The sequence below is a fragment of the Pectinophora gossypiella genome, unplaced genomic scaffold (genome assembly GCF_024362695.1).
Source record: "Pectinophora gossypiella unplaced genomic scaffold, ilPecGoss1.1 Pgos_34, whole genome shotgun sequence".
Taxonomy (NCBI): Eukaryota; Metazoa; Arthropoda; class Insecta; order Lepidoptera; family Gelechiidae; genus Pectinophora; species Pectinophora gossypiella.
Genome location: NW_026063244.1, coordinates 984119 through 1056207, shown reverse-complemented (window position 1 = coordinate 1056207; position 72089 = coordinate 984119). Strand labels below are relative to the sequence as shown.

Here is a 72089-nt window from a genome sequence, read left to right as displayed (position 1 = left end):
AATAAATTGTAGATAAATTAATACGAAGTGATTGGCGAAGATTAAAGAGAAGATTAAAGAAAAATCAAGATCGACTATAAGTGGCACGTGGATTGTGTGGTCAAGTGAATCAAATTCATCCAATTAATCCTCATTTAATTCATAAAGTTGAACCCATCACTCAATAATCAGGTAGTATTAAGTAAACAGCCTCCGTGGTCTAGTGGTTAGAGCGTTAGGCTCACGATCTGGTGTTCCGGGTTCGATTCCCGATGGGGACATTGTCGAAATCACTTTGTGAGACTGTCCTCTTTGTTTGGTAAGGACTTTTCAGGCTTGAATCACCTGATTGTCCGAAAAAGTAAGATGATTCTGTGCTTCGGAGGGTACGTTAAGCCGTTGGTCCCGGCTATTAGCCGTAAAAACACCTCCACCAACCCGCAGTGGAGCAGCGTGATGGAGTATGCTCCATACCCCCTCCGGTTGATTGAGGGGAGGCCTGTGCCCAGCAGTGGGACGTATATAGGCAGTTTATGTATGTTATGTATTAAGTAAAGCAAAGTGTTGTTAATTACGGTTAGTATAATTTTAATTACATTTATTACCCACGACGGAACGGAGCAGGTATATGCGTTTAGGGTGAGAGATGTTTGTGTGTGCGTTTGTGCAAAGTAATGTTACCACCTATCTTTTAAACTAATGATCCGATTTTGAGGCGGTTTTCAATAGCGGGTTTGTGTTTGATGAATTCATGTTCTTAGACAGGTGTCATGGCTGTAACTCACTAGGGGCGCCACAATATTAGTGCAAAACAATGTTGCAATATAATCAAAACGAAATGTCCGATTACAATTCTGTTTTCGGCAATGTGTACGTAATAGCTTATTGCATGTTCCCAAATAATAAAAATTACGTCTTTAACTCACTAGAGGGTGCTACAATATTAGTGAAAAATAGTATTGCAATAATATTAAAACGAATTGTCCGATTTCAATGCGGTTTTCAGCAATGGGTTCGTAGTTGAATGGTGCATGGTCTAAGATAAGTCTTATGATATTAACTCACTAGGAGGCGCTGCTATATTAGTGTGAAACGTTTATATTGCAATATTATTAAAATTAAAACGTATTGTCTGATTTCAATGCGGATTTCAGGAATGAGTTCGTGGGTGATTGTTGCATGTTCTCAGATGAGTGTTATAGAGGTAACTTTAAACAGAAAGCAACTGTATAATATATAATAAGGGACTTAATATTATGTGGTAGGATGAATCACACTTATTGTTTTGCGAGATCTTACCTACACATTATATAGATTATGATTCGTATATGCTCTCTAAAAAGTCTGAAATAAAATTAAGCAAAATTAAAAATTTTGAAAAAACCCACGACGGTAAAAATCTCATCGAAAAAGAATAAAATAACTCAAAACCCCCGACTTAACCCAATTATTATGTAACGAAATATTATATTAGACTTAAAAATACTTTCTAAAAAGAGTTGATATCTCGAGACATCGGTAATAGATATACTTAAGTACCTAAACAATGAATATGGATGTTTACAGTTTTTTCCTAACGTGTCTGTTTCTCGAAAATATACTTAAATGTAGCGATAATAATTTTACCATAATACATAACCGAGGAATATCCGTCGGGGGCTGCCTTTTCTATATGAAATTTCAACAAAAATTTAATCATACTCATAAGTGTATTTTATGTCGTCGTTAAACATCTACAATTCTTCAATAATTGTATTCACGTCACTAGAAAAACTTTAGCTGGGTTAATGGCAAATAATAATTTCGTTTTTTTTTATGCAATACATGTTTTATTATTTATTTATTTATTTATTCCTATGATATATTATTGTAATTTTTGCTATGTTGGTTAACTATATGTGCGTGTCTTACTCTATAATTGTCATAGTAATTATTGTTAATTTAAGAGTAATTATTATGTGTGTGTGTGTGTCTCTTATGTTTGTATTTATTGTCCTGTAAATGTATTGTGAACTAAATAATTGAATAATGTACCTATTGTTACCTTAATTAACTTATATTAATTTGCATCCGATGTATATGATTGGTTATTTGCAAATAAATGAATTGAATTGAATTGAATTGCTACAGATCGAGGCACGGAGTTCCTATCAACGACATTTAAAGAGGTATGTAAACTCTTAAATATTGAACAACTAAACTCCACAGCTTATCACCACCAAAGCATAGGAGCGCTGGAGAACACCCACAAACATCTGGCAGCTTTCTTACGTATACAAACGGACAACCATCCAGGTACGTGGAGCACGTGGTTACCATTTTGGAGTTTTTCTTTTAATACCACAGTACATACCGAGACACAGTACACACCTTTTGAACTCGTATATGGTAGAAAATGCTGTTTGCCTAGTAATTTGACAGGACATGCTGTAGAGCCATTGTATAATCATGAAAATTATGGTTGTGAATTAAAATATCGCATTCAGTCTTCTCAAAAGAACGCAAGGAATAATTTGTTAAAGAGTAAGATAGATAGAAAGAAAAAGTATGATGAAACATGTAACCCAATAGTTTATAAAACAAATGACTTAATTCTAGTAAAAAATGAAGTAGGAAATAAGCTAGATAATATTTACTTAGGTCCATATAAGGTATTACAAGACCTTTCTTCTAACGTAGAAATTGACGTCAATGGTAAGAAAATGTTAGTTCATAAGAATAGAACCAAGTTTTATTTTACTGATTAAGATGTATTATTTAAGTTCTACTATGTTTCTTAATTATCTTGTAATGGTTCAAGGCTAACATTGAAAAAAAAATGTAATGATTTACTATTTTATTTTTTTCTTTTTGTGAAAGGAGGTGTAAGGTCTAAAGACTATATTCTCTATATAGGTACTTATTATTCTTACTAAGCTACTATAATCTAATATGTTAATTTACTAATATAAATGCGCATTCTTTCGTCATTACTCGAGTCGTTTACTTGTCTCCCCGTTCCCTCCTCACATATTTCCAACCTACTACTGTGCATGGACAAATGGACACAACACTGGGACATGCGGCAACCTACGGATATCATCTATCTGGATTATGAGAAAGCGTTTGATCGAGTACCTATAAAAAGGCTTATAAGTAAACTTGATCACTTTGGAATCAGGGGCAAACTTTTACAATGGATTACTGACTTTCTGACCAACCGGATATTCAAAGTAAGAGTAGGAGAAGCGCTGTCTGATGCCCATAATGTTTATAGCGGGGTGCCGCAGGGATCTGTGCTCGGGCCAATTTTATTTGGTATCTTTGTTACTGACCTGAAGAGTGCTATAAATTCGAACTTATCGGTATTTGCTGACGACACTAAACTTATTGCAAATCCTCTTGTAAGTCACAACGTCATTCAGAGGGACCTGGATCGTATCTCCCAATGGACTAAGGATTGGCTTATAACACTTAATGCTACGAAGTGCACTGTCTTGCACATAGGCAGTAATAATCCTAAACTTAGTTATACTATTGACTCTACGAATATTCAGCCAGTGGAATCGCAAAGAGATCTTGGCGTGACTATTACACATAATCTGAAATGGGATGAACACATACTGAATATAACTAAGAAAGCTAACTCCTTACTATATATCATCAGAAAGGCATTCTATGTTATAGATAAGGAACTGTTTATAAAACTGTACAAAACCTATATTCGTCCACTATTGGAATACGCATTTCAAATATGGTGTCCGTACTTTAAAAAGGACATAATTACACTCGAAAAGGTTCAGAGACGAGCAACTAAGATGGTCAGTTCACTGCGTGACAAAACTTACGAAGAAAGACTCTCACTTCTAAACCTTACTACACTTGAGCAACGCAGAAAGCGAGGCGATCTTATAGAGACATATAAAATATTACATGACCATTACGATGTGGAACAATTAAAGGATATCTTTAAACTCAGCAAAAATGTGAATCTGAGAGGACATTCATTAAAGCTGTACAAGCCTTTGTGTGCTGGTAACCCAAAACATAATTTCCTGCCAAATCGCGTTGTGGACTCTTGGAATAAGCTCCCAGAATCAATAGTTAGTGCACCATTAGTGAACTCCTTTAAACACAGACTAGACATTTACAATAGAAAATAACAATCTTAAAAACAAGTGCAGTGAAGTACACGCATCAGCTCTGAGCTGCTAGTGTACATAAACAAATATAATAATAATAATAATAAAATATAACCGACAGAGGGATTGCGTCCTCTAACATGATGGACTAATGTTATGGGCGATAGGCTGATCCCTTATCACCATAAGGTTCATCATATCCATCTTAGGACTTCGTATCAACAGTGGCTGCAAGTTGTCTTTGATTACTTGTGGCTCTGCCCACCCCATTTGGGATTACGGGCGTGAGTTTATGTATGTATGTAATAATAAAATATAAATTATTACTTAATAAAATAGAACAACAAATCTTCAATTAATAACGAGCCTTAATCCTTAATAACGAGCGGCTGAGTGGGTGGTCAAGGCGCACTTCTGAATTATTACGATTTCTTACTGATGTATTGCTCTGCTCGTGTCTACCATCAGAATGGATGTACCAATTTCCCAAACCCTGGAGGGAGTATTTTCTTCCCGCCTCCGTCACATTTTACGTTTTATATTTGCGCGGGAATGTAACTCACCAATCAGGTGCTACCTCCACAGTTAATATCCCTACAGATGGCGCCACTGTTAATCATAGACTAAATACCGCAGAATAATAACTAAATACCATTGTTAGAGCATAGATTAATAACTAATAACTGGACAAGTGTTACAAAATATGTTTGATTTGTTTAAAATCATGACAACCTTAATGTCAAAACATTGCTTCACTGCACTTTTATCTTGTATTTGCTCATTATTATTCGTATTATTCGCGTTCACACAAGAATAATTATTGTCCGCCGCCATTATGCAAAACAAAAACAAAGCGACACCAGCGCCGCTACCGGTGGATAATGTTACTATTTTACGATATGATCGCTAACGTTTGGCCATATCATGAAGTAGTCATGCATTTAGTTGGTCATATCGTTAAACGTTTTGTGTTCATTGATCTGGCTAAACCACATCATGATGTGGCCAACGAATGTTGTTCTATTTCATGAAATACGACCATTTCATGAAATGGTCGATCATTTCATGAAATGATCAATTCTATGATATGGCCACGATGTATATATTAGGTGATTTCCAAACTACCCAGGAGGTACACCCAGTAGCTCGCTTTTTTTCACGTGGTTCCCCCGCTAATCGAGGCCGCATCCACCTACTTATATGAGAAGTAGGTTCTATCTAATGAGTTAGCAATAGTCATTCAATAAGCAGAGAAATGTGAAAGAAAAAGCAATTTTTAACTAAGCAATTTTCAGCAATTAGCATGCAATAAGCAAAGCAGTGTGCGTCAAGCTAGCGGCCTCAAAAAAAAAATGGGCACGAAAAAATAATTTGACCATACCAAAAAATAGTACTCTTATTGAAAAAAATAGTACCTGTTGTAAAAAAATTAGTACCATCACGGTTCTGGATTTATAGCCATGTTTTATTGCACTTGCTAGCTTGACGGTGAGCGAAATTTGGCGAGAGTTAACGACAAGGTCTTTCGCTTTGATTTAAACGCCAAAAAATAGTACCGAAATAGTACTCACCCCCTGCAAAATACCGAAAGTAGTACTTCAACGGTTCCAAAGTTATAAAGGCAGTTCTTTGATCCCGCTAGCTTGACGTTTTGAAAATACCTATTATCTGGGGAACGCTTGCATACTTCAGTATGTAACTAATGTCAATAAACTCGTATGAAATAGTACTCCCTACCATCATAATTTTGATCCGATTCTCTTTGTAGAAATGTTAAAAAAACATCATAACCTATGCCATACATTTGTTGTTGATACAGTCACGTAGACAATTACATAACCTCACAATTTATTCGTAAGTATTGCCATTTTGGAGGTCTACCCTACCATTTCTTTGCACTTCAGTGCTGCTATTACAAAAAAATCCTATTGCATACACCCATATGCACTAATTTTAATAGAAAATGGCTGCATGGGTCTAGTTCTTATCGAAAACAATCTGTGATTTTAATACATCATAATACATTTTTAATCTGCTGTTTTATTTTATAATTTATACCTTCATGTTGAATTTGTTACGGATCGAAGTGTTTGTTAATAAACAATTTGCAGTATTTGTAGAATAACTCAAAGAGTTTCAACAATGATATTACTTTCATCTAACAACCCTGGCACTTCACCAATTTTTACCCAAAAATGGGGAAAAATACTGAAATCTGACAACATTCTTGACCATGTGTAATAATTTTGTTCGCGACTGTACTTGTCTTGATAAATGTATGACATAGGTTATAATGACTTTTTGACATATTTCTACAAAGAGAATCAGGTCCAAATTATGATGGTAGGGAGTACTATTTCATACGAGTTTATTGACATTAGTTACAAACTGAAGTATGCAAGCATTCCCCAGATAATAGGTATTTTCAAAACGTCAAGCTAGCGGGATCAAAGAACTACCTTTATAACTTTGGAACCGTTGAAGTACTACTTTCGGTATTTTGCAGGGGGTGAGTACTATTTCGATACTATTTTTTGGCGTTTAAATCAAAGCGAAAGACCTTGTCGTTAACTCTCGCCAAATTTCGCTCACCGTCAAGCTAGCAAGTGCAATAAAACATGGCTATAAATCCAGAACCGTGATGGTACTAATTTTTTTACAACAGGTACTATTTTTTTCAATAAGAGTACTATTTTTTGGTATGGTCAAATTATTTTTTCGTGCCCATTTTTTTTTTGAGGCCGCTAGCTTGACGCACACGCAAAGCAAGTAATTGTCAAACATAAGCGAGTTGTATAATTTAAAGATATTATTGACAATAACAAACATGTACTGAGTTTGTTAATACTTACATTGAGTTATCATCGCTAATTTGACCAAATTATTAGTACAGGTTATCACATTCACTAAATGAAAATATGTGTTTTTATCAATTGTAACAATGCTTGCATGACCTAACCAACCGTTGGTGTTGTGGACGCCAATCTTCAAGAGACAAGTGGACGGGTGTGAGGAAAACTGGCAAGATGAACACGTCGGTGTGGGTGCGACTGGTGCACGGGAGAGAAGTGGTGCTAGTTGGCAGATGGAATTAGGCATCACTCTCTTGCTTCAGTTAAGTTCCACTCAGATCAGGTGGGTTGTCGCGTGGATGAACATCGCATGGGTTGGAGTAATTCTGAGTAGAACTGTCCATGTTGTTCCCTTCATCGTAGGCACTTCAGTGGACTGTGGATCAATCAACAATAGTTACAAAAAAAAAAGAAAAAAAAAAAAAAACGATAAATAAAAGACGTAGTCACCACTCAATGTGTATTGCAAGACTGGAGTACCGACATTAATTACAAAAGTGTAAAGAAATACATCTACCTGCTTTCTTAAATATATACCAACACCTCCACCCTTAAAACTACATTACATTAATCAGACCAAGCTGGGTATACAATCACAACTGTTTTTTTTATTGTGTACATATAATTTTATGCTTGTAATGACAATTATAACAATTATGTGACTAACTATGAAATGCCACTTAGGTATAATTACAATTAACTACCCCAGACAATTGAAGGTAACTTAAGCATAATCATCAAAACCATATCTAACAGGAGGCCTAACCACTCTTCGTGGTCGGCTTACACAAGTCCTGTTCTCCGACACACTGGGTGGTGTTTGAGAGCTTAATGTCGTAGCCGATGCCGCCTGCGTGGCGGCCGGTGACACCGGTGTCGTCAATTCTGCAAGCTCCTCCAGGCCCTCCTCCGGTTCGTCTTTTTCCTCAACGGGTATTATCAACGAACTAGATCGTCGAACGGTAGGTATTTGCGGTGTACGTATATCTAAGGTTACATCAGACACCCTACGCCTTAATTGGTCGATATGCCTATGTACCTCGAGTCCATTATCGCATTTGACGGAGTAATCAGTATTCCCTAATTTGTCTATGACCTTACCCGAGAGCCACTTGTCCGCGGAGCGGTAGTCGCGGCACCACACACTCTCGCCCGCCGCGAGCTGGCGGTGCCTGCGACTGTCGTCCCCCGCGTCTGCCTCACTCCTCCGCTTACGCCGAATCCAATAGTCTTATTCCACCAGAGCAGTTTGGTTTTAGAACCAAACACTCCTGCGTTCAACAAGTGCACCGTATTGTTGAACATATCTCTAGTAGATTAAACTTAAAAAAACCTGTCGCAACGGGAGCGCTCTTCTTCGATGTGGCGAAAGCGTTCGACAAAGTCTGGCACAACGGCTTGATCTACAAGCTTTATTCACTGGGAGTGCCAGACCGTCTCGTGCACATCATACGAGACTTCCTCTCAAATCGAACCTTTCGCTACCGCGTGGAGGGGACGCTCTCGTCACCGCACCCGATACATGCCGGAGTCCCACAAGGCTCCGTCCTCTCCCCTTTACTATTTTCATTATATACTAGTGACATTCCCAAATCCCCTAATACCGAATTAGCTTTATTTGCGGATGATACAGCCATCTATTCTTCGTGCCGTGGTCGAGTTATGATGACCGGAATCCTCCAACGCGCGGCCAATGCCTTGGGCAAGTGGTTTCGCAAATGGAGAATCGAGGTAAACCCGGTGAAAAGTGCAGCGGTGTACTTTTCAAAGGGCTATTATAACACGCCACGGTCACGCCGTCAACTTAAAGTCATCACGATGTTTGGCAAGCCGATCCCTTGGGAGGAGCAAGTCAAATATCTCGGCGTAGTCTTAGATAGACGTCTTACTTTCAAGGCCCATATCAAACGAGTGCGCGATCGCGCCGCGTTTGTAATGGGCCGTCTTCATTGTCTCCTTAACAAGCGAAGTAAATTGTCCCTTAGGAATAAGGTGAAAATCTACACGACTTGCATCCGTCCGATCATGACCTATGCAGGGGTAGTTTTCGCTCACGCGAGCCCCTCTCAAATTCACCGTCTACAAGTAATACAAAATCGTTTCATGCGGAAAGCCACGGGAGCTCCGTGGTTCCTTCGCAATGAAAATCTGCACATTGACCTAGGTCTGCCAACCATTGCCCAATGGCTCAAATTAGCTTCCAAACGTTTTTTCGATTCTGCTCCGCACCACCCAAATCCCCTGGTAGTTGCGGCTTCCGAGTACATTCCGCTTAGGGACGGTACTGAAAAGTATCGGCGTCCGAAGGACGTAATATACGATCCCGACGACCCGATTACTCTAGCCATAGAGGCAGCCAATCAGCTCGCGACACCAAACACTTCAGGTCCCCGATACCGACCCCGCCGGCGTGGTCGACGATTTCCCTCATTCAGCGCTTATCGCTATCGACCCACTAGGGTCGATTAATTCTTTCAAATATTTTTCCTCTCAGACGACGCCCTGAGCCGAGGTTCGCGCCCAACTGGGCACCCTCAGGCCTGTTGTCTTAAACGTTGTACCGGGTGAGAGCCTTCAGCGCTCCCCATTTGTCCGGCCAAGTAGTTAATGCCATCTGCGGCAAATCTACAATAAGTCACGTCAAAAAAAAAAAAAAAAAAAAAAAAAAAAAAAAAAAAAAAAAAACTCCGCCGCTGAATTTCCCTCGCCCGACTGGATCTATCAGGCTTCAATTTATCTAAACGCATTCTAAGACTTCTTCCTAGTAATATTCTAGCCGGGCTGTCCCCCGTTGTGTAATGTTCAGTATTCCTATATGCTATCAAAAACCTACTTAAAGCCGTTTCAACATAAAGTTTTTGTTTAAGAGCTTTTTTAATTGTGCGTTTACAAATTTTGACTGCGTTTTCCGCCGCACCATTTGACGCTGGGTGGTAAGGCGCGGAGAAAATATGATCTACGCCATTTTTTTTTAAGAAAGTTTCAAATTCAGTACTTGCAAAGGGTGGTCCGTTATCACTAACAATTTGTTTAGGCAATCCGAACCTAGCCCACATCTTCCGCAGCTCCGCTGTCACCGCCCCCGCTGTAGTACCTTTCATTTGAATGGCCTCAATCCATTTTGAACAAGCGTCCACCACGATTAAATATGTCATGCCTGAGATTGGACCTAAGAAGTCAACATGTAACCTTGACCAAGGGCGGTCAGGCCAGGGCCACGGACAGGGCGCATGCGCAGGCGGCGCGGTGGCCACGCTGGCGCACACGGCACACGCGCGGCACGCCGCCTCCAGCGCCTCGTCCACTCCCGGCCACCACACGTAGCTCCTGGCCAACGCCTTTGTTTTCACGATCCCCATATGGGACTCATGTAACTCCCCGATTACTTTAGCCCTACAAGACGGCGGAACGACGACTCGGTGCCCCCATAAGATACAACCTAACTCGCAATATAATTCTTCCTTCCTATTGAAGTAAGGTTTTAATTCCCTAATGTCTACATCCGTAGGCCAACCATCCATTATATAACTTGTTACCCTACTCAATATCGGATCAGAAGCTGTTTATTTTTTTAATATTTTAGAATCTAATAAGAGAGCTTCAGTCGCAAAATGTAAGTATGTTTGTTCAGGCAATGCCTCCTCGGCGGCGATAGCCTCCTCCTTGTGGGTTCTAATCATATGCGACAGGGCGTCCGCTGTATTTTTGTCAGTGCACACGTATTCGATTTTGAAATCATATGCTGAAAGTTTAATGGCCCATCTCTGAAGACGACTCGCGGCCGTGGATGGAATTCCCGTATTAGGTCCGAAAATAGTCACTAAGGGTTTATGATCAGTGCGGAGTATAAATTGTCTACCATACAAGTACTGGTGAAACTTATCAACTGCAAATATAATCACTAATGCTTCTTTGTGAATTTGACTGTAATTCTTTTCGGCCGTAGTCAACGCTCGCGAGGCATATGCCACCACTTTCTCGCCACCGGCAGCGTCCGCGCCGGGCTGCGCCAGCACCGCGCCCAGCCCGCGTGCGCTCGCGTCGCATGTCACTATCACCGGTCGCGACCCGTCATAGTGGACCAACACGTTCGCACTACATAATACATCTTTCACCCGTATAAAGCAATCATTATGAACTTTCTCCCAAGTATACTGCATGCCCTTTTTAAGCAAGTTATAAAGTGGCCCTAGATAGGACGATAAGTTTCTTACAAATTTCCCGTAAAAGTTTACCATACCTAGAAATGATTTTAATTCGGACGCACTGCGTGGTGGAGACATTTCGACAATAGGTTTAACTTTATCCGGGTTAACCCGTACGCCATTCCTATCTACAATAAAACCTAAGTACTGTACTTGTTCCGATAAAAACTCACATTTATTCTTTTTAATCTTCATACCGTTACTTTCTAATATGTTTAAAACTCGTTCCACAGTCTTCAAATGACTTTGAATATCTTTACTTTTAATCAAAATATTATCAAAAAAAATGACTACATCAGGTATTTCCTTCAACAGGGTTTCCATAAACTTTCGGAAGATACCTGGGCTGGAGGCCAGCCCGTAGACAAGACGGTTATATTTAAATAAACCTCGATGCGTGTTAATCACAGTATAAGCCCTAGAGGACTCATCAGGTACCAACTGGTTATACGCTTGCGATAGATCTAATTTCGTAAAATATCTATTTCCACTCAGATTACTGAATAAATCCTCCATTTTGGGGACCGGGTACCTATCGACTAATAAAACGCGATTAAGGGTCACCTTGTAATCCGCACATATACGTATACCGCCATCCGCTTTACTTGCTATCACCAGAGGAGTGGCCCAGTCGGAGTGATCCACAGGCTCCACGACGCCGGCGCACTGTGGAATATTTGGGTATGTTTCGGATCAAAAATCTGTAGCTCCGTCAATTTTAAAGATAGAGCGATGTAATTTTGCACTAATATAAAGGAATATATAAAAATTCATATAAGTAACGTTTGGTGAATTGAAATTACGCGTAATTTTTTTTATTAAATAAAGAAAACTCACAATCGTTTAAAATGCTATATATTTATTGAAATTTATATTTTTAGTTATATTATCTTACCTGTATTTCTTAACACTAATTACTCAATTAACATAACTTATCATATTAATGATAAAATAAAATAAAAAATGGTACAGTACCTATAGCTATACATTATGCTAAACATAGGAATGAATCAAAATTTTCTTAATATTATTAATTTAACTAGCTATGTAATAGGGTTTCTTGTTAGGTTCATTGCTTCTTCATCTGTAAGCATTTTGATTATTTTTGCGTTATCAAAGTGATTCAAAACGAAAAGCTTTTCAGAATCCAGCCAATTTGTGTTATTTTTTAAAAATATATTATTATTGCGTGTTGCTTCTTTCCAGCGTCTATTAAACGCAGGGATGATAGTCTGTTGAATTTTACCAATTATAAAACATATATTGTCTTCTGATACTTGTTTTTCCTCCAAATATGTCGAAAGTGCCGCAGTCGTTTTACCGCCTTCTATATAAGATTCTATTAATTCACGTTTACTACAGTTAAAAGTAGACATTTTGAAGAGTAAAATAGCCGTACTATACGAAAATACCACTGAAATTGTAATGGAAACATATTTTGTTACCTCCCTTTATATATTGTTTCAGAATGTGTGCATTAATTCAGATATCTATTTTCTCACGGAAAATGACACCAAAATGATAAAAACTTAACAATATAAAATAATCAATAAGTATTGTTAAATCAAGTCAACCACGAAACCGCAATTGATAGCAATTTCCGTTCCCTGACTAGGATTCGATTTTATCTCATATCTCCAAAGTTCGCAAAAAATCGCAGCTAATTTTTATATACAGGGTGTTAGGGACATCGTAACGAAAAAAAAAAATGGAACGCCTATTTGATTGTACTAAAAACGATGGTGGATGTTTTTCTTGTCGCAAATGTTTAATTAAGATTTTGAATTTTTACTGTGCCGCAATGTAAGGCGAACAACGCGGCACACAAACGTTAAACCTACGCACGGCTACGTTACGAGTGCGTGCGTGATACGATGTTGTATCTAGGTAGGAGTTTTCATTCTCTTGTATTTAGATGCTTAGTGGTGCAACGTTTAAAAATGTTGAGTTTGTTGAAGTAGAACACCTACTGCCACGATTTTTCACGCACGGTACCTTTCACCTACCTACCAGTTATTAAAACGTTCCTAACTTATTAACAATAAAAACCCTACTCTTGCCTTACCTTAATTGTTATTCCTTCGGATGAAGTACCTAGGTAGGTACCCTAGAACATGTCACGTCACGTAGGTATGCAACATCGCGTTTCCGCGGTAGGTAGGTATCACACGCACTCACAAACACAACACCTTGCTCTTTAATAAACATCAACAATCTTCCATACTTTTGTGCAGTAAATGGTCTATGATCTATCATCATAGTCGACACTACTCATTTACAGAATAAAACAAACACAAAACACTCACAAACACGAAAAAAATATCCTCGAAAAACATCACGCGATTCGGGTCAAGCTTAGTATTCGACTGAGCGGAAGCGCGCGGCGGCGTTAGCGCAAAGCATCAAAGGCGCGCCGACGACGCGCCGGCCGCGGCCGAGTCGAGCCGACGTCTAGACAGAGAGAGAGAAGTATGTTTATGGTGCAAGTGACAGAGAAAGAAATAGTATCTGTTCGTATGCCTACTTTATTGGCGAGCGTTGCCCTTGACCCGTGCGCCGGCTATTCACCTGCGCATAGCTGAAGTTGTAGATACGTTATTATTATTATTATTGATGACATTGATAAAATTTAATAATTAGTATTTTTTATTTTTTTTATTTTAAGTGTGCGTTCTATGCAGCTTAAAACACAATATGGGACTGAAAAAAATCTAATTTTTTTATGAATTTTGCGACAGGAAACTTCACTTGATACCTATCAACTCAAAGAAATACCTAGTATCTGTTCGTAATGCCTACTTTATTGGCGCGCGTTGCCCTTGATCCGTGAGGCTATTCACGTCCGAGTATCCATCAAGACAGATCAAACAAGCCCTAACTCGGAGGTCTTGCGTCCCAGGATCCTTTAATTATGTCTTAGAACCTTCTTGGCCTATGTGGTCCAGTGGTTGAGCGATGGGATGCGGAGGGTCCGGGTTCGTATTCCGGTGGGGACATATCACAAAAATCTGTTTATAAGGCCTTTGGTTGGGACGTTACAGGCTGATCACCTGATTGTCCGAAAGTAAAATGATCCGTGCTTCGGAAGGTACGTTAAGTCGTTGCTCCCGTCTACTAGGTACTTATGTAAGCACGTAGCCGTTACATGAATATTGTACACAGAACAGGATAGGTTTAATTAGTTCTTTACTGATGATTTAACAATGAGATTTAAAACACGAATAACTTAGTATGTACTTAGTACCTCGGTACCAACATGTAACAAGAAAAATAAGATCACTCCTCTCGGACAATTTTTTTCTTTGAACATGCCGAAATTGCCTACGCGGCGGAGTTGCCGAACTATCGATAGGTAGATTATCAATTGTTGAACTTGAAAATTTTCTAAACTATCGAAAGTAGTGATAGTACATTTAGATCGATACTAGCGATAGTACCGATAGGTCTTGCTTTGTAACAATAATGGGTATTGATCTAAAAGATCTATCGATAGGTACCTACTATTGGTTTTTTTTTAACTAGGTATCGATAGAATATCGATAGGCAACACTCTGGCGGAGTGTCCGCCCAATTCTAGACGCGATCTCGCTCGATTTTTGTGTAGCGAGGTTTTGCGTAGGTACTTACATACTAAGTTGGTGGATGGTTGACATAGTAGGTAACTAATTATGTAATCTGTGGTGGTTGTGTTAGTTGGTTGTTAGTTATTCTAATGACAACAAAGAATACAATTATTTACTGTTTCAACTGTTTTAGGTAGATAATGGCCCCGATTCCTATGAGTAAATGAATGAATAACCCGGTCGAACCAAAAAGGTATCTCGCTGGTATGCAAACCGTTTGACGTGTGCTGTCAACTTAATTCTGTCGGTTGTTTTAGATTTCTGCTTAAAATTGACGTGTATTCCATAATTTTTATGCCTGTTGATTATCCGTCCATTTAAGAATAAGAATAAAATAAATTTATAATTTACGATAGACAGAGAAAGAAATAGGATCGGTTCGTAGTGCCTACTTTGTAGGCCGCGCCACCGCCGCGCCGCCGCCGGCGTGCGGCGCGGGGCGCGCGGAGCGGGGCGTGCGGAGCGGGGCGCGCGGCGCGCGGTGCGTGTGGCCGTTGACCCGTTCGAGCAGCTGTTGTCTCCATTACATCGAACATTTTCGATAATTTGTCATTATTGTTTTTTTTATTGAAATTTGGGTTCTATGCAGCTAAAAGCACAATATGGAATTGAAAATAATTAAAAACAAAACTCAAAATTTCATGAATTTTGCGACGGAAAATTCCACTAGATATTAACTCAGAATCATGGTCTGAATCATCCCTCTCAGTATTCGTTACGATGTCACTAACACCCAGTATGTTGTTGATAAGTAACTAAACTATCAATTAACATTAAATTCAAAGCACCGGTAAGCGCCGGTAAATGTTAAAAGCTTCGACGAAGTTGAAGAAAACCTTTTTTTTCCTCCATTTCTTCTTTAATTTTTTTTACGTACATATTCGTATTAAAAACAATCAATTTAATTTGTTTAAATTTTCCGATAGATAAGCTTTTCAAAAATATATAATACCATATACCTTTCATTTTAAGTTTTAAAACTATCTGACTTTGAAAATCGTCAATGAGGAACTTGATATTTCCCAATTTCATGAACCTTAACTTTACCACATGAAAACAACTACTTTCACCAAATATAATATGAATTACGCTACAGAATATGAATCTTCGACTTTCGAACTATTAAATTACATTGATAGAAGGACCTATTTCAATAAGTGAAAAAATGAATTTTGATACGCGTTTGTTCTACCATATTCCATAGTGCGGCGCACAGCATGGCGTCCAGCTCAGCGTCCACGCGGGGCCGCAGCGTATACGGCACCGGCCGCGCGCGGTGGTACACCGGCTGAGCTCCCTCGCGCACGTGCAGCCGCACGGGGGAGCCGCGGTACCGTCCCAGCGTGCCGTCAAACAATGACTCATGCCTGGAAACAAATTGATTTATTATTTTATTTTTATCAATGTTCTCCGAAGTGATTTTATACAAACTTAGCCTTGGTATTTCAATGTTTAGTTCAGAGAGCCACTGTCGACCTAACAGGGTGGTAGTTCCCCTTCCTATCACATACAAGTCTAAAGTTTACTTTGCATCTTTATAGATTACTTCCACCTTTATGTAACCAAGCGGTCGAACTACTGATCCGTCATAAAACTTTAATCTACAAGATTCTAAAGGCACATTACTATATTTTTCCCGGTACGTATTATCACTTATACAAGACAACGCCGAACCGGTATCCACCTCCATCTCTAATAATGAATTATTCACCAATAATGTCATACATACCGGTTTGTATTTAGCTAACGACATTTGGTAAATAGGTTCATCGTCGTCGTTATCGCTCGTCTCATTCCCCGGCCGCTCGCCTCGATTGTCCTGATCAGCTGACGGCGCGCGCGGCGCTGCCTGGCTGAGGCAGTAGGTACCGGCGCCGCCGCCGCGGGCCGGGGCCGCGCGCCTCGCCCCGCGCCCTGCGCCGCGTCCGCCGCGACCGCCCCGCGCCCCGCGGGGATAATTACTGGCTGTTCCCGCCATATCGAGTCTTGCATTTTTCTCCGGACACATTCTTCTAAGGTGACCTATTTTCCGACAATGGCTGCATTCGAAGTTTCGATACTTACAGCTGTCTGTCTTATGCCAATTATCGCCGCATGCCATACACTTATGGTTTGTATAGATTTGATGTATCTGTGACGAATATGTAGATGTACAAGCCGCATCCCGATCGACTGCGCCCGCGTTTTTCTCCGCCGCTTCGAGTGTTGTTGCCAGTTTTACCGCCTTGGTGTATGTAATGCTATCGTCCTCTGCAAAAAATCTTTGCCGCGTAGACTCGCTCATTATTCCACACACAAATTGATCGCGTAGATTTTCTTCCAATCCTGAGCTGAAGTCACAGGATTTAGCCAGCTTCTTCAACTCGGCCACGTAATCCGCGATTGTTTCTCCATCTACCTGCCGACGCTGGCGAAATCTGTATCGCTCAGCCAAAACAGACGGCTTTGGCTGAAGGTGGTTCTTCATAAGTCCTACCGCTTCTTTATATGTCAACGTCGAAGGCTGCTTAGGACTTGCTAAAGTTGACAATAGCTGGTAAGCCTCTTCTCCCATTACAGCGATTAACGTGGGTAACTTGATATCGTCCGCTATTTTATTCGCTAAAAATACATATCGAGTCGCTCACAGTACACAGTCCAGTTACCATTTCTAGTGTCAAACTCCTGTATCTGCCCCACAGTCATTTTTAACTTAATGCACGCAATTGTTCGTCCAAAAAAAAACACACACCCCGTTCGCCACTGATAAATAAAAGACGTAGTCACCACTCAATGTGTATTGCAAGACTGGAGTACCGACATTAATTACAAAAGTGTAAAGAAATACATCTACCTGCTTTCTTAAATATATACCACGTGAGTTGGCTGTCAAACCGATATGACGTGCCAGCCGAATCTAGCGACCAGGTATGCAGGGGGGGAGGTATCCTGTGAAGTAATCATATCAGCAAAGGTGAAAATGTCGATTGGGAGTGAAATGGAGGGAGAAGGGGAGCTGCAGTCAGCGGTCACGATCTTGCTGTAAATAGACTACATGCTCAGTTTACGTGTAGTTGTAACTGTTCGAAGTTAATTGAAAACGATCGATATGCAAATTCCTGTTTAATGAAACAAGTAATAAATGAACAGGCAGGTTTGTTTTTTCGGTGTTTAAATGCTAAAGACTGTTGTTTGTTTATTGATTAGCAGTGGTATGATGGATTCTTGGATACTGATGAATGCTAATAAGCTAAGTATTTAAAACAAAATCACATTCAGAAGCACTAAAAACACATTAAATTAAAGAACGAAATAATACCTTATGAAATGTTATTTAATATAATATAAAGGATGGAAAGAAGAAATGACAAGAATTCTATTTAGCGTGACATGGCTCTAACCAGTTCAACTGGAAAACATAAAACCATGTAATCCCTAAGTTTTTGTTTAGCTCATGCATACACGATATTATGTTTTTTGAGGAACCGTCTCATGCGAAACAGTGTTCTATTGAAAAGTATTGTAAGAAGAAATGCAAAAAACACCATTTAGCGTGACATAGCTCTAACCAGATCCACTGGAAAACATAAAACCATATAAAACCTAAGTTTTTGTTTAGCTCATACACGATATTATGTTTTTTGAGGAACCGTCTCATGCGAAACAGTGTTCTATTGAAAAGTATTGTAAGAAGAAATGCAAAAAACACCATTTATCGTGACATAGCTCTAACCAGATCCACTGGAAAACATAAAACCATGTAAAACCCTAAGTTTTTGTTTAGCTCATACACGATATTGTTTTTTGAGCAACCGTCTCATGCGAAACAGTGTTCTATTGAAAAGTATTGTAAGAAGAAATGCAAAAAACACCATTTAGCGTGACATAGCTCTAACCAGATCCACTGGAAAACATAAAACCATGTAAAACCTAAGTTTTTGTTTAGCTCATACACGATATTATATTTTTTGAGGAACCGTCTCATGCGAAACAGTGTTCTATTGAAAAGTATTGTAAGAAGAAATGCAAAAAACACCATTTATCGTGACATGGCTCTAACCAGATCCACTGGAAAACATAAAACCATGTAAAACCCTAAGTTTTTGTTTAGCTCATACACGATATTATGTTTTTTGAGGAACTGTTTTATGCCAAACAGTGTTCTATTGAGAAGTATTGTAAGAAGAAATGCAAAAAACACCATTTAGCGTGACATAGCTCAAACCAGATCCACTGGAAAACATAAAACCATGTAAAACCTTAATTTTTTGTTTAGCTCATACACGATATTATGTTTTTTGAGGAACCGTCTCATGCGAAACAGTGTTCTATTGAAAAGTATTGTAAGAAGAAATGCAAAGAACACCATTTAGCGTGACATAGCTCTAACCAGATCCACTGGAAAACATAAAACCATGTAATCCCTAAGTTTTTATTCTGCACTTACTATGTGTATTATATTATATATTATTGTATATTCATGGTAAGTTGGATTTACTGTAGGTGTATGCAAATTAATAACAAGCATATTTTTTTGTTATTTGCGTCATTAGAAGTAAATAAATAACGAATGTAGACTTTAAAAAAACTATTATCTTAAAATATTACGTAGGTAGTTTGTTGGTTATGACTGTACACATATGAATTAAACTATTTGCAGTTACTTTCATTTCTAATAACATTTGGTGTATTTGGTATCATTTAAAACTAAACAATTTTACCAGAATATATAAAATATGACTCGCTTTCTATTTTTTTAACTAATGGTGTTTTCTTTTACCTTTCAATTTTTAAATATTTTTTTTTGTTTTAGCCATATTTTATTTGAAAATTTGAATATCAAAGTTTCACGTTGTTAGGTAGTGCTTTCTTCTCCAATTATTGTTTTTCCAAGTAGCAGGTATTTTCTAGCAATTTCACTTTATTTAGCCTGTATACATGTATTAATTACTTTATGTATGTTTTTGTATCGATGAGTGATCATTCTTCTGTCAATACTGGTGAGACCCGCTTGTGGGAGGCCAGAAATTAACATGATCAAATTTGTTTTTGAATTTGCTTAGAATGGTATAGAACATTAATTGCTGATTATAGGCTTAATTATTTTTACATACACCATTAAAGGTAAAGCATGGTCGTACTTAATATCCTCCTGCGGCTTAGATTTTCAAACACAATAGCGAAACAATGGGATTTGGTTGAAGGACTTTTTTCATGTTTAGCCCATCTGACAGTCGTCATATTTACCCATGTTTATGAATGAAATTGTTCGCACTGCCGGATACAGGTAATTACTGACCTATTTTATTGCACAACACAATAAATAATGTTCTAAATAACACTTTTCATTTATATATTTGTAGCCACAAATCTGTGCAATTGATGATGCGTCTTTGCTGACACAATGACGATGACGATTCATACACCATTGAATGCTAATGTATAATATACTGTATCTATAGCGTTTATGTGTACTCATTAATCGATTTCCAGCTTGGCAATTGTTTAAGTTTCTGAATCTTTCTTCGAGCAGATATTTGAAGTAATGTTATTTCTTAAAGTTTCCTTGATGATGAGTAAACAGGCATCCGGATCCGGAGTTTTCTTTCTTCCTTATATTTATTATTTTAAGGCCTTCCTTGTTTTTTGTTCCTTATATTTATATATTTTTTTTGTTTGTTTACTTAATTCTAACTTAAGTTACTAATATACGCTAGTATAAAATACTCTTTAGTACAATTTTAAAGCAAATTATAATTTTTTACTCATCAATATAATTTGCAAATGCTAAATACATTAAAATGTATACACTACACATTACACAAATTTAATCGGTTATAAAAACTTATTTTTCATTATACATTTATTTTCCTAAATTAATGCATGAAAATATCAAGGCGTTTGTGTTATAAAATAGCTACTCCAACTTACCATGAATTTCGTATTTTTTTTTTATTATTATAGTAAATATATTTTGCTTACTGCTTAGTGAATGATAAAAAAATAAGTGACTAAAATGACAAAGATAAATTTTACTTAATGTAAGTTAGGTATTGGGTAAAATGCTTTCGAATGATGATTTGTTTAAATATACTCGTAGAGGTATAATTACTGCATAACTTATTGCTTTAAGTTGAGAAAGTAGCACTTAGGAGAAAAATGTATCAATCAACATCATTGGTGTCTTCATCGAAATATTTTAGTATTAATTTATTGTTTATATACGCACTTAAATTTGGTAACAAAATCATTTGTATAGCGTTAGCGTTATAAAGTAAAAAATGAACATCAATAAATCATACGTTTGCTTACAAAAAATAAACAGTTTTAGCGCTTAAACACTGTAACAGAATTCTTTTAAAAATAACTTCGAACAATTACCGCTTTAATACACCTAAACTAAACATTGTCCACGTACAGCGAGATCCTGAATACTGATTACGTACTCCCTCCTTTCCAGTCCTAAGCGACATTCAAACCTTCACGGACACGATCATTCCACAGGATACGTCCATCCCTTGTATCCCAGATCGCAAGAATCGGCTAGCACGGCATAGCAGCTTGACAGCTAAAACTCACGCAACCATTGTTGAACGACCTACAAAATCCACCGAAAATGCCTACGACGATGGGAACAACACCGACAGTTCTACTCCGGATCATTCCAACCTGCGACATTCATCCATATGACAGCTTACTTGATCTGAGTGGAACTCAGCTAAAGCAATCGAGTGATACCTGCCTCCATCTTCCAGCCAGCTCCACTTCACTCTCATGCACCGGTCGCACCCGCAGCCTAGTGTTCATCCTGCCAGTTCACTTCACGCCCGTTCTCTCGTCCCCTAAAGATGAGCCTCCACAGCGTTAACGGCTGGGAAGGGCATGCACACATTGCCAATTGATTAACACACATTTTAATTCAGTGATTGTGACTAATGAAATGGTAAACCTAGCTTTGAAATTCAATGTAACCATCATCAAATCGAGTGCAAGCTTGTTAAAGTCAGTTCTATCGTTAAATTATACGAAAAGAAGAAAAAACAAGATAGAATGAATATAAATAATAATAAATAATTCGCAATATACGATAATTTCAGCACATGATTTAACCGATCTAAAAAAACCCAACAAGCTTAATAACAGAGATGAACTGTTCAGTCTTTTCAAGAAATGCCAACCTAAATAAAGTTACGTTAAACTTAAAAGTTCTGATATGATAACGTTATTCGAGAAAGGTTGGTCATTTTCGATTCGGTGCCTGGGTAGTAGTACTTTTATGTCACGTCTTTCGCGAACGCGACCTAAAGCTACATACAATTGACCGTGACTAAACATATCAGATCTAAGATCGACCCCAACGCCCCAAATAAAAAAGGATTATTTAGAATACATACATACATCAATTCATGCTTACATTTCCTAACGGGTTGGACAGAAACAAATATAATGATCAGAAGGATGTAAACAAAAAATGTGGGTTCCGTCACATTCCCAGTACATTTAGCATGCCATGATATTCGTGGAAACTGAGATAAAGCAGTAAAGAGCTTGTAAAAGAAGTTTTTTAGTCCACCTTTTGTTACTGCTAACTGGTGATTTTGTTTGGTTCACATCATAAAGTATTTTGAAATAATCTAAAGGAATAAACCAACAAGTAAGGTATCTACCCAGAGCGGGATCAAGTGTGTTAGTAATTTGACTTGGGCAATAAACTGTTTGGTTGCTGCCATGTTATTTATACCTGATAACATTTACCTTGCTTTGGAGGCCTTCCTTCAGTGTACTTCTGTAGTTCCATTCCATAGATAGGTACATTACTTTTGTAGTAATTTTAAGTCCTTCAGGTCAAAAGGATAAGAAGAAGCAGGCAGTGCAGCCTGCACTGCGCGCCTGGTAGGAGTCATTACAGTTTTGACACACACAGAGCTAGGTATGTGTTGATGTTACACGTTAATCGTTAATATCACTGGCACTGCATTGTTTCAAGCATCCACCACACGGTCCAGTTGAAAGTAGTGTTTAAGATTGACACAATTAGATTGTCCTCTTAGATAAATGTTTGGATTAACTTTGAAGATGATACTCATGCCAGAGACATCATCATACCAGCTAAGAGTCTTTTGTTTCGATGGGGCCTCCTCGCAGTCTTCTTTCTTTTACTGGTCTTGGGCGGTAAACGACGTAAAACAAATATTTCTCGTTGATCCTTCTATTCGTATATTTAGAAGGTTCTTTATCGCTATTTAAGCTATTTTGAGAGCGGCAAGGTCTTCCTAATGATCTGCAGGTGAAATCAGTGGCCGGAATTCACAAAAAGCGCCGAAAAACTGATTCATGTACTTAATTTTAAGAAGTTTAATTTTATCCGGCAAGTTTAGAAAACCGTATAAAATTAATTTAGAATAAGAGTTTAACGTCAAATGAAATGTTTGCTAGAATAGCTTTTTGTCGCCTAAACCTAAATTGAGTAATTTAGAAACGTCATTCCTAAATTTAAGATTAGGCGTCAACTAAAATGTGCCGCCAGAATGCAAATCCAGTTTTTGACATTTAAACCGTAATCTTAGCTAATTTAAATTTAAGTTTGCCTTCCGGAATCGGCACCAATATAAAATAATATAAAATAATAAAATTATATGACTCTTTTAATCATTATAATTTTATCTATATTAGGTGACATTCATTGCCACTATGAAGTTTATTAAACAACCGGATTCATTGCAAATTGACACTTTTTGTTTAGACACGCAAAACAAAAATATCCGTCATGGTAAACTATTACCTAATACAATCAGGTGTATAGTGTGCGGACCTTCTAATTGCGGGAAAACAAATCTTGTTATTGGTCTTCTTTTGCATAAGGATGGGTTGCAATTTAAAAATGTTTACGTGTATTCAAAAACATTAGATCAACCAAAATACATATTTTTGGAAAAAGTCCTAGACATGGTGCCCAGTGTCTCATTTTCAAAATATAAGGATAGTGAAGAAGTTCTCAGCCCCCAGGATGCTAAACCAAATTCAATAATTATATTTGATGTCGTAGCGTGTGAAAATCAGAATAACATGCGAGATTATTTTGCGATGGGTAGGCATCGAAACATAGATTCGTTTTATTTAAATCAAACTTACAGTAAGGTTCCAAAACAACTAGTACGAGCCAATGCTAATTTGATTATTCTGTTTAAGCAAGATGAAATAAATATGAAACACGTTTATGATGAACACGTTAACACAGATATGTCCTGGAAAGAGTTCCGTGAAATGTGTTCTAAAATATGGAGTGAACCATATAGTTATTTGGTGATCAATAAAGATTGTCAGAAAAATGAAGGATGTTATAGAAATAAATTTGACAGTTTCGTATTTTTTTATTGATCATATCATTTTTCTGATATATAATGTGATGTTACTTGGTAAATCGGGTTATTTTGCCTAAAGATTTAGTAGAAGCACAAACTTATTTTCATAATGGAAGCTTGTTTAAAACGCCAAATAGTCAATGCAGCAGAAGCTGTTAAAAAAAAGGTTAAGAAATTGCGAAACATTAATAATAATATATCGTTTATTTCAGATTTAAAAATCCATACATTAAAAAAAAATATACCACAAACAATTAAAATAGTAAAAGTCAAATTCAAATTACAAAATAAACAATTAAAAATTAAAAATCAATAAATAAAAATCAATAAATAAAAACGAAGTGGTCCTATGCGGTATGGCGGCCTATCCACACCTTAAGAAAAGGCGAGTCCCACCGGTCCACCAACGCCCTCAGGATGCCGTTAGGGCTGTCGCGCGCCCTCGCTAGAAAGGAAGCGCATCGCTTTCTAATAATGGCTGCAAAGCCGTCAATATGCGCTACCGCGAACATTCCCGACGCACTACAACGCCGCGGCAGCCCCATCAGGACCTTGAACGCGTTGTTGTATTGGACGCGCAGGTCGCCGTATGCCCGTCGCGTACAGTCAGCCCACAGGCTGCACGTGTAGAAGCTCTGACAATACGCCTTGAAAAGCGTTACTTTTACTTGAGAACTACATCGTGCGAACCTGCGAGCCAACATATTACAACGTATAACACCATATTACAACATTGAAACCGAAAATGAAAAAGCTTTGAAATCTGTATTCAGACCTATAATAAATAATTTAGAAAAAATAGAAAATTAATTATTCAAATGTTCGGGCCCATCGATAACCCTGCAGCGCCATCTGTGATGTCATAAAATTACGTTGTAAACGTCAAAAATCACTAGATGTCGCTACAAGGCTCGTCTGGTCCGAAATGCTTCGTAACAGTGCTTGAAAATAAGTGCTGCATGCAGACAATACTACTTTGTGGGCCTGGAGATGTTTCCCCTCGTCCGCGAGGGTGACATCAACTAATGTTTGCGTGTTCAGCAGCGTTGTCCACATCGAGATGAAGTTCGGCTGGTGGTTATTCCACCTCAAACTATATTGCTGAGACATCTTCGACACAGTTTTAATGGTTTTCTTATTATATTTATACCGTGGAATTGCCAACCTGAGGATGTTGAGGGGCGAGTTGTGGGCCATGCCCTGCAGCGGGAAGTCGACGGGCCGGGAGTCAATATAGCTTACGGGCACGGGGTGCGGTGGGCAGATGAGCGCCATCTGCTGCTCCTGTTGCGGTACGTCATCCTTGACGAGGTCCCTCGGCGGCGGCGGCGTCGTGCGCTCTCGTTTGATGCGGCTCTTGATGCTCGGCCGGTTGTTGGGGTAGCCCTTCTTTTTGTATTCGAGCCATAGAGTGTGGTTGTTGACGCCGAAAAGGCGCGCGGCCTTGCAAAAGCCTATGCCGCCGAAGCGCACGGCCTCGAGAGAGCGCTAGAAGTTTTCCTCGGACCGTGGGTTGGTGGCGCGGCGGCGCTTCTGCTGCTGCGGCGGCTGCTCGGGTGCGGCGGCAGCGTCCGCCACGCAGCTGGGTCCTGGCGAGGGGCCTGCCACGCCGCCCACTCCGCCCACGCCACCAACGCCGAGCGCCTGCCCGTACTCGCTCAGCCCCGCGTTCATGTACTGGCTCATGTTGTTCATATAAAAAAAACAAATAAACTGTAAAAAATAAATAAATAAATGTACATCGCCTCGCCCTGCAGACCGGTGCTACCCAAGCACGCATTCGAGTACCGCGGGTACGTATGATCCATCATACTCCACTGTCCTCCTTGAGCCATTCCTGTGTTACCCCCCATTCCCAATTGTTCCAAGTATTTTGTGCTTCGGATGTTTGTTGGGAACCGTCGACGGCCCTGTCGTCGTGATACTCCCGGCTGCGCCGCTGCGGCACCGAGCTCAACGTGATCGCGTCGCCGCGCACCACATTCACCGATGGGCCGGACTCCTCGCGGCCCTCTTCCTCCACCATCTGCCCCGAGCCTGCCGAACTCCTCCTTCGCCCCCGTTTCCGCCTCGGCAAAATGCTTGGCGAGGCAGCGTGTCGCTGCGAGATAACGGAGTCGGTAGGGAAGTCAGCGGACGTGCCCTGTGACCGCGTTAGCAGTGTCGAGTCCGGCATCTCCGTCAGACCCTTTATCTTTAGAGTTTTCGCTGTATCCAGCACCTGTGGGAGCTGTTCCTTTGTGACATTAACTTCGCCGTAATACATAAAATCGGCCATTGTTCGCAGATCTGCGAAAGTGACATCTTTCAGGATCACGATCGGATGCCGAGACGGGTTGTACATAAACAGTGCCTGAAAATAAGTGCTGCATGCAGACAATACTACTTTGTGGGCCTGTAGATGTTTCCGCTCGGCCGCGAGGGTGACATCAACTAATGTTTGCGTGTTCAGCAGCGTTGTGAACATCGAGATGAAGTTCGGCTGGTGGTTGTTCCACCTCAAAGTATATTGCCGAGACATCTTCGACACAGTTTTAATGGTTTTTTTATTATATTTTCTTTATGTCGCGGGAGTGACGGACGTCCGACGTAAGCCGAAGTCGGTATGGATATATCAATATATCCTAAATAGAATAAATCTAAAGAGAAGTTATTTTTTGTCTGTCTGTCTGTCTTTCTGTATGTTCCTTATAGAAACAAAAACTACTAGACGGATTTTGACGAAACTTGGTACAATTATTCTTCATACTACTGGGCAGGTTAAAGTATACTTTTCATTACGCTACAATTAATAGGCGCAAAGAAGTGAAGGGAAATTTTGGGAAAACGGGAGAAGTTACTGCATTTTTTAAGCTTCCGTCGCGTGTGCAGCCTTAATGGTTAATGTTACATAGAAATCATGTATGACGGAAATATCTTCTAAATATATACGTCGTAGCAGTGGTGTCAGAAAGGGTCGGCGTTAGAAGACAATAATGGCCATCATTAGTATCACAATCATTTTATTTACTTCCACATAGTTTTTGTATTACGATTAGATAAAGTCACAGCATAAGGTTCACACCCACGGCAAAATCACGGTATTTGTAACGGTTACACAGTTTCTCGAAATCTAGCGCGCCTAAGAACGTTAGCGCGAAGGGGCCCTCCACCACCCATGGTTCCTATATTCGGACCGAATCATCGCGACATGTGTACGTACTTGTTAGGTGCTCTTTTCCGATCACATTTCTTGACGTCCCTACAAGTTATAGGTGAGCGACTATAGCACTCCACTTTCCGATCGTAATTATTCGACACGTCCGCTCATGACGATGGTTAGCGGTAGACTACCCGACTAGAACGGCAGTGCACGTCCGCTCAACACGACGACTCTGTAGTGACTCCCGACTTCACCCCGCTCTGGTCGTACGCCACCTCTCGTCGGAGCGTTGCAACTTCATGACGGAAGTGTTGCCACTTCATCATAGTGTCTGATTTGATCAATTTCTCTTCTTAATTCATAGCTAACTCCGATACGGCCATCCTGCGCGACACACGTCTTCGTGTGTTAATCTCAAACAATATACTACAGCACAGTATCAAAGTTCGCTCGGTCATTCCTGACCTAACATGAGACTATAAAGGACTCTGCCCGAGCTCTATTTGTGACTCAACATGAGCTCTACTTGTGACTCTACATGAGCTCTACTTGTGACTCAACATGAGCTCTACTTGTGACTCTACTTGTGACTCTACATGAGCTCTACTTGTGACTCTACATGAGCTCACATTACATCATGATAAATCATCAACTAACAATACACGGACCATTGACCAGTATTCACATACACACACAACCAAACTTGAAAATTAAATTACTCTTTACACTAAAATCAGCAGAGTAACGATATCTCACAACCAGGCATCACTACCACCTAAATCGAGCGGTAGCAACTCATGCCAGTTACACCAAGTGACGATATCTCAACACAGTCGTTGCTGCCACCTAAATCGAGCGACAGCAACTCATACCACTTACACCAAGTGACGATATCTCAACACAGCTAGCACACAAACTTTACATTTTAGTTGGTAGAATAGTGGTCAATGGGTTACACAATTTCTTCTACATCACTAATTTCTAATTCGTTTGACTGATTCTACGGGAGGTCAACTTGACTTAGAATCAGGTACAATGTCATGACCAAATACAAAGTCAACATGACATCCGGGCCTCGACCGCATACCTGTAGTTTCTGAGACGAGCAGCACAAAAGTGGCTGCAGCCCCGAACACTACAAGTGCGCAGCTTCCTATCAGAGTTGCTCCGAAACAGGTCAATGGGTTACACAATTTCTTCTACATCACTAATTTCTAATTCGTGTAGTTTGCCTAATTCTACCGGAGTTCAACATAGACAGATTCAGGTACAATGTCATGACCAAATACAAAGTCAACATGAAATCCGCGTTTAGGCGCAGAATGTCCAATTCGCAAAATGTCCAGTTCGCAAAACGTCCAATTCGCAGAATGTCCAGTTCGCAAATGGTCCAATTCGCAAAATTTCCAGTTCGCAAATTGTCCAATTCGCAGAATGTCCAATATTCATCGTAACGTGATTAATTTACTAATTAAAAAAGTTGGGTTCTAATGCTAAGTCAAGTTATAAGTATATACATTAAGTGGTCCACTGATTGTGATTTTAAACCTACAGGACTCTCTCCTTTAAATCAACAGGACTTTAAAAGAGTCAATCTTTTTAGGGAACTGTAATATACAGGGTGACCCAGAAGTTCAGGTTCAAAATGAAAAATTAGAAAGAGGGGCTCATTAGCTACCAGAAACACCAGACCACCCACAGACAGATACCAGAGATGTATGTTCAGCAATTATTTACGGTTTAGGAGATATGACCCATTTTGTGCCTTTTTCGAGATTTTCTACCTTACTTCAGAAATAATCATTTTGTCGCTATCCCTTTCTTAATAATTATTTTATTTTACTTCACAACTATGCCTTAGTATGTGTTTATAACCCTAATTTTTCATTTTGAACCTGAACTTCTGGGCCACCCTGTATATCTAAATGTCAATACAATTCAAATTTTCAAAAAACAAACTGCCTAATTATTTTCCAATTTTCTCGTGATTTCTTTGTATTTGACGTCACGTTTAAATAACAGTTCCCTAAAAAGTTTGACTCTTTTAAAGTCCTGTTGATTTAAAGAAGAGTCCTGTAGGTTTAAAATTACAATCAGTGGACCACTTAATGTATATACTTATAACTTGACTTAGCATTAGAACCCAACTTTTTAATTAGTAAATTAATCACGTTACGATGAATATTGGACATTCTGCGAATTGGACAATTTGCGAACTGGACATTTTGCGAATTGGACCATTTGCGAACTGGACATTCTGCGAATTGGACGTTTTGCGAACTGGACATTTTGCGAATTGGACATTCTGCGCCTAAACGGAAATCCGGGCCTCGACCGCATACCTGTAGTTTCTAAGACAAGCAGCACAAAAGTGGCTGCAGCCCCGAACACTTCAAGTGCGCAGCTTCCTATCAGAGATGCTCCGAAACAGGTCAATCATAGCTTTCGTTACTCAATCAAATTAATCAACATTATAACACATCTACTGCAATGACAACAGACTGTAATATTCCTCCCCAAACTGCGGTTACGCTACAAAACAGTCATGAGTCACAACATCCCCTCCCGGGATGGCCACCATGGTCCACGAACACAATACGACAGAGCACCCTGGTATCTCACACACACAAGTCATAAAGTCACAATGTAGCCACCAACACCTTGAGGAAATATTACCGAACTTACACAATTAGGTACTGCTTCGGTATGATCATCATTTAGAATGTTTTGCTCCAATTTTCTCACTAATGATTTACTTTGTTTCGGGCATTTTCTAAGCCTATTTCATTTAATCATAATCCAAATCATTTTACTTCGCAATGTTTACTTCACTTCATTACGATTACCAATTTAACTAAAGTTTACAAAAAAGAACTTTCTGCACTATATTCGTTTGTATCCTATTACAACTTCCCATTTTTCAAATCAGGTAAAACAGATACGACTCACCAGGACTTATAAGAATTTCCGATAAAAGATCAACCACTGCTCTTGTGACATGGTTTAGGTCTTCAACAGCGCCAGTGCAGCAAGTCCGGCTGGTATACAACGCGCTGCCACGATGTCGTCACTTTACGCAGCTCAGCCCGCGCCACTTGCATAGCCGCTTGCAATACACCAGTTGCCGAACCACGTGTCAAGTTATGACATGAAACAAAAGAATTCACTGTGTTATTGTATTCACATGACTTTCTTTCAATCGGTTTAAAAAGATTCGATGAACGACAGTAGATTACAAAACACGTTATTTAACGAGACTTAATTATCATGTCATGACTAACCTCCTCCTGTTTGGAGTGAGAAAATACAACTTGAACCACGCAGGTTAAGCGTATCTACACCAATTCGAAATATTTTTAGACCAAAAAACAAAGATTTAACAATGATGAAAACAGATTGGAAAACGCGGTATGATTGACACCGATTGACACAATATGTCTCGTCAATTTTCTTTTTAAAGAAAGGGAAATAGTAATTTCAAAGTTAATTTTAAATCAATTTCCTCATTATTAGAAACGAAAATTCACATAGCAATGAAGACAATAACAATAAGGTTCCAATATGAAAACGACTCACCGTAATAACAGTTTTCAAGTTGAGGTACTGTTAGGTTTAATTAAATTTGTCGGCGTTAGTTATGAATTAAGAAGAGAAATAGATCAAATCGGAAAATAAAATGAAGTTACATCACTTTCGTCATGAAGTTGCAACGTTCCGACGGCAGGTGGCGTACGGCCAGAGCTGAGTGAAGTCGAGCGAGTCACTACAGAGTCGTCGTGTCGAGCGGACGTGCACTAGTAGTATATTATTGGATATTCTGTCCCACCTATCGTTCGCTCTGCTCACGACCGTTCGCTGCGCTCACTTAGGTGGGTGGAATGCCCAATAATATAAGATTAACATCGTAATGTGTATATAAGGTAAACTAGATGTCGCGTGGTTCGCTCGCAGCAAGCTGCTCGCGTGTCCTGTATTAGTTCGAAGCTTTGTATGGCGGCTTCATCTTGTTTAAATAGGTCTGGTAAAATCAAAAAAGTTCTAGGTGCTATAGTTTTGCCAGGCCGTAGGGTGTCTCCCTGATGCGGAGCAGTTTTCCAAGATGACGTTTCGATCACACCCCTATACATCATTTTTACAACCGAGACATTTTCTGGAAAAACAAAATTTCGTATGGCGGCCATCTTGTTTTTCGGCCATTTTGTTTTTTTTTTTTACCGGCAATAAAATTTGACTAAGATTTTAATAGGTTTGGTGGAAAAAAAAATGTTCCAGGTGCGATAGTTTTGCCAGGCCGTAGGGTGTCTCCCTGATGCGGAGCAGCTATCGAAAACCCAGACGTATTTTCATACTTGACATGACGTTCCGATCACATTCCTATACATCATTTTTACCCCCGAGACATTTTCTGGAAAACCGAAATTTTGTATGGCGGCCATCTTGTTTTTCCGCCATTTTGATTTTTTTTCACCAACGATTGAATTTGACCCAAGATTTAAATAGGTTTTGTGAAAAAAGAATCATTCCAGGTGCGATAGTTGCGCCAGGCCGTAGGGTGTCTCCCTGATGCGGAGCAGTTTTCCAAGATCTGGAAGTTTTCCCATACTCACCGGGAGGTTTTGATCACTTTTCTCATACATTATTTTTACCCGCCGACGCTCCTTCTGGGAGAACAATTATGTCAGTGAGTCAGTGAGTCAATGGGTTTGCAGCTATATATAATGGTGCCGATTCCTGCAAACACCGACTTAAGGTGATGCGTTTTAGTCAGCTAGGTAACGCTGCGTCAGTAGATGGCGTTACTTCTGCAGTTTTCGTATTTTTTTCCATTTATTCGTTTAGTGTTGAGTTCTGACCCAGTGAAATGTTAGGTGGCGAAATCTTACATACATTATCTTTAAGTTAAGCTACAATTTTGAAGTATTTACTGAAGATATCATATTGAAACATTGCATCAAAAGTTGGTGTCATTTCAATTTGTGTACAAACACGAAGCTGTCACACACACATGCAAACTAGGTTAGCTATTAAAAGAGATGCATAATTTGAAGTCTACTTCTAACTTCTAAATGGCGCATTTGGTAAAGCAGTCGCCGCCATTCTTAAGGTTCACGGTTCAAACCCAAGTGCATGTTTTGATTGTTTTTACTTTTTGTATTTTTTTTTACAATTGAATTTGGCGAACCCGTCTATTTGTTACGGAATTTTCAAAAAGTATCACTTTTACCAATAATATTATAATTATACAAGAATGTACTTTGCACTAAAGTACCTTCCGTAATTTCCGTATTTTTTATTTTGTAAAATTCTAACAGGCATTAATCGCATCAGTGAACATGCGGCTAACTAAAAAACTACTGAACGGATTTTCATACGGTTTTCACCAATGAGTAGAGTGATTCATGGGCGTGCTTTAGGGTATATAATTTATACAAGTATTTTTTTTGTATAAAATGGTTCAAAAATGATGATGAATGTCAAACATAATTATCGTTACAAATATAGCCGACTTGGAGCTTTCGGCGAAAACGCTGCCTGAGCCCATTGAGATATAACAAAACAACGTATGGTTGAATTGTTCCTTTTTTGTAGGTCTACCGAAAAGTCCACAATATGTCATAATAATTATATTGTGTATAAAAAATTGTGTATATGTATTGTATGATTTTACAAATAACGATCACAGTACAGTAATAATAAGGTAGATTTTTCCTAAATTGCGTCGGTTCAAACTTTGTCGCATCGCGTTTGAAAGATGTAATAGCGCTTCAGGACGTCCCGCAAGCACGGCGCTGATGTCGCAGTATCCGCCTATAATTATTATGACTTGTCATTTAGTTCCAATAAAATCCGCGGGACTTCATACGTATGTCAGTGACAGCTGGTGATAGCATGCGGGACACTTAGCAGCTAATCGAATTCTATGTTGTTTTCGCGCCCAGTCCAGACGACTTGCAGCGCATTTCTGGACATATATTTACGCGTGGTGTTTATTGTTAGGTTAGTTAGTTCAGGTTAGGACGTCTTTTTTTAACGAGGACGTTAAATAGGATAGGATTGCAAAAGCGGTATATAAAGCGAAAGTTGATGGTAGGGCTGGCAGAGGAAGACCGAGAAGGACTTATGATGACCAAATTGGAGATGTCCTTAGAAAAGGTTCAATACGATCTACTCTGAACCGGCGTGCGTGTATGAAGCGATTGATGAATGTGGAGGAAGCAAGAGAAGTGTGTCAGGATCGAAGCAAATGGAATTCTATAGTCTCTGCTTACCCCGGTGGGAAATAGGCGTGAGTTTATGTATGTATGTATGTACGTTAAAAAAAGACGAGGTTGGGACGTATTGAAGTAGTATTTCCATATATACGCGGCCTGAAATGGGCTGTTTCGGGGACCTGAACTGGTTGCTGTCGAACTTATTATCACGTTTTCTTGATTAAAATTCATAAATAAGTCAAATAGAAAAAAGAAAAAAGATTTTCGTTAGTTTTAGATCTGTCATGATGTCTGTGATATTTGTTTATTATACTTACATAAGAATTTCAAAATTTATCTTTTTTTTTCCCAAAGGGCAAGGCAAAGGGAACTATGCCCATACAGCCATGTCTTGTGTTTTTTTTTTCTTGATGATGATTAATGAAATGATGAAACCTAAGCCCCCACCCTCGGAGCAGACTCCTACTCCGAACCCCAAACGAAGTAAGCGGCTTGTTGGCGCAAAGCGAAAATAGATAGGTACACTTTGTTTATTGAATATTCCGATTTAATAATACTATCGGGAATGTTTTCCGACTAACTTAATGTGATCATAACCACAAAACAATACTTCGTATTGATTATTTAGATTATTCAATGAAGAAAGCAACCTTCCCGTTCCCGGTCCCACCAAAAAGTCCGCGGCAAAGAGAATATAAATAACTCTGTATGTTGGATGGAAAAACAATTAATTATAAATGACTACTATTGGACTACTATTTAGGCCGGCAAATGCAACAACTTCTTTTTTGATTTGGTTTTTCCCGAAGGGTAAGGCAAAGGGAACTATGCCCATACAGCCATTTCATTTTATGTATTGATTTTTTATTATAATATATGTCCTCTTTTAAAACACGGTACTTACCCATTATTTAAAAATGTTTAAATAATATGCGTTATTACAAAAATATTTTTCCAATATTCCTTTTCTCAGATTGTAGTATTTTTAGTTTTTTATTTATATTTATTCTCTTCATACAAAATCTCTTTATAAATTGTCACTGACATTCTATTACACTTGTCAAGTAGTCAAAAGCCTTTAGAGAAAAAAAAACTATCACGCACACAAACTAACATTGACACCTCTACACGCTCAGCAAATACACTGTAATCTGCACCACTACAAATGTAGAATTGATCAAAATTGAGGGTCTGAAATATGGTACTTCTCGTATTCGGACCCTAAATTTTTGTTAGTTTGCGAAAATAATACACCAAAATATTACTATTTATCGGTTTTATAACAATATTCCTCTATCCGTTTTCCTGTAGCACTGCATCAACTTTTGTATGGAAAACGAATCACCTTAAATCTAAATTTATCTTATAAAACCTAATTTTATTTTAGTTTAGCAAAAAGTGCAATTCTGGCTTTCCGGTCGTCTAAATTTAAAATATTTTAACAGGATTTTTGACACGCTTAAATTTAATAGAACGCTACGAGGTCTATGGTCAACCAGCTGGTGCCGTTTTTTTCGTAAATAATTGGTAAAGAAGAATGAATGGAAGTGAGTGAATGAAATCGTCATTCGAACAAAAAAAATACATGTTTTTCTTATAATTTCGTACGAAGGAATACAAAATCATAATTTATGTGTGTTTTGGCAGCAAATACAATAAATAAATGCAATAAAACATTTTTCTATGAATTTTAAAACATACATCTGGCATTATTCTAAACCATAAAAACACAACGTCAAGATCATACTTAAAAAAAAAACGTGTAGAGATTAATAGGTATCGTTAGGTTTTCAAATCAAAAATACTTAATAAAACACAAAAATGACTAAATAAAAGGACGTCGATGAAGAGGAAGACCAAGGCGGAACTAGTAAAAGTGGAAGTTGTGTTGTATCAGAACGACGGAACTCGCTGTGAATGCATATTAACAGTCCTCAACCAACAAGACTCCTATCTTCTTCTTTGTCGTTCCCACACTGCTGAGGATCGCGACCACAGGTTATGGTTTTCCACTTGGTACGGCTATATGCTGCGTGCACCGCCCTCTGTATGCTGCCGTCCACCGTCTTCTTCACGATGTCAGACCACCTCGTAGGCGCCCTTCCTCGCGCACGTTTGCTATCCATTTGCCCAACGATGATCTGCTTCTCCAGACTGTGCTTCGGAGACCGCATAATATGTCCGAAGAAGCTTAGGGCACGATTCCGGCATATTGAGGAGAGCCGCGTCGTGATCTTGAGCTCTTTTAATATGGACTCATTCGTACACGTAAATAGCCTTAAATTACCAAGTAGAGAAAGTCCACCATGAGGTGAGCACGAAGTTTTGAAGACAGGAGTGATTGTATTAGATTTCCTCCTGAGCAGTTGCACTACAAATTTAGTGATGAAGAGGTGAGTGATCGAAAAAATATGTCATAGAAGAACTTGTAGACATCATATTAATCTGAGTTACTTGTATTAATCAGATTTTTTACTAATTTTCAGGCAATACTTGACAGAAACCTTAAGTTGGATGACATAATTATAAAGAAAATCAATAAGAGGATGAACTCTTTTAATGTTTATAAAACAATAGTATGGAAGAATTTTGATGCATCTTGGAGCAATGGCAACATGTAAGCATATTCCTAGTTAAAAATATATATTTAAGTGAGTGTTGCTCGTTTTAAGTGGATTTCCTTTACGGCTGATTAGGCTCAGGCCTAGGACGGCCAGATATGAGGAACGGCTAATCCTGTTTTTTTCTCTAATGTGGTTTGTAAGATCAATGACCAACCTCATCAACCTGCTGCTGTGACTATTTGGGTGTCTCGGACTAAAGGCTTACTTATCTAATGAAATGACTATATAGGTACTTAAGTAATTAGTAAGGGAGTCAATACTCTCTCTTTGTGAATTTGCCTCTTATGTATGAAACCGTTTATCATGCCAGTCATAGTAACTAAACACATAACGGCCTCCGTGGTCCAGTAGTTGAACGTTGTGCTCACAATCCAGAGGTCCCGGGTTCGAATCTTGATGGAGAAAAATCACAGAAATCACTTTGTATTCCTTGTTTTGCTAGGACATTACAGGCTGAACACCTGATTGTCCAAATGTAAGATGATCAGTGCTTCAGAAGGCATGTTAAGCTGTTGGTCTTGGTTACTACTTACTAGTGTAAGTATGTAGTTGTTACATGAGTCATGTCAGGGGCCCTTGGCGGCTCAATAATAACCCAGACACCAGGGTTGATGAGGTTGGTAATCCATCTTATAACTCACATGATAGAAGAAGAATAGTAACTAAGGAAGGGATCTTCTTCAGTATTATAATGGGCTAGGTAACGGACTCCAATACGGGTTGGTGGAGGTGTTTTTACGGTGTTTTTCTTTTTTGGAGCAGCATGGTGGAGTATGCTCCATACCCCCTCTGGTTGATTGAGGGGAGGCCTGTGCCCAGCAGTGGGATGTATATAGGCTGTTTATGTATGTATGTAGGTAACTGTCTTAAAAAACTGACTGCATGTTGTCTTGATTTATTAAAGTTTAGAGAGATGGAAGTGTATACAGCATTTATAATATTTGTTTTCTCTTCAGATTTGGGAGTTGAGAGTGACAACGAGCAGATTACATAACAATGGGAGGATAACAAGGGCCTTAACTGAAAAAACTGGTGAATGTTCCCAAATAAACCTCACAGATGTAGAAGAAAGACAAAATAAATTTGTTTATTTATTTTATTTCTGTTCCCTACTAAACTAGTAATAAAACATACTTGTTACAAATACTTTTTGATTGTATTTTATTTATAACATCAAAAATTGCACAGAAAAAAGAAATATTTATATTTGTGATGGGTTGCTTATCTGTCACCACTCTGGTCATTATGACCATCACAAGAGGCTGCAGTTGGTCTTCTTGGTAGTGCACGGCTCAGTCCATCCTGGTATGGTGGTGTGACTATGTATGTATGTACAGCACCACAATGGTAGGTATGTATGTAAGTATTTTTTTATACTCCTGGGTTCTTCTTTCTTTATTCATCACCATCTAAAACAAGTATAATGCTTAGATAATTATTCTAATAAGAAACAAACATAAATAGCCTATTTATTATGTCCCACTGCTGGGCATGGGCATCCCTTCAATCAACCGGAGGGGGTATGAAGCATACTATATGCTGCTCGACTGCAGATTAGTGACGGTGTTTGGGCTAAATAGCCCGGGAATAGCTGCTTGACGTGCCTTCCGAAGCACAGAATCATCTGACTTCTTCAGACAATTGGATGATTCAAGCCTGCAATTTCCTATCCATACAAAGGACCTTGACAGCCTCAAAGTGATTTTGATGATGTCCCCATTGGGTATCAGACCCGGATCTCCTGATTGTGAGCTATGGTTAGAGAACCATTAGACTAAGGAGGCTGTTATATATATAACTCATAGGTAGACAGATTTGCATTCATATTTAATGTACTTACATACCTGAGAGAACATTAGGGATCCATGTCACAGACGTCTTTTTTGTTATAATTAAAACACATAATAACGGGTTCTTACCGCGTTTAAATGGGGGATATGAGACTCCCGATATTTCGACACTGTTGCAAGTGCCTAGAGTCTTTTTTGTTATTGGTGGCTCATAATTACAATTCAGGATGCAGTGGCTATTAGGACTACTTGCAAATGTCAAAGTCAAAGATTTATCACCTGAAATAAAAAAGGATTATTTAGAATACATACATACATCAATTCATGCTTACATTTCCTAACGGGTTGGACAGAAACAAATATAATGATCAGAAGGATGTAAACAAAAAATGTGGGTTCCGTCACATTCCCAGTACATTTAGCATGCCATGATATTCGTGGAAACTGAGATAAAGCAGTAAAGAGCTTGTAAAAGAAGTTTTTTAGTCCACCTTTTGTTACTGCTAACTGGTGATTTTGTTTGGTTCACATCATAAAGTATTTTGAAATAATCTAAAGGAATAAACCAACAAGTAAGGTATCTACCCAGAGCGGGATCAAGTGTGTTAGTAATTTGACTTGGGCAATAAACTGTTTGGTTGCTGCCATGTTATTTATACCTGATAACATTTACCTTGCTTTGGAGGCCTTCCTTCAGTGTACTTCTGTAGTTCCATTCCATAGATAGGTACATTACTTTTGTAGTAATTTTAAGTCCTTCAGGTCAAAAGGATAAGAAGAAGCAGGCAGTGCAGCCTGCACTGCGCGCCTGGTAGGAGTCATTACAGTTTTGACACACACAGAGCTAGGTATGTGTTGATGTTACACGTTAATCGTTAATATCACTGGCACTGCATTGTTTCAAGCATCCACCACACGGTCCAGTTGAAAGTAGTGTTTAAGATTGACACAATTAGATTGTCCTCTTAGATAAATGTTTGGATTAACTTTGAAGATGATACTCATGCCAGAGACATCATCATACCAGCTAAGAGTCTTTTGTTTCGATGGGGCCTCCTCGCAGTCTTCTTTCTTTTACTGGTCTTGGGCGGTAAACGACGTAAAACAAATATTTCTCGTTGATCCTTCTATTCGTATATTTAGAAGGTTCTTTATCGCTATTTAAGCTATTTTGAGAGCGGCAAGGTCTTCCTAATGATCTGCAGGTGAAATCAGTGGCCGGAATTCACAAAAAGCGCCGAAAAACTGATTCATGTACTTAATTTTAAGAAGTTTAATTTTATCCGGCAAGTTTAGAAAACCGTATAAAATTAATTTAGAATAAGAGTTTAACGTCAAATGAAATGTTTGCTAGAATAGCTTTTTGTCGCCTAAACCTAAATTGAGTAATTTAGAAACGTCATTCCTAAATTTAAGATTAGGCGTCAACTAAAATGTGCCGCCAGAATGCAAATCCAGTTTTTGACATTTAAACCGTAATCTTAGCTAATTTAAATTTAAGTTTGCCTTCCGGAATCGGCACCAATATAAAATAATATAAAATAATAAAATTATATGACTCTTTTAATCATTATAATTTTAGCTATATTAGGTGACATTCATTGCCACTATGAAGTTTATTAAACAACCGGATTCATTGCAAATTGACACTTTTTGTTTAGACACGCAAAACAAAAATATCCGTCATGGTAAACTATTACCTAATACAATCAGGTGTATAGTGTGCGGACCTTCTAATTGCGGGAAAACAAATCTTGTTATTGGTCTTCTTTTGCATAAGGATGGGTTGCAATTTAAAAATGTTTACGTGTATTCAAAAACATTAGATCAACCAAAATACATATTTTTGGAAAAAGTCCTAGACATGGTGCCCAGTGTCTCATTTTCAAAATATAAGGATAGTGAAGAAGTTCTCAGCCCCCAGGATGCTAAACCAAATTCAATAATTATATTTGATGTCGTAGCGTGTGAAAATCAGAATAACATGCGAGATTATTTTGCGATGGGTAGGCATCGAAACATAGATTCGTTTTATTTAAATCAAACTTACAGTAAGGTTCCAAAACAACTAGTACGAGCCAATGCTAATTTGATTATTCTGTTTAAGCAAGATGAAATAAATATGAAACACGTTTATGATGAACACGTTAACACAGATATGTCCTGGAAAGAGTTCCGTGAAATGTGTTCTAAAATATGGAGTGAACCATATAGTTATTTGGTGATCAATAAAGATTGTCAGAAAAATGAAGGATGTTATAGAAATAAATTTGACAGTTTCGTATTTTTTTATTGATCATATCATTTTTCTGATATATAATGTGATGTTACTTGGTAAATCGGGTTATTTTGCCTAAAGATTTAGTAGAAGCACAAACTTATTTTCATAATGGAAGCTTGTTTAAAACGCCAAATAGTCAATGCAGCAGAAGCTGTTAAAAAAAAGGTTAAGAAATTGCGAAACATTAATAATAATATATCGTTTATTTCAGATTTAAAAATCCATACATTAAAAAAAAATATACCACAAACAATTAAAATAGTAAAAGTCAAATTCAAATTACAAAATAAACAATTAAAAATTAAAAATCAATAAATAAAAATCAATAAATAAAAACGAAGTGGTCCTATGCGGTATGGCGGCCTATCCACACCTTAAGAAAAGGCGAGTCCCACCGGTCCACCAACGCCCTCAGGATGCCGTTAGGGCTGTCGCGCGCCCTCGCTAGAAAGGAAGCGCATCGCTTTCTAATAATGGCTGCAAAGCCGTCAATATGCGCTACCGCGAACATTCCCGACGCACTACAACGCCGCGGCAGCCCCATCAGGACCCTGAACGCGTTGTTGTATTGGACGCGCAGGTCGCCGTATGCCCGTCGCGTACAGTCAGCCCACAGGCTGCACGTGTAGAAGCTCTGACAATACGCCTTGAAAAGCGTTACTTTTACTTGAGAACTACATCGTGCGAACCTGCGAGCCAACATATTACAACGTATAACACCATATTACAACATTGAAACCGAAAATGAAAAAGCTTTGAAATCTGTATTCAGATAAATAATTTGTAAATAATTTGTTTGATTGTAAATAATTTAGAAAAAATAGAAAATTAATTATTCAAATGTTCGGGCCCATCGATAACCCTGCAGCGCCATCTGTGATGTCATAAAATTACGTTGTAAACGTCAAAAATCACTAGATGTCGCTACAAGGCTCGTCTGGTCCGAAATGCTTCGTAACAGTGCTTGAAAATAAGTGCTGCATGCAGACAATACTACTTTGTGGGCCTGGAGATGTTTCCCCTCGTCCGCGAGGGTGACATCAACTAATGTTTGCGTGTTCAGCAGCGTTGTCCACATCGAGATGAAGTTCGGCTGGTGGTTATTCCACCTCAAACTATATTGCTGAGACATCTTCGACACAGTTTTAATGGTTTTCTTATTATATTTATACCGTGGAATTGCCAACCTGAGGATGTTGAGGGGCGAGTTGTGGGCCATGCCCTGCAGCGGGAAGTCGACGGGCCGGGAGTCAATATAGCTTACGGGCACGGGGTGCGGTGGGCAGATGAGCGCCATCTGCTGCTCCTGTTGCGGTACGTCATCCTTGACGAGGTCCCTCGGCGGCGGCGGCGTCGTGCGCTCTCGTTTGATGCGGCTCTTGATGCTCGGCCGGTTGTTGGGGTAGCCCTTCTTTTTGTATTCGAGCCATAGAGTGTGGTTGTTGACGCCGAAAAGGCGCGCGGCCTTGCAAAAGCCTATGCCGCCGAAGCGCACGGCCTCGAGAGAGCGCTAGAAGTTTTCCTCGGACCGTGGGTTGGTGGCGCGGCGGCGCTTCTGCTGCTGCGGCGGCTGCTCGGGTGCGGCGGCAGCGTCCGCCACGCAGCTGGGTCCTGGCGAGGGGCCTGCCACGCCGCCCACTCCGCCCACGCCACCAACGCCGAGCGCCTGCCCGTACTCGCTCAGCCCCGCGTTCATGTACTGGCTCATGTTGTTCATATAAAAAAAACAAATAAACTGTAAAAAATAAATAAATAAATGTACATCGCCTCGCCCTGCAGACCGGTGCTACCCAAGCACGCATTCGAGTACCGCGGGTACGTATGATCCATCATACTCCACTGTCCTCCTTGAGCCATTCCTGTGTTACCCCCCATTCCCAATTGTTCCAAGTATTTTGTGCTTCGGATGTTTGTTGGGAACCGTCGACGGCCCTGTCGTCGTGATACTCCCGGCTGCGCCGCTGCGGCACCGAGCTCCACGTGATCGCGTCGCCGCGCACCACATTCACCGATGGGCCGGACTCCTCGCGGCCCTCTTCCTCCACCATCTGCCCCGAGCCTGCCGAACTCCTCCTTCGCCCCCGTTTCCGCCTCGGCAAAATGCTTGGCGAGGCAGCGTGTCGCTGCGAGATAACGGAGTCGGTAGGGAAGTCAGCGGACGTGCCCTGTGACCGCGTTAGCAGTGTCGAGTCCGGCATCTCCGTCAGACCCTTTATCTTTAGAGTTTTCGCTGTATCCAGCACCTGTGGGAGCTGTTCCTTTGTGACATTAACTTCGCCGTAATACATAAAATCGGCCATTGTTCGCAGATCTGCGAAAGTGACATCTTTCAGGATCACGATCGGATGCCGAGACGGGTTGTACATAAACAGTGCCTGAAAATAAGTGCTGCATGCAGACAATACTACTTTGTGGGCCTGTAGATGTTTCCGCTCGGCCGCGAGGGTGACATCAACTAATGTTTGCGTGTTCAGCAGCGTTGTGAACATCGAGATGAAGTTCGGCTGGTGGTTGTTCCACCTCAAAGTATATTGCCGAGACATCTTCGACACAGTTTTAATGGTTTTTTTATTATATTTTCTTTATGTCGCGGGAGTGACGGACGTCCGACGTAAGCCGAAGTCGGTATGGATATATCAATATATCCTAAATAGAATAAATCTAAAGAGAAGTTATTTTTTGTCTGTCTGTCTGTCTTTCTGTATGTTCCTTATAGAAACAAAAACTACTAGACGGATTTTGACGAAACTTGGTACAATTATTCTTCATACTACTGGGCAGGTTAAAGTATACTTTTCATTACGCTACAATTAATAGGCGCAAAGAAGTGAAGGGAAATTTTGGGAAAACGGGAGAAGTTACTGCATTTTTTAAGCTTCCGTCGCGTGTGCAGCCTTAATGGTTAATGTTACATAGAAATCATGTATGACGGAAATATCTTCTAAATATATACGTCGTAGCAGTGGTGTCAGAAAGGGTCGGCGTTAGAAGACAATAATGGCCATCATTAGTATCACAATCATTTTATTTACTTCCACATAGTTTTTGTATTACGATTAGATAAAGTCACAGCATAAGGTTCACACCCACGGCAAAATCACGGTATTTGTAACGGTTACACAGTTTCTCGAAATCTAGCGCGCCTAAGAACGTTAGCGCGAAGGGGCCCTCCACCACCCATGGTTCCTATATTCGGACCGAATCATCGCGACATGTGTACGTACTTGTTAGGTGCTCTTTTCCGATCACATTTCTTGACGTCCCTACAAGTTATAGGTGAGCGACTATAGCACTCCACTTTCCGATCGTAATTATTCGACACGTCCGCTCATGACGATGGTTAGCGGTAGACTACCCGACTAGAACGGCAGTGCACGTCCGCTCAACACGACGACTCTGTAGTGACTCCCGACTTCACCCCGCTCTGGTCGTACGCCACCTCTCGTCGGAGCGTTGCAACTTCATGACGGAAGTGTTGCCACTTCATCATAGTGTCTGATTTGATCAATTTCTCTTCTTAATTCATAGCTAACTCCGATACGGCCATCCTGCGCGACACACGTCTTCGTGTGTTAATCTCAAACAATATACTACAGCACAGTATCAAAGTTCGCTCGGTCATTCCTGACCTAACATGAGACTATAAAGGACTCTGCCCGAGCTCTATTTGTGACTCAACATGAGCTCTACTTGTGACTCTACATGAGCTCTACTTGTGACTCAACATGAGCTCTACTTGTGACTCTACTTGTGACTCTACATGAGCTCTACTTGTGACTCTACATGAGCTCACATTACATCATGATAAATCATCAACTAACAATACACGGACCATTGACCAGTATTCACATACACACACAACCAAACTTGAAAATTAAATTACTCTTTACACTAAAATCAGCAGAGTAACGATATCTCACAACCAGGCATCACTACCACCTAAATCGAGCGGTAGCAACTCATGCCAGTTACACCAAGTGACGATATCTCAACACAGTCGTTGCTGCCACCTAAATCGAGCGACAGCAACTCATACCACTTACACCAAGTGACGATATCTCAACACAGCTAGCACACAAACTTTACATTTTAGTTGGTAGAATAGTGGTCAATGGGTTACACAATTTCTTCTACATCACTAATTTCTAATTCGTTTGACTGATTCTACGGGAGGTCAACTTGACTTAGAATCAGGTACAATGTCATGACCTGTAGTTTCTGAGACGAGCAGCACAAAAGTGGCTGCAGCCCCGAACACTACAAGTGCGCAGCTTCCTATCAGAGTTGCTCCGAAACAGGTCAATGGGTTACACAATTTCTTCTACATCACTAATTTCTAATTCGTGTAGTTTGCCTAATTCTACCGGAGTTCAACATAGACAGATTCAGGTACAATGTCATGACCAAATACAAAGTCAACATGAAATCCGCGTTTAGGCGCAGAATGTCCAATTCGCAAAATGTCCAGTTCGCAAAACGTCCAATTCGCAGAATGTCCAGTTCGCAAATGGTCCAATTCGCAAAATTTCCAGTTCGCAAATTGTCCAATTCGCAGAATGTCCAATATTCATCGTAACGTGATTAATTTACTAATTAAAAAAGTTGGGTTCTAATGCTAAGTCAAGTTATAAGTATATACATTAAGTGGTCCACTGATTGTGATTTTAAACCTACAGGACTCTCTCCTTTAAATCAACAGGACTTTAAAAGAGTCAATCTTTTTAGGGAACTGTAATATACAGGGTGACCCAGAAGTTCAGGTTCAAAATGAAAAATTAGAAAGAGGGGCTCATTAGCTACCAGAAACACCAGACCACCCACAGACAGATACCAGAGATGTATGTTCAGCAATTATTTACGGTTTAGGAGATATGACCCATTTTGTGCCTTTTTCGAGATTTTCTACCTTACTTCAGAAATAATCATTTTGTCGCTATCCCTTTCTTAATAATTATTTTATTTTACTTCACAACTATGCCTTAGTATGTGTTTATAACCCTAATTTTTCATTTTGAACCTGAACTTCTGGGCCACCCTGTATATCTAAATGTCAATACAATTCAAATTTTCAAAAAACAAACTGCCTAATTATTTTCCAATTTTCTCGTGATTTCTTTGTATTTGACGTCACGTTTAAATAACAGTTCCCTAAAAAGTTTGACTCTTTTAAAGTCCTGTTGATTTAAAGAAGAGTCCTGTAGGTTTAAAATTACAATCAGTGGACCACTTAATGTATATACTTATAACTTGACTTAGCATTAGAACCCAACTTTTTAATTAGTAAATTAATCACGTTACGATGAATATTGGACATTCTGCGAATTGGACAATTTGCGAACTGGACATTTTGCGAATTGGACCATTTGCGAACTGGACATTCTGCGAATTGGACGTTTTGCGAACTGGACATTTTGCGAATTGGACATTCTGCGCCTAAACGGAAATCCGGGCCTCGACCGCATACCTGTAGTTTCTAAGACAAGCAGCACAAAAGTGGCTGCAGCCCCGAACACTTCAAGTGCGCAGCTTCCTATCAGAGATGCTCCGAAACAGGTCAATCATAGCTTTCGTTACTCAATCAAATTAATCAACATTATAACACATCTACTGCAATGACAACAGACTGTAATATTCCTCCCCAAACTGCGGTTACGCTACAAAACAGTCATGAGTCACAACATCCCCTCCCGGGATGGCCACCATGGTCCACGAACACAATACGACAGAGCACCCTGGTATCTCACACACACAAGTCATAAAGTCACAATGTAGCCACCAACACCTTGAGGAAATATTACCGAACTTACACAATTAGGTACTGCTTCGGTATGATCATCATTTAGAATGTTTTGCTCCAATTTTCTCACTAATGATTTACTTTGTTTCGGGCATTTTCTAAGCCTATTTCATTTAATCATAATCCAAATCATTTTACTTCGCAATGTTTACTTCACTTCATTACGATTTCCAATTTAACTAAAGTTTACAAAAAAGAACTTTCTGCACTATATTCGTTTGTATCCTATTACAACTTCCCATTTTTCAAATCAGGTAAAACAGATACGACTCACCAGGACTTATAAGAATTTCCGATAAAAGATCAACCACTGCTCTTGTGACATGGTTTAGGTCTTCAACAGCGCCAGTGCAGCAAGTCCGGCTGGTATACAACGCGCTGCCACGATGTCGTCACTTTACGCAGCTCAGCCCGCGCCACTTGCATAGCCGCTTGCAATACACCAGTTGCCGAACCACGTGTCAAGTTATGACATGAAACAAAAGAATTCACTGTGTTATTGTATTCACATGACTTTCTTTCAATCGGTTTAAAAAGATTCGATGAACGACAGTAGATTACAAAACACGTTATTTAACGAGACTTAATTATCATGTCATGACTAACCTCCTCCTGTTTGGAGTGAGAAAATACAACTTGAACCACGCAGGTTAAGCGTATCTACACCAATTCGAAATATTTTTAGACCAAAAAACAAAGATTTAACAATGATGAAAACAGATTGGAAAACGCGGTATGATTGACACCGATTGACACAATATGTCTCGTCAATTTTCTTTTTAAAGAAAGGGAAATAGTAATTTCAAAGTTAATTTTAAATCAATTTCCTCATTATTAGAAACGAAAATTCACATAGCAATGAAGACAATAACAATAAGGTTCCAATATGAAAACGACTCACCGTAATAACAGTTTTCAAGTTGAGGTACTGTTAGGTTTAATTAAATTTGTCGGCGTTAGTTATGAATTAAGAAGAGAAATAGATCAAATCGGAAAATAAAATGAAGTTACATCACTTTCGTCATGAAGTTGCAACGTTCCGACGGCAGGTGGCGTACGGCCAGAGCTGAGTGAAGTCGAGCGAGTCACTACAGAGTCGTCGTGTCGAGCGGACGTGCACTAGTAGTATATTATTGGATATTCTGTCCCACCTATCGTTCGCTCTGCTCACGACCGTTCGCTGCGCTCACTTAGGTGGGTGGAATGCCCAATAATATAAGATTAACATCGTAATGTGTATATAAGGTAAACTAGATGTCGCGTGGTTCGCTCGCAGCAAGCTGCTCGCGTGTCCTGTATTAGTTCGAAGCTTTGTATGGCGGCTTCATCTTGTTTAAATAGGTCTGGTAAAATCAAAAAAGTTCTAGGTGCTATAGTTTTGCCAGGCCGTAGGGTGTCTCCCTGATGCGGAGCAGTTTTCCAAGATGACGTTTCGATCACACCCCTATACATCATTTTTACAACCGAGACATTTTCTGGAAAAACAAAATTTCGTATGGCGGCCATCTTGTTTTTCGGCCATTTTGTTTTTTTTTTTTACCGGCAATAAAATTTGACTAAGATTTTAATAGGTTTGGTGGAAAAAAAAATGTTCCAGGTGCGATAGTTTTGCCAGGCCGTAGGGTGTCTCCCTGATGCGGAGCAGCTATCGAAAACCCAGACGTATTTTCATACTTGACATGACGTTCCGATCACATTCCTATACATCATTTTTACCCCCGAGACATTTTCTGGAAAACCGAAATTTTGTATGGCGGCCATCTTGTTTTTCCGCCATTTTGATTTTTTTTCACCAACGATTGAATTTGACCAAGATTTAAATAGGTTTTGTGAAAAAAGAATCATTCCAGGTGCGATAGTTGCGCCAGGCCGTAGGGTGTCTCCCTGATGCGGAGCAGTTTTCCAAGATCTGGAAGTTTTCCCATACTCACCGGGAGGTTTTGATCACTTTTCTCATACATTATTTTTACCCGCCGACGCTCCTTCTGGGAGAACAATTATGTCAGTGAGTCAGTGAGTCAATGGGTTTGCAGCTATATATATAATGGTGCCGATTCCTGCAAACACCAACTTAAATCTAAATTTATCTTAGAAAACCTTATTTTATTTTAGTTTAGCAAAAAGTGCAATTCTGGCTTTCCGGTCGTCTAAATTTAAAATATTTTAACAGGATTTTTGACACGCTTAAATTTAATAGAACGCTACGAGGTCTATGGTCAACCAGCTGGTGCCGTTTTTTTCGTAAATAATTGGTAAAGAAGAATGAATGGAAGTGAGTGAATGAAATCGTCATTCGAACAAAAAAAATACACGTTTTTCTTATAATTTCGTACGAAGGAATACAAAATCATAATTTATGTGTGTTTTGGCAGCAAATACAATAAATAAATGCAATAAAACATTTTTCTATGAATTTTAAAACATACATCTGGCATTATTCTAAACCATAAAAACACAACGTCAAGATCATACTTAAAAAAAAAAACGTGTAGAGATTAGGTATCGTTAGGTTTTCAAATCAAAAATACTTAATAAAACACAAAAATGACTAAATAAAAGGACGTCGATGAAGAGGAAGACCAAGGCGGAACTAGTAAAAGTGGAAGTTGTGTTGTATCAGAACGACGGAACTCGCTGTGAATGCATATTAACAGTCCTCAACCAACAAGACTCCTATCTTCTTCTTTGTCGTTCCCACACTGCTGAGGATCGCGACCACAGGTTATGGTTTTCCACTTGGTACGGCTATATGCTGCGTGCACCGCCCTCTGTATGCTGCCGTCCACCGTCTTCTTCACGATGTCAGACCACCTCGTAGGCGCCCTTCCTCGCGCACGTTTGCTATCCATTTGCCCAACGATGATCTGCTTCTCCAGACTGTGCTTCGGAGACCGCATAATATGTCCGAAGAAGCTTAGGGCACGATTCCGGCATATTGAGGAGAGCCGCGTCGTGATCTTGAGCTCTTTTAATATGGACTCATTCGTACACGTAAATAGCCTTAAATTACCAAGTAGAGAAAGTCCACCATGAGGTGAGCACGAAGTTTTGAAGACAGGAGTGATTGTATTAGATTTCCTCCTGAGCAGTTGCACTACAAATTTAGTGATGAAGAGGTGAGTGATCGAAAAAATATGTCATAGAAGAACTTGTAGACATCATATTAATCTGAGTTACTTGTATTAATCAGATTTTTTACTAATTTTCAGGCAATACTTGACAGAAACCTTAAGTTGGATGACATAATTATAAAGAAAATCAATAAGAGGATGAACTCTTTTAATGTTTATAAAACAATAGTATGGAAGAATTTTGATGCATCTTGGAGCAATGGCAACATGTAAGCATATTCCTAGTTAAAAATATATATTTAAGTGAGTGTTGCTCGTTTTAAGTGGATTTCCTTTACGGCTGATTAGGCTCAGGCCTAGGACGGCCAGATATGAGGAACGGCTAATCCTGTTTTTTTCTCTAATGTGGTTTGTAAGATCAATGACCAACCTCATCAACCTGCTGCTGTGACTATTTGGGTGTCTCGGACTAAAGGCTTACTTATCTAATGAAATGACTATATAGGTACTTAAGTAATTAGTAAGGGAGTCAATACTCTCTCTTTGTGAATTTGCCTCTTATGTATGAAACCGTTTATCATGCCAGTCATAGTAACTAAACACATAACGGCCTCCGTGGTCCAGTAGTTGAACGTTGTGCTCACAATCCAGAGGTCCCGGGTTCGAATCTTGATGGAGAAAAATCACAGAAATCACTTTGTATTCCTTGTTTTGCTAGGACATTACAGGCTGAACACCTGATTGTCCAAATGTAAGATGATCAGTGCTTCAGAAGGCATGTTAAGCTGTTGGTCTTGGTTACTACTTACTAGTGTAAGTATGTAATTGTTACATGAGTCATGTCAGGGGCCCTTGGCGGCTCAATAATAACCCAGACACCAGGGTTGATGAGGTTGGTAATCCATCTTATAACTCACATGATAGAAGAAGAATAGTAACTAAGGAAGGGATCTTCTTCAGTATTATAATGGGCTAGGTAACGGACTCCAATACGGGTTGGTGGAGGTGTTTTTACGGTGTTTTTCTTTTTTGGAGCAGCATGGTGGAGTATGCTCCATACCCCCTCTGGTTGATTGAGGGGAGGCCTGTGCCCAGCAGTGGGATGTATATAGGCTGTTTATGTATGTATGTAGGTAACTGTCTTAAAAAACTGACTGCATGTTGTCTTGATTTATTAAAGTTTAGAGAGATGGAAGTGTATACAGCACTTATAATATTTGTTTTCTCTTCAGATTTGGGAGTTGAGAGTGACAACGAGCAGATTACATAACAATGGGAGGATAACAAGGGCCTTAACTGAAAAAACTGGTGAATGTTCCCAAATAAACCTCACAGATGTAGAAGAAAGACAAAATAAATTTGTTTATTTATTTTATTTCTGTTCCCTACTAAACTAGTAATAAAACATACTTGTTACAAATACTTTTTGATTGTATTTTATTTATAACATCAAAAATTGCACAGAAAAAAGAAATATTTATATTTGTGATGGGTTGCTTATCTGTCACCACTCTGGTCATTATGACCATCACAAGAGGCTGCAGTTGGTCTTCTTGGTAGTGCACGGCTCAGTCCATCCTGGTATGGTGGTGTGACTATGTATGTATGTACAGCACCACAATGGTAGGTATGTATGTAAGTATTTTTTTATACTCCTGGGTTCTTCTTTCTTTATTCATCACCATCTAAAACAAGTATAATGCTTAGATAATTATTCTAATAAGAAACAAACATAAATAGCCTATTTATTATGTCCCACTGCTGGGCATGGGCATCCCTTCAATCAACCGGAGGGGGTATGAAGCATACTATATGCTGCTCGACTGCAGATTAGTGACGGTGTTTGGGCTAAATAGCCCGGGAATAGCTGCTTGACGTGCCTTCCGAAGCACAGAATCATCTGACTTCTTCAGACAATTGGATGATTCAAGCCTGCAATTTCCTATCCATACAAAGGACCTTGACAGCCTCAAAGTGATTTTGATGATGTCCCCATTGGGTATCAGACCCGGATCTCCTGATTGTGAGCTATGGTTAGAGAACCATTAGACTAAGGAGGCTGTTATATATATAACTCATAGGTAGACAGATTTGCATTCATATTTAATGTACTTACATACCTGAGAGAACATTAGGGATCCATGTCACAGACGTCTTTTTTGTTATAATTAAAACACATAATAACGGGTTCTTACCGCGTTTAAATGGGGGATATGAGACTCCCGATATTTCGACACTGTTGCAAGTGCCTAGAGTCTTTTTTGTTATTGGTGGCTCATAATTACAATTCAGGATGCAGTGGCTATTAGGACTACTTGCAAATGTCAAAGTCAAAGATTTATCACCTGAAATAAAAAAGGATTATTTAGAATACATACATACATCAATTCATGCTTACATTTCCTAACGGGTTGGACAGAAACAAATATAATGATCAGAAGGATGTAAACAAAAAATGTGGGTTCCGTCACATTCCCAGTACATTTAGCATGCCATGATATTCGTGGAAACTGAGATAAAGCAGTAAAGAGCTTGTAAAAGAAGTTTTTTAGTCCACCTTTTGTTACTGCTAACTGGTGATTTTGTTTGGTTCACATCATAAAGTATTTTGAAATAATCTAAAGGAATAAACCAACAAGTAAGGTATCTACCCAGAGCGGGATCAAGTGTGTTAGTAATTTGACTTGGGCAATAAACTGTTTGGTTGCTGCCATGTTATTTATACCTGATAACATTTACCTTGCTTTGGAGGCCTTCCTTCAGTGTACTTCTGTAGTTCCATTCCATAGATAGGTACATTACTTTTGTAGTAATTTTAAGTCCTTCAGGTCAAAAGGATAAGAAGAAGCAGGCAGTGCAGCCTGCACTGCGCGCCTGGTAGGAGTCATTACAGTTTTGACACACACAGAGCTAGGTATGTGTTGATGTTACACGTTAATCGTTAATATCACTGGCACTGCATTGTTTCAAGCATCCACCACACGGTCCAGTTGAAAGTAGTGTTTAAGATTGACACAATTAGATTGTCCTCTTAGATAAATGTTTGGATTAACTTTGAAGATGATACTCATGCCAGAGACATCATCATACCAGCTAAGAGTCTTTTGTTTCGATGGGGCCTCCTCGCAGTCTTCTTTCTTTTACTGGTCTTGGGCGGTAAACGACGTAAAACAAATATTTCTCGTTGATCCTTCTATTCGTATATTTAGAAGGTTCTTTATCGCTATTTAAGCTATTTTGAGAGCGGCAAGGTCTTCCTAATGATCTGCAGGTGAAATCAGTGGCCGGAATTCACAAAAAGCGCCGAAAAACTGATTCATGTACTTAATTTTAAGAAGTTTAATTTTATCCGGCAAGTTTAGAAAACCGTATAAAATTAATTTAGAATAAGAGTTTAACGTCAAATGAAATGTTTGCTAGAATAGCTTTTTGTCGCCTAAACCTAAATTGAGTAATTTAGAAACGTCATTCCTAAATTTAAGATTAGGCGTCAACTAAAATGTGCCGCCAGAATGCAAATCCAGTTTTTGACATTTAAACCGTAATCTTAGCTAATTTAAATTTAAGTTTGCCTTCCGGAATCGGCACCAATATAAAATAATATAAAATAATAAAATTATATGACTCTTTTAATCATTATAATTTTAGCTATATTAGGTGACATTCATTGCCACTATGAAGTTTATTAAACAACCGGATTCGTTGCAAATTGACACTTTTTGTTTAGACACGCAAAACAAAAATATCCGTCATGGTAAACTATTACCTAATACAATCAGGTGTATAGTGTGCGGACCTTCTAATTGCGGGAAAACAAATCTTGTTATTGGTCTTCTTTTGCATAAGGATGGTGTTACGAACAGTGGGTCGAAGATGGCCAAATAATACTCTTAACAAATGTACAAATGGATCTATTTTTACAGAGTAACACCTTGTTATTGTGCTCAAAATGGAATGACGGTTACGGACAGTTTTTTTAACACCAATCAGATATCAACCCCACCTTACTTACTTTTTGAATCATAACAATGGCCCATATTATATTTTTAATTGTAACCCGAGCTAATATTATTACTTATATTTTTATTAATCGAATTAAGTAATTAAAGTAAATAATTAATGTATGACAATCCAAATAAAATAGGTAATTAACTAAATGTATAAAATAATGATCATGTCCGGGCAGTGGCGCTGGCGTCGGTGGCAAAAGTCGGTAACATTCGGCCATCCTGCATAGGCCGGCTCCCGCGGCCTCCACTGCTGCTCTGCGGACCATTGCCGGGGCCCTGAAAAATGAAATATAATCACGCAGTTTCTTGTTTTATGGATTGAATGTGCTGGGTTATATTTGTAGCATAGTTCAATAAGGGACATATATATACGCTAATTGTATCAAGAAAAGGTTCAATTGGATGGCCTATCGTTGACATCACACAGTAAGGTTTGACAATATAGCCATCCTTGTAATCACATAGTAGGATTTGATCACATAGCTATCCTTTAAATCACACAGTAGGGTTTGATCACATAGAACCCTTACTTTTAAACCACACAGTAGGATTTGATCACATAGCTATCCTTTAAATCACACAGTAGGGTTTGATCACATAGAACCCTTACTTTTAAACCACACAGTAGGATTTGATCACATAGCTATCCTTTAAATCACACAGTAGGGTTTGATCACATAGAACCCTTACTTTTAAACCACACAGTAGGATTTGATCACATAGCTATCCTTTAAATAAGTAAGTACACAAAAATTGTTCGAAAGTTGGTCACATAGTCACTTAGTGCGAGACGACACACAGTATTACCTAAGTAGCTAATTTTACTTTGAATTTTATACAGCCAGACAGGAAAGTACTTGTTTATGTATTTTATTTGGTCACTAAGAGTAAGCAGTAATGTATAACGTAAGAAGGTAAGTATGTTATTTTAATCTATGATTGGTGCATATTTCAGATTAAACAAGTTGATATATATTATTAATCTTCGTTTTATTACAATCTCTTCGCTCATAATTTTCTATTAATTTTTAACAAACATTAATTTAATACAAAATAAATTACTATTTATTTACCTTCCTATGTAATATAATTATTACCTATTTATAGAAAAGTAGCAATCATAAAGGGCACACATTCCTTGATATTTTAAATGAATTGACCTTAGCTCTCGAGGAGATCAATTAAATCATCGCGATCAACGTCATGGTCGCTACCTGAACTGTCGTCTTCGGAAACGGTGGTTTTATAAGGCCTAAGAACTTCACCCCTGACAACTGCACAAAATTTCTTATAGCCCTTCATACCTTTTATACTACTAATTGTGTATCGATTTAATGAACAATCAGCCTTGCAGATTTTATACGGGCCTGTGTATAATCCGTCAAGTTTTCTAGTGACCTTTGCAGTCGCATCCCTAGCTACACCTCCCTTCCATAAGACAAGTTGTCCTACCGAATATTTCTTACACTTTTTATGTTTACTGTCAAACCTCCTCTTCATAAGAGTCATATTCCTCTCAATGCGAAGTTTAGCTGTGTCTCTTCTGGCTTGAAGCTGTTGCTGTTGAGACTCCGAACATTGTGGGGCGTCTATAGGGAAGGCCGGGAAGCGAGTGTTTGTGTGGCCAAACATAAGGTTAAAGGGTGCTACTCCTGTAGTAGAGTTAGGGGTGTTATTAATTCCCCAAACAACATCAGCCAGTTTATTATCCCATGTACACTCAGTATCAGACATAGTATTTAAACCATTTAATATAGTGCGATTTACACGTTCTACTTGCCCATTAGAACGGGGGCTTGCAATGGCATTTAAAACGTGTTTGAACTGCTGTTCCTGAGAGAAATCTTTAAAATATCGGTTAGTAAACGCCTTCCCCCTATCAGTGATAATTCGTATGGGATTTCCAAACTGGGTGAAGATGTCTTTTAAAAGTCTTATAGTTTCAATAGAGCTACAATTTTTAGCTGCCTTTGCAAACACAAATTTTGTAAAAGAATCGATCACGACTAGTACGTACGTATTTCCCTTACGAGTCCTAATGAAGGGGCCAAGGTGGTCAGCGTGTAGCGTGTGCATGGGCACAGCGACTTTGCTTATAGGGTTTAATTCACCCTCCAGCCTACCATGGTTACCCTTTCCATAAGCGCACTGTAGACAAGCGTTGATATACTTGCGTATGAAACGTGTCATTTTTGGGAACCAAAATTGCGCTTTAATGGACTTTTCACATTTTTCAAATCCCGGGTGTCCTATTTGGTCGTGTAGTTTTTGTAATAGCCCATATTTAGCCAATTTCGGGATTACGAATCGTTTCCCTGATATAGTCTTACGGTACAATAATCCGTCTTCAACCTCATAGTTGGATGTAATGTCTGAACCCACATTAGGTTCACGCAACTGGGAAATAATGTTTTGTATATTCTCATCTTGCAGTTGTAAAGTCAGTAACCAATCAGAGTTATCTATCATTAGCACCGAACTTGAAACAGGATTTCGACTCAAGGCGTCAACATGTCGCATGCGTTCTCCAGGCCTATAATCTATTTCTAAGTCAAAATCCTGTATGGTGAACCACCAACGCGCTATACGCGGGATCAAATCTTTCTTGACTAGAGTGGTTCGTAACGCGGCACAGTCAGTAATAACCTTAACAGGTATTCCAGTCAAATAAATGCGAAAACGTTTGAGTGACTCCACCACGGCCAGGGTTTCAAGCTCGTAGCTATGATAATTCTTTTCCTCAATAGTCGTAACTCTACTAAAAAACGCTATCGGTTTCAAAGTACCATCCCTTTGATACTGCATGAGAATACCGCCCAATCCTATCTTACTGGCATCAGTATGAAGCTCGGTTATCGCATCTTTGTCGTATATACCTAAGACGGGTCTCTCGATTAAACGTTGTTTTAACATTTGAAACGCTGTTTCTTGTTCTGAGCCCCATTGCCAATCTACATTTTTTTTTGTAAGGTTGGTCAACGGTCGTGCAAGCTCGGCAAAGTTCCTAATGAACTTCCTAAAGTACGATGTCAAACCAATGAACTGTCTGATCTCGTGGACGTTACGGGGTCGACTGTATTCCGCAACACAGTTTATCTTCGCTTGTCCGGGTTGTATAGTGCCAGCGGTAATCTCATGACCTAAATAGGTAGCAGTATTCTTAAGGAAAGAACATTTTTTTAAATTAAGTTTCAAATTGGCATCCGTTAATAACTGCAGAACATGATCTAACAGATCTAGTCCTTCCTCGACTGAAACAGTCGGTATCATAACATCGTCTAAATATAGGGCAATGTTTTTACTAACTTTACCTAGGGTCATCTGAATTAACCGTGAGAATACTGCTGGTGCATTGGCCAACCCGAAAGGCATCTTCAAGAATTCATATTGGCCTGATGGTGTGACAAATGCCGTTTTGCCTATAGATGCTTCGTCAACAGGTACCTGATAGTAGCCCTGTGCCAAGTCAAGAGTCGTAAAGAAGCTTTTACCAGCTAAACGAGTCACTTGGTCTTCTATGTGGGGCAAAGGATAACGATCTTTTACAGTCCGCGCGTTTAATGACCTATAATCGACACAGAGCCTGTAATCCCCTCCCTTTTTCTTGACCAGCACAACCGGACTAGCATACTCAGACATTGACTCCCTTATTATGCCCGCATCTAAAAGATCCTTAATCTTCTCATTCACTATTTCATTTTCCTTATATGATAGCCTATAAGGTTTACAGTACACCGGTTGGTTTGTAGTCGTTTCAATATGCATTTGAATTAAATTCGTACAACCTAAGTCATTTGTATTCCTGGCAAACGAGCAGTTATATTTATTCAATAGTCCTAATAGCTGCTTAGTCTGCATTTCATCGAGCTCACCAACGTCAATATCGGATAGTGTAATTTCGCTCCTATCATCCTGTGTACACCCACCAATAGTAAACACATTTGTATCCAAATTGTCTCCGCACTGTGTTATATACTCCGCCCTGGCTATCAACCTGCCACTCGACCACACAATATCTTCATTTCCTAAATTCATGACCTTTAAATACGATTTATTAGAATCTATAATCGCCTCCGGTATTAGATAAGACGTACCACCCAATTCAAACCATACCGCATGGGTAAGAAATGTGTGCTCTTGTGAAGTACAGTAATCGTCAACATACACCTCAACAAATATGCAACTTTGTTTCGGTATCGTAGTATTACATCTTATGTATACTGGAAATTTCGAGACAAATTCTAATTCATTCAATTGAATATTTGACAGCGCATCAATAAGTTTGTGGGTCGAAACAAAGTTTGCAGATGTTGTCGTAGTGACCAAACTGACGTTTTGCTGGTTTATCATTGTTTGTCCAATTATTAAATCTATATCCGACAATTTACAATCAGTAATCTCCACTCGTCCTTCTACCATTAAATTATCAACTAAAACAGTAATATCGCATGCACCCAGTGATTTCGAATAACCGCCTCCGAATCCCCTCATTACAACAGTGGATGGTTGCAATTTGAGTTGCAAGTTTTCAGCTGACTCAATCGCAAGTATATTAAGTTTACTACCCGTATCTATATATGCTATTAATTGGCATCCATTGATGAAAACTTGACGTTTATAAATGTCCAGGTATATATCGTACGTAATATGGAGTATCTCACTGACCTGCTTATATTGTTGTCGCGAAGAGCCCGGAGCGTGCCAACAGTTGGCGGTGGTGTGCCCAGAGCGGCGGCAGATCTCGCAGCGCTGCTGCTGCCAGCAATCGCGCGCCTCGTGCCCAGCTCGCCGGCACGCGTAGCAGATCTTCGGTTGAAGCTGTTGTTGTGCTGACGTTGTGCTCGGTGACAAAGTGTTTCCTCTCCTCCATGTAGACTTCTGCGCTGTATAAGCTGCAGCGACTCGCTTGTAGTTTTCTAATGATGATAAGTATCCATAATAGAGTTGTTCTGGTGTTCCATAATTGTACGCCTTAGCATTAATCCTTAATTCAGCAGGTAATCCACGAATTATACATGAAATGGCATCTTCTCCGGTAATATTACATTTTTTCAGCAGAGATAACTTTTCGTGGTAGTACTTGGTCATTGTTTCTTTGTCTTCTTTCACCCGTGCCAACATTTGTTCTAACTTGTCCACGTAGTCCGTAGATCTAGGAAACGCAGTTTGTAGGGCGTTCTTCCACTCTTTCCATGTAAGATCGTAATCATCCAAGTCGTCATACCAGTCCCTTGCTGAGCCACGAAGCCGTATTTGCATAATAAATTGTCGATCTTTGTGATTCCATCCATAAATATCACCAAGCTGATCAATTTTATGTATCCATCCGGCCACGTTACTGTTTTTCAAGTCAGGTTGGAACTTTGGTATCAGTTCAGCATCCGTAGGTGTAACTCGGCGCCTTTTGCACGTCGGGAATGTGTCGGGATCATCCGATGAAAAAAAAATTTCACTGTTTTCGTCTTCTGTTTGCTGGTGGCGAACTTCTTCTTCCGAGGTCGTAGTTTTTAATTTAGAATATTTTCGCTTCCGCCGTCCCAATCCGTTAATATATGGGCCGGACATTTTAGATTCGAATCCCACTTCTGAAATGTTACGAACAGTGGGTCGAAGATGGCCAAATAATACTCTTAACAAATGTACAAATGGATCTATTTTTACAGAGTAACACCTTGTTATTGTGCTCAAAATGGAATGACGGTTACGGACAGTTTTTTTAACACCAATCAGATATCAACCCCACCTTACTTACTTTTTGAATCATAACAATGGCCCATATTATATTTTTAATTGTAACCCGAGCTAATATTATTACTTATATTTTTATTAATCGAATTAAGTAATTAAAGTAAATAATTAATGTATGACAATCCAAATAAAATAGGTAATTAACTAAATGTATAAAATAATGATCATGTCCGGGCAGTGGCGCTGGCGTCGGTGGCAAAAGTCGGTAACAATGGGTTGCAATTTAAAAATGTTTACGTGTATTCAAAAACATTAGATCAACCAAAATACATATTTTTGGAAAAAGTCCTAGACATGGTGCCCAGTGTCTAATTTTCAAAATATAAGGATAGTGAAGAAGTTCTCCGCCCCCAGGATGCTAAACCAAATTCAATAATTATATTTGATGTCGCAGCGTGTGAAAATCAGAATAACATGCGAGATTATTTTGCGATGGGTAGGCATCGAAACATAGATTCGTTTTATTTAAATCAAACTTACAGTAAGGTTCCAAAACAACTAGTACGAGCCAATGCTAATTTGATTATTCTGTTTAAGCAAGATGAAATAAATATGAAACACGTTTATGATGAACACGTTAACACAGATATGTCCTGGAAAGAGTTCCGTGAAATGTGTTCTAAAATATGGAGTGAACCATATAGTTATTTGGTGATCAATAAAGATTGTCAGAAAAATGAAGGATGTTATAGAAATAAATTTGACAGTTTCGTATTTTTTTATTGATCATATCATTTTTCTGATATATAATGTGATGTTACTTGGTAAATCGGGTTATTTTGCCTAAAGATTTAGCAGAAGCACAAACTTATTTTCATAATGGAAGCTTGTTTAAAACGCCAAATAGTCAATGCAGCAGAAGCTGTTAAAAAAAAGGTTAAGAAATTGCGAAACATTAATAATAATATATCGTTTATTTCAGATTTAAAAATCCATACATTAAAAAAAAATATACCACAAACAATTAAAATAGTAAAAGTCAAATTCAAATTACAAAATAAACAATTAAAAATTAAAAATCAATAAATAAAAATCAATAAATAAAAATCAATAAATAAAAACGAAGTGGTCCTATGCGGTATGGCGGCCTATCCACACCTTAAGAAAAGGCGAGTCCCACCGGTCCACCAACGCCCTCAGGATGCCGTTAGGGCTGTCGCGCGCCCTCGCTAGAAAGGAAGCGCATCGCTTTCTAATAATGGCTGCAAAGCCGTCAATATGCGCTACCGTGAACATTCCCGACGCACTAGAACGCCGCGGCAGCCCCATCAGGACCCTGAACGCGTTGTTGTATTGGACGCGCAGGTCGCCGTATGCCCGTCGCGTACAGTCAGCCCACAGGCTGCACGTGTAGAAGCTCTGACAATACGCCTTGAAAAGCGTTACTTTTACTTGAGAACTACATCGTGCGAACCTGCGAGCCAACATATTACAACGTATAACACCATATTACAACATTGAAACCGAAAATGAAAAAGCTTTGAAATCTGTATTCAGACCTATAATAAATAATTTAGAAAAAATTGAAAATTAATTATTCAAATGTTCGGGCCCATCGATAACCCTGCAGCGCCATCTGTGATGTCATAAAATTACGTTGTAAACGTCAAAAATCACTAGATGTCGCTACAAGGCTCGTCTGGTCCGAAATGCTTCGTAACAGTGCTTGAAAATAAGTGCTGCATGCAGACAATACTACTTTGTGGGCCTGGAGATGTTTCCCCTCGTCCGCGAGGGTGACATCAACTAATGTTTGCGTGTTCAGCAGCGTTGTCCACATCGAGATGAAGTTCGGCTGGTGGTTATTCCACCTCAAACTATATTGCTGAGACATCTTCGACACAGTTTTAATGGTTTTCTTATTATATTTATACCGTGGAATTGCCAACCTGAGGATGTTGAGGGGCGAGTTGTGGGCCATGCCCTGCAGCGGGAAGTCGACGGGCCGGGAGTCAATATAGCTTACGGGCACGGGGTGCGGTGGGCAGATGAGCGCCATCTGCTGCTCCTGTTGCGGTACGTCATCCTTGACGAGGTCCCTCGGCGGCGGCGGCGTCGTGCGCTCTCGTTTGATGCGGCTCTTGATGCTCGGCCGGTTGTTGGGGTAGCCCTTCTTTTTGTATTCGAGCCATAGAGTGTGGTTGTTGACGCCGAAAAGGCGCGCGGCCTTGCAAAAGCCTATGCCGCCGAAGCGCACGGCCTCGAGAGAGCGCTGGAAGTTTTCCTCGGACCGTGGGTTGGTGGCGCGGCGGCGCTTCTGCTGCTGCGGCGGCTGCTCGGGTGCGGCGGCAGCGTCCGCCACGCAGCTGGGTCCTGGCGAGGGGCCTGCCACGCCGCCCACTCCGCCCACGCCACCAACGCCGAGCGCCTGCCCGTACTCGCTCAGCCCCGCGTTCATGTACTGGCTCATGTTGTTCATATAAAAAAACAAATAAACTGTAAAAAATAAATAAATAAATGTACATCGCCTCGCCCTGCAGACCGGTGCTACCCAAGCACGCATTCGAGTACCGCGGGTACGTATGCTCCATCATACTCCACTGTCCTCCTTGAGCCATTCCTGTGTTACCCCCCATTCCCAATTGTTCCAAGTATTTTGTGCTTCGGATGTTTGTTGGGAACCGTCGACGGCCCTGTCGTCGTGATACTCCCGGCTGCGCCGCTGCGGCACCGAGCTCAACGTGATCGCGTCGCCGCGCACCACATTCACCGATGGGCCGGACTCCTCGCGGCCCTCTTCCTCCACCATCTGCCCCGAGCCTGCCGAACTCCTCCTTCGCCCCCGTTTCCGCCTCGGCAAAATGCTTGGCGAGGCAGCGTGTCGCTGCGAGATAACGGAGTCGGTAGGGAAGTCAGCGGACGTGCCCTGTGACCGCGTTAGCAGTGTCGAGTCCGGCATCTCCGTCAGACCCTTTATCTTTAGAGTTTTCGCTGTATCCAGCACCTGTGGGAGCTGTTCCTTTGTGACATTAACTTCGCCGTAATACATAAAATCGGCCATTGTTCGCAGATCTGCGAAAGTGACATCTTTCAGGATCACGATCGGATGCCGAGACGGGTTGTACATAAACAGTGCCTGAAAATAAGTGCTGCATGCAGACAATACTACTTTGTGGGCCTGTAGATGTTTCCCCTCGTCCGCGAGGGTGACATCAACTAATGTTTGCGTGTTCAGCAGCGTTGTGAACATCGAAATGAAGTTCGGCTGGTGGTTGTTCCACCTCAAAGTATATTGCCGAGACATCTTCGACGCAGTTTTAATGGTTTTCTTATTATTTTTATACCGTGGAATTGCCAACCTTATTTGTCTGGATACTTTTTCTAATTGTACACGAACTTTGTCTTTATGTCGCGGGAGTGACGGACGTCCGACGTAAGCCGAAGTCGGTAATGATATTGTGCGATCTGCGCAATTTACAGGTGTCGCTGATAGAATATATACATGGTCTTCATGTAATAAATTCAAATTTGCACAACACTACGTAGCAATCAGCTGTTCAAGGTATTTAACTTTTGAGTGAACAGCTACCACCTCTTTTATTTCTGCCTGCCCTAGTAAAGGGTAAACGTGCCAGTGATGGCCATACTAATAAATATTTTTAAACTGTTTTGTTTCTTCCTTGTAAGGCCGAGGTTTCCAGACACAATAGTTAAACAAACAATGGGCTTTGATCCCGGTTACTGCTTACTGATGTAAGTAAGTAGTCGTTACATGAGCCATGTCAGGGGCCTTTGGCGGCTCAATAATAACCCTCGCACCGGGATTGACGAGGTTGGTTATCCACCTTACAACCCACACGATAGAAGAAGAAGATGTGAACATACATAAAACACGCCTTTATCCCTAATGGGCCAGACAGAGCCATAAGTAATCACACATATCTAATATCACACTTATTGCGCTACTGAGTTGGGCAGAGTCACTTTGCTGTACGAGTTTTGGCCAAAAATGTAGTCGATTACCTACAATAATAGTTTATAAAGAAATGTACTTTACAATGCATCTCGTCTCCTTGTGTATCATGCTTTATTTTATGATTAAGTACGTAATATCAGGCTCCCATAACACCGTCATCCAGGTCAAATGTATGGGCATCACGCTAGCGGCGAATGCGTTCATGGCTAGTTACGTACGGGACAGTTTCATTAGAATACTTTCAGAGTTTTGCAGGCCCTAAACATGCAGGCCCTACTTTGGTGCCATTTACTAAGCCATCCGCGAAACTAAGATTACGCGTGATTACACAAACCAAATCGAAATCTGGAACACCTTGTCAATTAAATCTTTTAATTCAGTAACATAATCAATGGATTCAAGTTGGACTAATTGCAAATCATTATTATTTGTTTCTAATCTAAGAGTAGGTAATAAATTTGAACCCAGTTTTAAAAGAAAATCTGCATACTGTGCGTCATCGTTACATCTCTGTTAAGTTACCAAACTAATTTTTTTCAATTGTTTCCAAATAGGTGAAGTTTTTAGTGACGCGTTTAATATATCAAAATTCGTTCGTGCTTCTGGGACTACTGGAGGAATTTGACGAAAATCTCCTGCAAAAATAATTATTTTAGAACCAAAAATGTTGTCTGACCTCATCAAATCCTGCAATGATCTATTTAATAAATTTGTAAGGTATTTATGAGCTATCGGCGCTTCATCATACACAATGAGATTAGAATTATAAATCAATTCAGCTCTTTGAGTACCATTTGAGATGTTCCAGTATCCGCTATCATCTAGTAGATGTAAAGGAAATCTAAACAAAGAATGAGCCGTCATTCCGTTTGTGTAATTTTGAGCAGCAATTGCAGACGATGCACAGGTTAAAGCTATACCTTTAAGGTTACCGTGGATATATGCAGTTATGACCTTCAATAAAAGCGTTTTTCCGGTGCCGGCCGGACCATCGATAAAAATCGCACAGTTGTTGGATTCTCGGTAAACACTATCAACGCAAAGCTTTTCCACGTAATCGAATACGGCACGTTGATCGGGAGATAACTGTGGCAACCACTTTTCTACGTATGATTTCAAACTATCTAAATCATATTCAGTGCGTTCCCTATCTAACTCCGTTGACCTATAAATTACTTCCGGCAAACCTTGTTCTATTAACGAAGTTCCGTGTCTGCGTAGCATTCTATCTATTTGGATGAGGCACATGTTAAACGCGTTTTCTTCGTCATCTGGCACCCTATAAAGGAAATCTTCGGCCAATTGACGTTTATACGTGTTCCACAGTGACGCCGTGTTATAAGTTTCAAAAAAGTCTAAGTAGGATACCCGATCAAACTCCTCAGTTAAAGGCCTACTGAAATAGTCTAAAAGATCTGAACCTGCATTATTAACTGCCTCGTTCGCGTGGCCAGGCTTAAAAAATACTGAATTTTGATCGGGCAAATGTACTGTTAACATTTTTACCGTAGGGTTCCTAGCTACAATATCAAATTCGAGAACACGCCACGCTGCTTCGCTAGAACTAATATATCGCTTAGTGACATATTGTTCGATTTCATCCTCACGATGTTCTTCATCAACAACGGCAATACGGGCTTCATCAGGTCCTTTTGTCATATATTTGAACAAATACTTAATTATAGCACGCTGTGTGGACACGTCTAAATTTATGTGAGCATCATATTTTAGGAGAAGAGCAGGATTATAAGGAACGACCCATAAATCATTAACTATTACGTCTCTGCCGCGATATTTAATAATCGCCTGATTTTTACTATTACGATGTAAATGTATAAAACCTCTATCGTCACTGAAGGTGACTGGTGTTTCCTTTTTTGGAAAATATTTTAAACAGTTTTTTTTTTTTCATTATTCCAACACGGCAAATTAGTTCGGTAAGGTGGGCCGCATGGACCGTCTATCATGTGATCCATGACAACTTTGTATAATAAAGTTTGTGTTGGATCGGGTATGGTAGCACGAACAAACTTATCAATATCCGGACTTTCTACTGGTCCACCACCTTCCACTCTAAAAGCAATATGCGCGTGTGGTAGTCCTCTTTTTTGGAACTCTATAACGTGCATTATATAAACAATTTTTCCGAACCATTTACCCGATTTTAAATCTTTTAATAACTCTCCAAGTTTTAAGTTGAAAACTCGAGCACAAGTAAGGGGGTCTTTTGATCGACCTGATAATGTTGAATTTTTTATTTCAGGCCAGTTGGGGTTACAAGTTAAAGTTAAAAAAATAAGATGGTGGACCTAACCTGTTTACCATTGCTATAGCATCCAGGTATTTTTTTTTCATGTACCGCGGACCCCCTGTGAATGAGCTAGGTAAATAAATTTTACCAGGTTCTACTCCACCTTCTCCTAAAATAAACTCGTCATTAATTAACTCTTGGAGTGGAGCTACTCTTAGTCTGTTTTGTTGTTTTGTTTGGCTATTTTTCAAAAACCGTAAGCGTTCTTCTAAACCTCTACAAAACATATCGACTAACCACTCTTCAGATTAAGCAAAATTAAAAATTTTGAAAAAACCCACGACGGTAAAAATCTCATCGAAAAAGAATAAAATAACTCAAAACCCCCGACTTAACCCAATTATTATGTAACGAAATATTATATTAGACTTAAAAATACTTTCTAAAAAGAGTTGATATCTCGAGACATCGGTAATAGATATACTTAAGTACCTAAACAATGAATATGGATGTTTACAGTTTTTTCCTAACGTGTCTGTTTCTCGAAAATATACTTAAATTAAGCGATAATAATTTTACCATAATACATAACCGAGGAATATCCGTCGGGGGCTGCCATTAACCCAGCTAAAGTTTTTCTAGTGACGTGAATACAATTATTGAAGAATTGTAGATGTTTAACGACGACATAAAATACACTTATGAGTATGATTAAATTTTTGTTGAAATTTCATATAGAAAAGGCAGCCCCCGACGGATATTCCTCGGTTATGTATTATGGTAAAATTATTATCGCTACATTTAAGTATATTTTCGAGAAACAGACACGTTAGGAAAAAACTGTAAACATCCATATTCATTGTTTAGGTACTTAAGTATATCTATTACCGATGTCTCGAGATATCAACTCTTTTTAGAAAGTATTTTTAAGTCTAATATAATATTTCGTTACATAATAATTGGGTTAAGTCGGGGGTTTTGAGTTATTTTATTCTTTTTCGATGAGATTTTTACCGTCGTGGGTTTTTTCAAAATTTTTAATTTTGCTTAATTTTATTTCAGACTTTTTAGAGAGCATATACGAATCATAATCTATATAATGTGTAGGTAAGATCTCGCAAAACAATAAGTGTGATTCATCCTACCACATAATATTAAGTCCCTTATTATATATTATACAGTTGCTTTCTGTTTAAAGTTACCTCTATAACACTCATCTGAGAACATGCACCAATCACCCACGAACTCATTCCTGAAATCCGCATTGAAATCAGACAATACGTTTTAATTTTAATAATATTGCAATATAAACGTTTCACACTAATATAGCAGCGCCTCCTAGTGAGTTAATATCATAAGACTTATCTTAGACCATGCACCATTCAACTACGAACCCATTGCTGAAAACCGCATTGAAATCGGACAATTCGTTTTAATATTATTGCAATACTATTTTTCACTAATATTGTAGCACCCTCTAGTGAGTTAAAGACGTAATTTTTATTATTTGGGAACATGCAATAAGCTACCACGTACACATTGCCGAAAACAGAATTGTAATCGGACATTTCGTTTTGATTATATTGCAACATTGTTTTGCACTAATATTGTGGCGCCCCTAGTGAGTTACAGCCATGACACCTGTCTAAGAACATGAATTCATCAAACACAAACCCGCTATTGAAAACCGCCTCAAAATCGGATCATTAGTTTAAAAGATAGGTGGTAACATTACTTTGCACAAACGCACACACAAACATCTCTCACCCTAAACGCATATACCTGCTCCGTTCCGTCGTGGGTAATAAATGTAATTAAAATTATACTAACCGTAATTAACAACACTTTGCTTTACTTAATACATAACATACATAAACTGCCTATATACGTCCCACTGCTGGGCACAGGCCTCCCCTCAATCAACCGGAGGGGGTATGGAGCATACTCCATCACGCTGCTCCACTGCGGGTTGGTGGAGGTGTTTTTACGGCTAATAGCCGGGACCAACGGCTTAACGTACCCTCCGAAGCACAGAATCATCTTACTTTTTCGGACAATCAGGTGATTCAAGCCTGAAAAGTCCTTACCAAACAAAGAGGACAGTCTCACAAAGTGATTTCGACAATGTCCCCATCGGGAATCGAACCCGGAACACCAGATCGTGAGCCTAACGCTCTAACCACTAGACCACGGAGGCTGTTTACTTAATACTACCTGATTATTGAGTGATGGGTTCAACTTTATGAATTAAATGAGGATTAATTGGATGAATTTGATTCACTTGACCACACAATCCACGTGCCACTTATAGTCGATCTTGATTTTTCTTTAATCTTCTCTTTAATCTTCGCCAATCACTTCGTATTAATTTATCTACAATTTATTGATTGTGATCTGGGATCTTCTCTGAAATCTGGCTCGAAGGACCATGAATATGCCATCAGGCAAAAAGGCATATTAATGCCTTTTTACTGATTTTTAAGGGATTTAGGTAGCAATGAAACAGCACCGTGTTCGACGTAATTACGTGTAATCAATGGAACCGAAAAAAAAAACGCCTGTCAAAAACAATTAACTAATAAAAACTATTGCAAATAAATTGCTATTATAAATTGAAGAGGCGTTTCGAATAATATTTATTCTAAACACTAATATTGTGGCGCCCCCTAGTGAGTTACAGACATGACACTTGTCTAATAACATGAACTCATCAAACACAAACCCGTTATTGAAAACCGCATCAAAATCGGATTATTAGTTTAGAAGATAATTAATAACATTTCTTTGCACAAACGCACACACAAACATCTCTCACCCTAAACGCATATACCTGCTCCGTTCCGTCGTGGGTAAAAATAAGTAAATAAGAGGTTTATGGTCAGTGAATATTGTAAATTTTTTGCCAAATAAATATGGACGAAAATATGTTGTTGCCCATACAATAGCAACAAGCTCCTTTTGTATTGTTGGATAGTTACGTTCTGCTTTGTTTAAAGGGCTACTGGTATAGGCTACAGGTCGCATATCTTTATTACACAAAAAAGCTCCAATAGCTACTCCTGATGCGTCAGTTCGTATAATGAATTCATTTTCTTCACTAAAATCCGGATACTGTAAAATGGGTGGCGAAACTAACGCTAATTTTAGAGTTTGAAATGATTTTTCACATTCTGATGTCCAAACAAAAGGTTCATTTTTTCTTGTCAATTTATTCAGTGGTATTGTTATAGAAGCAAAATTTTTAATGAATTTCCTATAATAATTACAAAATGCTATAAATCTCTTTATTTCATCCGCATTTTGTGGAGTAGGGTAATTTTGCAAGACTTTAATTTTATCAGGATCTGGCAATACTCCTTCCGATGTGACCATATGACCTAAATATAAAATTTGTTTTTTAAGAAATTGTCATTTTTCAGGATTTAGTTTTAAATTAAATTTCCTTAGTCTCTCAAATACATCAGTTAGGTTTTTGTTGTGTATGTCTAAGCTCCTTCCGAAAACAATTAGATCGTCTAAGTAGACAAAGCACTTTTCATACGTTAATCCAGACATAGCTACTGACATCATTCGACTAAAGGCACTCGGACTAATTTTCAACCCCATAGGGAGTCTCTTCATCTGATATTGACCTGTGCTGGTAGTGAAAGCTGTAAGTTTACGACTCTCTTCCGCTAAAGCTACTTGATAATATCCCTGATATAAATCTAGGTGACTGAAATAGATGGAACCAGAAATCGAATCCAATATTTCCGTAATATTGGGTAGTGGAAATCTATCATCCGTAATTGTCTCATTTAATTTTCTGTAATCTATGACCATACGCCATTTTTTTATTTCCAGTTCCTGTATCTTTCTTCGGTACCAATAGTATTGGACTTGACCATTCGCTTCTTGATTCTTCTATTATATCATCTTTAATCATCTGCTTGATTTGCCTATCTACTTCTGGTTTTAATGATTGTGGCAATCTGTACTGTTTAGTATATATCGGATTTACATGAGGTTTTACATTAATTGTTTGTTTGTAAATATTTGTAGCAGTTAATTTATTTCCCGCTAAAAAGAAAACGTCTGAATATTTTTTACAAATACTTTCTATCGACTTTTGTTCCTCCGATGTCAAGTGATTTGTTTTTAGATAAGTTGATAAGGTTTTAGCACGATTTAAAGTTGAAGAACATTGGTCAAATGAATATATTTCAAAGTTATTTATATGATGTAGTTCAGGTTGAAACATAGGTAGGTTAACATCCTGATCACTAACATTTAAAATTTTTATTGGTATTCGGTTATTTTTCTGTTTTACAATACAACTAGCCAAAAATACATCTTTCATTAATTCCTGAGAAGAAACGACCAAATCATCATTTCTATAATCTGTATCCAAAAATATAAAATGAATAGATTCACTACGCGCTGGGATAAATAAACAATCTCGAGAATAATCTACCGTGTCACAAAGAGTAAGACAAAATTCCATTCCATGTTTATCAAAAAGTATCAACTCATTTGTGTCTATGTTTATATTTGATCTAAAGTTACACAGAAAGTCTAACCCGAGAATCCCATCTGCCTTTAATGCAATGTTATTGAAAACATAAAACCTATGATGAAATGTAATGCTTTTATTACATTCATGATGCAATGATAAGTCGATACATCCAGAAGATTGAAGCTGACCACCAATTCCATTTACTATTGTATCATCACTAGTTATACAAATTGTTTTAAGTTTACGCGGTTATTATCATAATTAAAACACATAAACCCGCGGTAAGAACCCGTTATTATGTGTTTTAGTTATACAAATGTCTTTTACTTAAACATACAAGGAATATTGGGCAAGGAACTTGAAATTGAACTTTTTTTAAACATTAATTGTGTTGATATTATGTGCGTAACTGAACATTGGCTAAAAAAACATGAGTTCGTTTGCTTCAATAATCACCAGGTTGCCAGCTCGTACAGCAGGGAGACGGCTATCCGTGGCGGTTCATTAATATTAGTACGTAATCCATACTAATATTATAAATGCGAAAGTAACTCTGTCTGTCTGTCTGTCTGTCTGTCTGTCTGTCTGTCTGTCTGTCTGTCTGTTACTCTTTCACGCCTAAACGGCTCAACGGATTTTGATGAAATTTGGTATGGTGATAGATGATAACCTAGAAATGGTCATAGGCTATAAATAATCACGCCATCGTTCTTAGGGGGTAGGCAGTTGGCAGATAACTAAATTGATTTAGTGATTTGTAGTCGTTTTTGTTGGGACTTTTGCTCTTTCACGTCTAAACGGCTGAACGGATTTTAATGAAATTTAGTAAGGTAATAGTTGGTTATCTAAAAACGGTTGTACGATCAAATTGATCACGTCATCGTACTTAGGGGGTAGGAAGTAGGCAGAAAACTGAATTGAGTTAGTGATTTTTTTATGGTTTTTGCTGGGAGTTTTGTCTATCATGCCTAAACGGCTCAACGGATTTTGATGAAATTTAGTTAGCTGATAGATAGTAATCTAGAAAAGGATATGGCCTATTAATATTTATGCTATCGTACTTAAGGCGTAGGCAGTAGACAGAAAACTAGGTTAGTGATTTTTAATTGTTTGTTTTAAAAGTTTGCCTCATTCACGCCTTAACGTCTGAACGGAATTTTATAAGACTTGGTTAATTTAAAGATAGGATCTTAGGCACGGACACAGGCTACTTTTTATGGCGGGAAAATACCTCATTCCCGCGGAAATCTAGATTTCGTGATCGTGTCAAGAAGCGCATGACGCCATAGCTACTGGAATGATTTCGATGTTTTTTTTTAAACTGAGTGACCTCAAGTTAGTATTTGATCACTTTTCTAACTTAGAGGGTAGGTAGGCGCCATAATTTAGGGAATTTATGATAAAATTTTGATGCAACTGTCTTTATTAAACAGTTATATCTCATTCCTACAGGAACCTACACATAGCTATAGCTAGCTATCTATTAACATTAAAACTCTTTCTAGAATCACATTACGCCAATTAATTGATCTGATTTGTATAAGTTTTTTTATTCAACTAACTATTACATTACATACAGATAAAATCTAATTACTTACACCACATAATTAATATAGTACTACATGACTAGCTACGCTTTAAACTTGAGGAGGTAATTCGATAGACATTTATACGAACTTTAAGCCCAGTAATCAATCATAGTAATAAGGTAATACTCATTTTAGACAAAGAAACGGATAGGTAATCAGTTCGTCAACGAAATTATAACACCTACACTTAGTTTGTTTACTATTTAACGAGGGAAAATAATCCTTACTAATATTATAAATGCGAAAGTAACTCTGTCTGTCTGTCTGTCTGTTACGCTTTCCCGCTAAAACCTCTCAACCGATTTTGATTAAATTTGGCACAGACAATCTTTAGACCCTGAGAAAGAAAATAGGATACCTTTTATTGCGAAAAGAAGGGACGAAGAGATTGAAATAGGGGTTGAAAGTTTGTATGGGATATTTTAATTTTAAAATATAAATCCATGAAACTTTATATTTAAGCACTTGATAAAAAATAATTAAACATTTGTTCTAGCGTTGCTGAAATTTCGACCAGTGAGGGAGTGAAATGAGGGTTGAAAGTTTGTATGGGAGTTCGTCATTTTTGGGGATAAAACCACGAAACTTTATATTTAGGAACTTGATAAGAAATAAAAAAACAATTTGTTAAAGCGTTTTTGAAAATTCGATCTTTGAGGGGATGAAATAGGTGTTGAAATTTTTTATGAGGTTCGTCATTTTTCAAGATAAAAATATTAAATTTTGTGTTTAGGCACTAAATAACAAACAAAAAATCGTTTGTTCAAGCATTTTGAAATTTTTACCAGTATGGGGGTGAAATACGGGTTGAATGTTTGTATGGGTATTCGTCATTTTTGAAGATAAAACCATGAAACTTGGTACGTAGGTCTCTTAGGATGTGCAGAGTTTTTCAACAAACGGATTTTCCGAAATTCGAACGGAACGGAACGGATTCGGAACGGGAACTACGAAGCCAAACTTTTTGTATACAAAATATTAACCACTGAACCTAGGAACATGATATTTAGTAGTTTTGGGTGTATCAAGTTAAAAAAATTTG

General features: G+C 38.9%; 3 long non-coding RNA genes and 3 pseudogenes across 5 annotated transcripts; 2 read left to right on the top strand and 4 right to left on the bottom strand.

Annotated features, from left to right (window-relative positions):
• Positions 1–24374: 24374 nt before the first annotated feature.
• LOC126381041 (protein bric-a-brac 2-like) lies at positions 24375–27339 on the bottom strand (annotated as a pseudogene).
• Positions 27340–35208: 7869 nt separating this feature from the next.
• LOC126381050 (uncharacterized) lies at positions 35209–50460 on the top strand. 2 transcript variants are annotated; one of them, XR_007568651.1, is made up of 4 exons: positions 35209–35235; positions 48467–49083; positions 49177–49307; positions 50271–50460. It is a non-coding gene; the product is annotated as an uncharacterized LOC126381050 (long non-coding RNA). The 2 variants fall into 2 exon arrangements; XR_007568650.1 differs by having other exon boundaries at positions 48467–49307.
• Positions 35258–37245, top strand: LOC126381052 (uncharacterized). Of its 2 annotated transcripts, XR_007568654.1 has the most exons (3): positions 35258–35868; positions 35962–36092; positions 37056–37245. It is a non-coding gene; the product is annotated as an uncharacterized LOC126381052 (long non-coding RNA). The 2 variants fall into 2 exon arrangements; XR_007568653.1 differs by having other exon boundaries at positions 35258–36092.
• On the bottom strand, positions 38052–52562 carry LOC126381046 (uncharacterized). Its single transcript, XR_007568646.1, has 3 exons — positions 51836–52562; positions 38563–38624; positions 38052–38168 (listed from the first exon to the last, which is right to left on the bottom strand). It is a non-coding gene; the product is annotated as an uncharacterized LOC126381046 (long non-coding RNA).
• On the bottom strand, positions 41037–43410 carry LOC126381040 (protein bric-a-brac 2-like; annotated as a pseudogene).
• Positions 52563–60364: 7802 nt separating the features above from the next.
• On the bottom strand, positions 60365–62101 carry LOC126381042 (uncharacterized; annotated as a pseudogene).
• Positions 62102–72089: the final 9988 nt, after the last annotated feature.